A 72,089-nucleotide genomic window follows, 5' to 3' on the forward strand; every position below is an offset into this window, starting at 1 on the left:
TTATCTTTGGTTAAGTTTAGGCGTTGATGCTATTTCAGAACAATCACATCTTCCTTATACATTCATTACATCGTATGGCTTAGTAGATCATCACCAAACACCTAATAGATTAGTTCCTATTGTCTGAAGGATTGATTGCTCTGATACCATCTATAATGCCCCGATAAATTAATTAACTGGTAATTAACTCATCAGAACACCTGGCCATTTAATTTCTCCAAAGAATAAGACTAAGGGATCTCTACTCCTCAAAAGAGAATGCTTTGCAGCAAAAACATATGATAAATCAACATTAATCATTTCAATCAGAGCATTTACTAATAATCATTACATTAATTGAATTCTTACAATATACATATCATCACTATAAAATGGTCATATACTAAACCTTTATACCCAAATATACAAGACCGCAACATCACCCGAAAGTACTATATACCATAACCGGCCTTCAAGATTTTGCAAAGGATCCTCAAGCGTTATTAGTAATACTATCCAAACAATCACGTCTACCTCGAGGTCCTTCTAACTCAAAAACCTAAATAGCATCTAATGGCATCTATTTAAAACATAGATGTTTTACACTTAGAGAAAGTAAGTGTAAGCATTTAGTAAGCCAGTTCTAGCGTGTGATTGTGAACTGTTCATAAACAAATAAAAATTTTACTCTTGGAATCATTCCTCTTAAAGCATTTATTGTGATTATTCTTTTCATAAGCATATTCATTTCACACATATTAGCTTTATAAAAATATTTGTTCACGTCCTTTGTTTGCCATTACTAGGCCTGTAAATGAGCCGACACACTCGACAGATCGCTCGATACCCGCTCGACTTAGCTAGACCCGAACTCGAGCTGGACACTGTACTAGCTCGCTCGTTACTGTTGAAACTCACTCGATTAGCTAGTGACACATGCCCAACTCGCTCGACGGGGGCTCGTGAGTTCGACTCGTTTAAGTCGAGATCGGCAGGCTCGCCCGAGCTCGTTAAGGGATTGTGAGATCGAATCGTTTAACTCGATAATCACCCGACTCGCCCGAGCTCGTTAAGGGATCGTGAGCTTGACTCGTGTAGCTCGATAATTACCCGGCTCGCCCGACTTGTTTATGGCTCATGAGCTCGACCCGTTTTATCATCTGACTCGACCCAACCCACACGACAATGTAACTAAAAAAATAATTAAACATGTTATTAATCAATAATAATCATAGCTTCAATGTGTATACAATTAACTAATTAAGATCTAAGGCAATAGTGTAACTAATATTATATGGACTATGTTATTATTTATAGGTTTAATGTCCATTGTCCAATTCCAAAATAATAATAATCATAGGTTCAATATGTGTACAATTAACTAATTAAGATCTAAGGGTATAGTATAAGTGTATAACTAACATTGTATATAGTATAGACTATGTTATTATTTATAGCCTTATAGGTTTAATGTCCAATGTCCAATTCATAAGTTAATAATAATAATAATAATAATAATCATATTCATAGGTTCAATTAATTTGTGTACAATTAATTAATTAAGATTAAGGGTATAGTATAATAATGTAACTAACATTTTATAGAGTATAAACTATGTTATTATTTATAGGTTTAATGTCCAATGTCCAATTAGTTAGTCAATAATAATAATAATAATAATAATAATCATATTCACAGGTTCAATTAATGTGTGTACAATTAATTGATTAAGATCTAAGGGTACAATATAAGTATACAACTAACATTGTATATAGTATAGACTATGTTATTATTTATAGGTTTAATGTCCAATGTCCAATTCATAAGTTAATAATAATAATAATAATAATAATAATCATATTCATAGGTTCAATTAATTTGTGTACAATTAATTAATTAAGATCAAGGGTATAGTTTAATAATGTAACTAACATTGTATAGAGTATAAACTATGTTATTATTTATAGGTTTAATGTCCAATGTCCAATTAATTAGTCAAAAATAATAATAATAATAATCATCATCATATTCATAAGTTCAATTAATGTGTGTACAATTAATTGATTAAGATTAAGGGTATAGTATAAGTATATAACTAAGTTAGTGTAGAGTATAGACTATGTTATCATTTATAGGTTTAAATTGTTTAATGTCCAATGTCCAATTAATTAGTTAAAAATAATAATAATAATCATATTCATAGGTTCAATTAATGTGTGTACAATTAATTGATTAAGATCTAAGGGTACAATATAAGTATATAACTAACATTGTATATAGGATAGACTATGTTATTATTTATAGGTTTAATGTCCAATGTCCAATTCATAAGTTAATAATAATAATAATAATAATAATAATAATAATCATATTAATGTGTACACATAGGTTCAATTAAGATCAAGGGTATAGTATAATAATAATAATCATATTCATAATAATCAATTAATCATAATAATAATAATAATAATAATAATAATAATAATAATAATCTCAAGATTCTCAACCATTTAGTATTAATAATAAATTAATAATAATTAGTATTATTAATAATAATAATAATAGTAATTAATTAATTATTATTAAAATAATAATAATTACTACTATATATTATTATATAATAAGAATATATAATAATTATTATCATATTCATAATAATAACTATGTAGTACTACACTACTATGCACACACGGTTTCTTTAGTACTTTAGTTAATTAAACGGTTAAGATTTAATTGATATAAATTTGTATTTAATTTTAATGGTTTAGATAATTTATTGGATAACTAAAGAGACGAGCTAACCTGAAATTACCCATACTAGATTATTCTGATTATTTGAATTTTTGAAATTTTAGACATAATCATAGCCGTCCGATTTAATTTGATTTAATCCGAACCGTTGGATTTAGTTAATGGAATACAGCTGTAATCCATTACGAAGGTGAGAGTTATATGGTGTCACACATGACATTATGAGCCCACTAATCTAACGTCTTTGATTGAATAATAAAATAAAGATTAAAATAAATGGTCAAGATTATTTATTGGATAACGTATAGAACTGGTTTCACCAACACACACACGCGGACGATACACTCAGTCTCGGAAATCTACCCCACGCACGCACAGTCTACGGGTCTAACAACAATTATGAGGCTCTTGGTTTGCACACAAAGGATGACAGCCGTCCAATTTTTTTTTTATTTAATTTCAGCCGTTGGATGCATGTAGTGGACGCCAGCTGTTAACCATTTTCTTGTGTGGGATTTATTTGGTGCATCCAAATTTTCGTAAGCTTCCCTTGGTTGAGATGATCGAACGACTTAAAACCCCCCACGCACTAGAGGAATTCATCAACAGCTGTCAGCTCGCACGCACGCACGGTCATCGAGACTGACAGTGTACCAGTCGTCTCGGTATGACCACAAGCCATCTCAGCCCTCCAAATTTATTGATGAAATATTGGCCATTGGATGGGTTTAATGGAAGCCAGCTGTAATCAATTAAATCGCTTGGGAGTTATATGGTGTATCGCAAGCTCCGTAAGCATGCCATGAGTGCTTCAATCTAACGAGTGAAATTAAATCTTGATGATTTTTATAGAATCGACGGACTCTATTAAATAAGTACACCAGATTCAATTACAAATGGCTGCATGTGAATAATGTTTTGGTAAACTAAAGGTTTCAACACGTGGCACGCCCAAATCGATTTAACTAATTCTCTCTCCAAATCCAGCCGTTCATTTATTAAATTTTTTGATATTTTCGCAAATCTAACGGCTGGGATGCTGGGATTCAAACTGAACGTTTGTAAATTCTAAACCAAACTAGAAACCACTAACCAGTAACCAATCAAACTTCAAACCATCACCCTCGTCCCTCGTCACTCTCTATCTCTCTCTTCATTCCAGTCTTTCCAGACTTCCAGTTACCACTACGGCAATACCAAAGAGTTGTTTGACGGTCTGGTTTGAGGGCTAGATTACTAGGGTGATGGCGAGAGAGAGATGATCCATTGAATGCAGCCTGCTATGAGCATTCAATGCATCTCCCATCACCGTTGAGGGGTTGAATGCACGCATTCAATCCTTCTCAACCCCCTCCCAACAACCCGTTCCTTTCAGATTCTCAATCGAGCCGTTGATGGATCATCTGATATTGATCTAATGGCATTCTAATCAGTCGTACTAGTTTTGTGAGAGAAACTATCTTCAGATATCGCATGACTCGAACCAGAAGAGGATACTAATTTTTCTCCTATACCGTCTAATCTCGCTGCCGAATCCCCATTTTTTTGTGTTTTTTCAATTTTTTATTTCTATAAGTTGACATGGTTGTTGACATGTTGTGAGTTGTCTTCTGGCAGGTTATCTTCTCCAAGCCCTAGCTTATACCGACGGCAGAGACAAACATGATGGCTTTTGATCTGACTGTGACAGAAATGGCAATTGAGTATTGGGCTTTCTGTCATCATAGGTTTATTTTTTTATTCATTCCTAACCCCCCCCCCCCCCCCCATCGCCCTTTTATACTCGAATATGAACCTATGATGTATGCAAGTCACTCTGAGTTGTTCAGTTGAATAAGTTTGAACTTGTTTGCTCTGGCTTCTTGCTAAGTGCTAACAAGAGAAAAAGTTCTGACTTTTGAGAATCCGAAGAGCCTCTCTTAGTCTCTTCTGCATTTAAGTTATGTTTTTCTCCTGAACCCTAGTTCCTAACTATTTCAATTTTGGCAAGTCTTTTTTATTTATTCCATTTATCATGTTTTGGCTGTTTGAAAATTTGGTAAACTAATGTTTCTAATATCTTAATTTTAGGGAGGAAGGTCTATCGAATTTGCAAGCTACAATCCCAATTGGCTTTTGGAAATTGCTTGAGCCTTGAGGTTTTTAAAAAAACTTGCTATGTTAAATTGTTATGTTACTATTTTACTAATGTTAGAACTATGAATTATTTTTTTGTTTTCTGTTTAAGGTTAGAACAACTATGAATTATTTTTCTGTTTTCTGTTTAGGGTTAGAACAACTATGAATTATTTTTCTGTTTGCTGTTTAGGGTTAGAACAACTATGAATTATTTTTCTGTTTTCTGTTTAGGGTTAGAACAACTATGAATTATTTTTCTGTTTTCTATTTAGGGTTAGAACAACTATGAATTATTTTTCTGTTTGCTGTTTAGGGTTAGAACAACTATGAATTATTTTTCTGTTTTCTGTTTAGTGTTAGAACTTAGAACATGAATTGCTTTGTTAGAAGTAGAACTATGATTCTGTTCTGTTTAAATTTTTGTTGTCTATCTATGATTCTCATTCTCTGATTCTCTGTTCAACTTAGAACTCATGATTCTCTAGAAGTTTCTCTAGAACTCATGATTTTGTTCTCATTTGAAAATAGAAAGCTAGAAGTTTCTCATCAATTACATTTTTTAATTAACAGTTATGGAGATTACGAGTCAGTCTATGGAATTGGAATGTATTGAAGTTGATGTACATGATGATACACTTACTGTGATCCCTACACCTGAATCTGTTGAGTCTGGTAGCACTGAAAATAACCCAAGCCAACTTGTTAACACTATTTGTCCTGTTGTTGGTGGGGATGGGGCTGGTGATGGGGTTGGGGCTGGGGCTAGGGCTGGGGCTGGGGCTGGGGATGTGGATGGGGGCCAAGGGGCTGGGGATGGGGATGGAAGTGGCCTGAGTGAGAATGGACAATATCAAAAGAGGGAAAGGTAAAAGACTTCCAAAGTCTGGAATGACTTTGTTTCAGTTACAATAGGGGGGGTTAAAAAATCACAATGCAATTGGTGTAAGAGGCTGTTTGCTGTTAGAAAATCTAGTACTACCTCAACCCTAAATAGGCATTTGACTTGATGTGTTAGATATGTTGAGTTTAGTAGTGCTAAAAAGCAAAATACTTTGTCATTTGAGCCTAGCAGTGACAGTGATGGCGTGGGAAGGTTGACAAGTTTTAGTTTCAAGGAGAGTAGGGTTAGGGAACTTGCTTCCCATACGGTGCTACTTCATGAGTACCCTTTTAATATGATGGAGCATGAACTTTTTAATAAGTTCATGAGGGCCTGCACACCCCACTGGAAAAAAATAAGCCATGCAACTATTAGGAATGATTGCATTACCACTTACCAAAATGAAAAAAGGAAGCTAAGAACACTTTTGAAATTGGTTGACAAGGTGAACATCACCACCGATATGTGGACCTCTTGTCAAAGAGTGTCATATATAGTGGTGACTTGCCACTTTGTGGATTCAACTTGGTGCCTCCAAAAAGGAATTTTAAATTTTTGCAATGTACCTCCTCCACATTCTGGTGTTGTGATTGCTGATGCATTAAGGAATTGTTTTTCTGATTAGGGAATTGAGGATAAAATTCATACCATTACTGTTGATAATGCTTCAGCTAATGATTCTGCAATTAGAATTATAAAAGATGACTTTGAGTTGAAGAATGCTTTGTCGGTTGGGGGTAGGTTGTTTCATGTTAGGTGTTGTGCACACATTACAAACTTGTTGGTGCAGTCTGGGCTTGTTGAAATTAGGGGTATTATAGATGATGTTAGGCAGGGCATAAAATATATAGTGGCTTCTAAAAGTAGGTTGAATGTCTTTAGTGAGATAGCAAAGAGATTGCATTTACCCTGTAAGAAGCTGATTTTAGATGTCCCCATACGTTGGAACAGCACCTATTTGATGTTGGACACTGTAATTAAGTATAAAGAAGTGTTTCCTAGGTACCATAGAGTTGAGCAAGCATTTCAGTGGGTTGTAACTCAAGAACAGTGGGAAATGGTGGGTAATGTGAACCAGGTTTTGTCAATTTTCAATGATGTAACCAATGTTGTATCTGGTAATGAGTACCCTACTGCAAATCTGTATTTACCTGGGGTTTGGAGGATGAAACAAGTTTTGATGATCAAGTGTGATGATAGGAATAAGTACATGAGGTCAATGGCAAGTAGGATGATTGACAAATTTGATAAGTATTGGGGTGATAGCAATTTGTTGATGTCCATAGCTGCTGTCTTGGATCCTAGATACAAGATGAAGTTGATCAATTTCTGTTTCCCTATCATTTATCCTTTGACTGAAGCTTGTAGTCACATTAACAATGTGTTGGCAGTTCTGAAAGAGTTATTTGAGTCATATGTTTTTGCCCATACGGCTTGTATATTGCAAGAAACTGCCCAAGTAAATGTTCCTTCTTGTTCTTCCTCAAGTGCAATTGTTGGAGATGTGGTGTCCAAAATTTCTGAAGGTCGATCAAGGTTTGCTGACCATATAAGAAGTAGTGACATCATCCGGCCCATTAAAACAGATTTGGATGTTTATCTTGAAGAGGATGTCTACATTTGTAGTAAGAATGAGAATGGAGTATATATGGAAACAGATTTTGATGCTTTGGCATGGTGGAAATGCAATGCCTTGAAGTACCGTATCTTGTTTAGAATGGCAAAGGATATCTTGGCTGTTCCCATAAGTATAGTTGCTTCTGAATCCTCCTTTAGTGCTAGTGGTAAAGTTATTGAACCCCATAGAGCATCATTATCCCCTGACACTGTTCAGATGCTCTTATGTGGTTCAGATTGGGTGAGGGCACTTCATGGCATCAAGAAAAAAATCTGCTAGTGAAGTAAGTTTTGTTTCTAATTTATGTATTTAGACTATTTAGAGTTTTACTAAATTTTATGTATGAATTGGCCATATTAAATTTGTGTTTGTTTTTGTAGAAATTGGTTGAAGTGCAGTTGCCTACAACTACAACTACAACTACAACTACCTGAATGTGATGTGATGCAGAATTTCAGACATGGAGTGTATTACTATTACAATCTATTTCAGTCCTTTCCTTGTTTAAGTCTGTAATTTGAACACTTCATTTTTTGTTTCAGTCTCCCTTTGCTTATTAAGTCTGTATTTTGATAACTATGTTTTATTTTGAAATGTTTGGATCCAGTCTCTCTTTGCTTATTAAGTCTGTATTTTGATAACTATGTTTTATTTTGAATTGTTTAAGTGCCATATTGTACTTTTGTTGGAAACTCTCTTGATCATTTGAGCCTGTTGAGGTAATATCTTTCTTCCTTGTAATTTTATTATTTTCATTTTGCAACAAAAATTTGATTATTTGAAAATTTGATTATTTGAACCTCCCTTGACTCGTTTATTAAAGGTCAAAGACTTTTTGCGTCTTTGACTAACTAAATGCAAAGGAGTAAAAATTTGCTAACAATATTTTTGGTTTGCTTATGTTTGCAGTGATTATTCATTCCTTGGGTCCTTGTCTCCGCTTTTAAGAAACTTCATTAAAAGCTGCCACATATTTTCATATGCTAGTTACTAGTTTGGTATTTTTAAGTTGTTGCATTTTATATACCTGAAAATCTCTAAAAAAATGTGCTTACAAATATCATATTTATTTCTTTATGCTACTGATTTGAGATTAGTTGGGATACACATCATACACTGGTTTATGCAATTATGCAATTATGTTTATGCTTCTGTGGCTGCTATCTGTTGAGATTAGTTGTGATACACTGGTTTATGCTACTGCTTCTGCTATATGTTTGTGGCTTGTGACTCAATTTCTAATTTGCTTTATGCTGCTGCTATCTGTTGAGATTACTTGTTTTTTTTTTTTTTTTTTTACCAACTGTTATTCTTTCTACTAATTATAGGTTGTATATAATTAGTAGTTTTAGTTGATTAACATGATTCTATTATTTTGAGTTTTGCACATTTGACTATTTGAGTACATAATCTATTATTCCATATTTCCATTATTATACCATCTATTGCTTTCATGTACAATGTATATCACACTTCACTTCTCAGTTCTCTGCATGTTTTACTAGTTACTATAATTTGATGTACATGTTGATCTTTGTTATGTGTTGGTTTAGAAATTAGGTTGTTTGGCTATAAAAAGTCCTTATCAATTTTGTTTTATTTCTAAAGCACCCTAATTATGTTGCAAGAGAGTTACAAACGCCAAACGGCTAACACCTTTTTTTTTTTTTAACATAGATTGCAGACTTGCAATGTGGCTGTGGGTCATGGTCAGGCTAGTCAGTGTCAATTGGCAAGTGGAACACATCACACATATACTGTTTCCTGATATCCTCATTTTGCAATGTTTAATTTTATGTTCATTTACTCATCTGATTTTTGAATACTTACTAATCACTCAATCTTAAGTGATAAAACTCCTTTGACATCTTGCAAGGAAGTTAAAAACATTTAACACATTTCTTTTCTTCATTGAATGCAGTGTGGACAGTGAACTAGTGTGGATAGTTGATTAGTTGGTGGCCAGGATGAAGAGTAGTCTCTTTAGATGAATTTTGGCTTTTGGTCATTTGACTCATTTCATTCATTTATAATTTCTTCTATTTTATTTGTAATTCTTCTATTTGTAAATTAATTTGTTTTCTTCAATATGAAGTTGCTTGATTTGTAAGGCCCTAATATAATTGTCTAATCTTGTAATTTTAGGTGTTTTTAATTTCTGCTTTAATGCTATTGTAATTTGTAAGTTATATTTGTCCTGAATTTTACATTGGTAAATTTGTCCTGAATATAACTTGTTCTAGTGAATCATTGAATCTTAAATGATTTGTAATTGGCATTTGGAATTACTTGATTTGTAATTGGCAGTTGGAATAAACTTGGAACATTGTTGAATTGTAAATGTGTTAGAACTTAGAATACAATTCTTGATTGGTATTGTTAACGAGCCTTAAATGGGCCGAGCTACCCGTTTAAGGCTCGAAAGGCTTTCTAACGGGGCTCGAGTTCAGGCTCAGGCTCGATTTCGCCTTTTTCAAACTTATGTCTCTATCTCGAGCTCGAGCCGAGTCGAGCTAATCGAGGGCTCGACTCGGCTCGCATATTCCCATTACCGATCCCGAGTACGATCCAGAGCGTGTCAAATTCCTTAACGAGTCGATCTTGAGCTGGGGTTTACAAGCTCAGCTCGAGCTCGAGACCGGCTCGATTCTTGGTCATTTTAAATGAGCCGGTCCGAGTTTGCCAAAGCTAGGATCGGCTCGGCTCATTTACAGGCCTAGCCATTACTTGTGATATCTACAAAGTAAGGCCAAGCTACTATATAAACATTAGCTCTAGTTAACCCCTAAAGTAAGGTTGTACTTGTCCTGTACATCACCTTTTTTTATGCAAGGACTAGTCTATTCAACCCCTCTGTGTGGAACTCTATCAACCTAGCCCCTTTTACTTAGGACTAGCAGCTAGTGAGGCCACACCCCAACCCAGGGTGTGTTGCACTGCCTTACACACGTACACACAGAGCACCAATGTTGCCAATCATCTATTTTCCTTAACATTTTACACATAACCACATAAGCATTTTATTTCATATATGCATAATAAAACAATCTTTAAATGTTCATCATTTGAGGCAATATTTACAAAAAGTAATCCATGTCACGCATTTTGTGCATAAAAATATTTTTATACTTTTCAAAATGCTAAAAAGGTAATCCATGATTTTATTTTGAAAACCTTGCTTATTATTGTAGATAAAATGCACCAGATCAATGTTTTAAAGTGTTAAAACAGTGAGCATACCAAATGTTCGGTGAAGGATGCTAAAAATTTTCTACCTTTTGTTTGTTTTGGCAGAATTTTTTATGACGACTTGTTGCAACAACAAAAGTGCTTTTTTATTTTTTATAATTAGCAACGACTTTTGTCTTCGTTGCTAAAAGTGATATATAATAACGAAAATGGTTTCATTGCTAAAAATCATGGTTACAATATGGCATGTACACACACTATGATATTCTAAATGGATCAATCTTATACAAAAAGTAAGAGAAGTGGTGTGAAGACTCATGAAGCAGGAAGATGAGCCAACCAGGGAAGCAGCTTTTGGTGGACCAAGTGAGGCCTGTCATCATGGGGACAATGTCCTACTCCTTGCAACACAAACAGGCTTACATTTGGTAGTTTAGAAGGTAGTGAAGAGAAGTATTTACCAACGGGTCCGTCAAGAGGAGTAAATGGGTCTTCATCCCCCCACAGAAGTAGCACAGGCTGGGAGATTCTAGGCATCAACTGTACAGGGTTTGGCCCTGGAGGGCCAGTCACAATAGAAACAAAAGCATCTAGTGCCCCATCGTCATAAGTTGGTTCCATTATGATCTGCACTTTCCACTTTGTTTGAGCTCATATTTTCTAAACAAGCGTAAATTGTCCAAGAGGAGAGAGTACTAATTTACCTCTACTAGCTCTTCATCCACAGATTCCTTATTTCCATATACAGACAATAAAATGTTCTTCAAGTTCTCTCTGCATCAAGGGACAAAATATATAGCATTTTTAGATTCATTCTTCTTGACTTGTAATATTTCAAACTATTAATTATATGGCTGAAACTGAAACCAGTAAGTATATATTTAGTACCTCTTTCTGACACTTTGAAATATAGCTGAAGCAATTCCACGTTGCCTCAACAAAAAATCAAACAACCAAAGCAATGGTAATAATAGCTTGATTCTCCAATCATCAACAATTGCCTTATTGTTCATACCACCAGCACAATTGAGCAGTACAAGTCCTCGAACTAGGCTTCTACTAGATTCTGATTGGAAAAGATAAAACAAAAGAATTAGATATCTTCTTCTAAAGGTGTAGTCATTATATATCTTTACAGAAAACTATATAGCATTAAAAGCATATCTCACCTGAGGCAGCAATTACACAAGCAAGACTTCCAACAGAGTTGCCTATCAGCACAGTCGGTTTCTGAACAATTTCATCCAAGAAGTCCAATATCAACTGTTTACAGTGAATTAGATAGAGGTTAAGACAGTAAAGTTGCAACGTTGACGGGCTGGTGAGACAGACATACATAGGATAAAATCCAAGTTTTAGCTTGAGGATAAGCATACCTGTGCCCATGTTTCCATTGTATACGAAAAGCCTGTTGGTTTATCAGAAGCTCCAAAGCCAAGAAGGTCAATTGCATATACAGTGGAATTCTGGGCTAGTGTCCGAATATTCCTGAAGGAATTACCTCAAAGTAGAGAAAAATAATTTGTCAACTACTTGAGCAGTTTTACATGGCCACACATTAGTAGAAGGCTTTGCCAAGCCCTTCGTTGGGGAGCGAATCTCACCAAGGGAGACAACAAATAGTACACTAATATATATATATATATATATATATATAAGTACACTTATCAAATTGGGATGCAATTTCACAAGTGCACTCACAACAAATCCCTCTCTCACTTATAAGTCTCTAGTTGTGTACATTTTGTATGACAACAGTTGCAGAGTTTAACCAATAATGACATGAATATTGTTTGTAGAACATCATCATAGGAAGTAGGACATTGTAATTTGCAATCAAAACAAAGAGTTTCTCAGAAACTAGAGCTATAACAGATTTCATGAAATTGGTTTGAGTAGCGAGAAGGATAAAACTGAAAAACTCTATATATCTTATACAAATCACAGTCACTATTCTATATAATTCAAGGTTCAATACCTTGCTTTGAGTATGCAAATGATTATCTGATATGATCGTGACCCTTTGACTCATCTCCCTTAATAAGTAAAACTCAATATTTAAAATAGGAGGTAAATAATAGAGACAAAGTTTAAACACACGATCTTTACATCAATACCATGTTCAATCACACTTATCCTATAAATTTAAGCTCATAAAAAATTGTTAATTTGATTATTTAATTAGTATTCTAGCAATTCAAAGTTTTGGAGAAGGATGGAGCACTTAATTACAACATCTATGGAACAATCAATTGGTTGAAAAAAAAAAAAAAAAAAAAAAAAGATGATAGTTATAGCTTAGTTCCACCCTACTTGACTGACCTGGCAGTGTTCAATCTGAAGAAATTCGTGAGCCTAACTCATCTCATAAAACTTGTTCAATAAGAGAGGGTTGCCAACTCCTTACAAACATGCCACAAGTAATGTGAGATTATTCTTTAACACAATCAACCCTTCCGCATTAGCCTTGTTTAAAAAAATAAAAAAAAATGAAAGGACTGACTAAGCATTGCCACATAAGCCCAATAAAATGGAGATAAAATAGAGTATGCTAAATAGAATAGAGAAGCTTTTGGCGATAATCAGCATAAAAAAATTATTTAAAATATATTGTTTTAATTTATATAAAATAAGTGCAAAGAGTAACATTAAGCGTGACGTCCCCAAGGCTATGCTTATCTGAGATATCTAGAGAGAGAGGGAGAGATTGGATAAAACCAGAGTGAAACGAACGGGTTTTACAGTTTAGAGTCCAAGAATAAAGAGTGAAATGGTATCCTGATGAAGCATGTTGAAAATAAAATTCTGGAATTAAAAATAAACGTTTACTCTATTTTTATGCAATAATTATGAATCTTATTAATAAAATGAAGGAGCAGTTCACGAATCATAGAAACCCAACACTTATATTAATAATAATGAATAAATGTTCAACATATTAGGAAAATCAACCATTCAATCTTATACATATATATATATATATCATTCGGGTCAATTTTTAATTAATTAGAGGTGAAGTTCCAAACAAATTAGAGATAATTTAATTTTCATGGGTTCTCGTAATTGGGTTATCATCTATTATTAATTGTCGCATCTTTCTGAGTTCGTTAGTTGAATCTAATTTTCCAGTAAAAGTAGACAAATATAATTGATTGCTATTGTGCACAAGTTGTGTGGCGGAGGTGAAATTAGATAGATAGATAGATAGGGATGATGTGTATACTTAGTAGTGGGTGGGTGATGCTGAATAACAGAAAGAAAGAAAGAAGAAGGGAAAAGAGTAACCTGCGCCAGTGTGGAATGGAAGCCCCAAATCCATGCACAAGAAGAAGAGGGGGATTGGAAATATTTTTTGAATGAGAAACAAAGTAATTGATGGAATATTTGCCCTTCCATTCCCACTTCTCGCATCTCTCCTTTATCTCTGCCACCTCCAACTTCTGCCCTCCACCACCAGATGTACAGCTTTTGGTGGTGATGCTCAAACTATTTCTAAGTCGAAATTGCCAATGCACTTGACCAAGTACTGAATGGCAAATGGAAGCCGTTACTCCAACTACCATTCTGTCTCTCTCTAATTTCCAAGAAGATGAGAATGAGATTTCATCCTTATATAAATAAATAAATTCCACCAAGCAGGCTCCTACGGGCTCTCAATGGGCCAACCATCCTATTCCATTCTATTTTCCTCATTTTCCACATTCTTCCCTTGTTTTTGCACTTACTAATATTGTTTACTAGTCTAAAATGATGTGGCAGTCATTATTATTTTTATTTTTACTAAATAACATAACTCTTACTTATATTTAGACTTATACAAGTTTATATATATATATATATTATATATATCAGACTTGAAAGGTTATTTTGACTTTCCTCTAGAGTAGTAGTATGCAAACTTGATCAAGGCTCAAGAGCCGTGTTTGTTCTCTTTCAAAATTGCCTCATTTTTTAAATGTCTTCATATCTTCTTTATTTTGGTGCATCACAATGATGGGGCTCTGAAAGAGGTGCAAAGGAAATAGATGTTAATTTTGGAGATGGAAGCATTCGGGTGCTTAGATTTTGAAAATCCTGCAGTCTGCAATACCTTCTTGAACGAGTTCTATAAAACGTTCTTGACGGAAAAAAATTACTCAGAATTTATATCAAGATACCCAGCAATTCAGAGAGTACTGTACAGCTGAGAATTGCAGTAGATGTAAAAGGGGAATTGAGATCAAGTATTTAAACAAACTGTCATTAGAGTATTGCAAAATGTAAAAGCAAATACCTGCATATCTATTAAACATGTGAATAAAAAAGCAAACACTGGAGATTAAAAAACAAAAAAAAAAAAAAAGATTCACGAGAAATGAATAACAGCACGAGTAGAGGCTCTGGGGAAGTTAAATAGCTTCTGAGAAAATTCGTGTTGTTCCTCTGAAGTGAAATGATTCATGGGAGGACCAATAGCACTACTGTAAATCTCGTCTCTATCAGGTGGGAGAGACTTGTTGGTTGAAATCACCATGGTCTCTAAGACCAATGCGTTTTTAAGAAGAAACTCGACTAGTTCAATCACGTACGGCTCTGTTATGCATCCATATATCCTTACAATCCTGAGGTGGTGTGAAAGACAATGGAAACTATCCTCCTCCAAATTCCAGAAGTTTCTACCATCAAAATCATACGCTTGAATCCATTGTGCTTCAGGGTTCTAATTCAACAAAGCGCAAGTTATTTATGGTGGGTCATAGATGCAAATGAGAAAACAAAACATATTTACCAAATCTTTTCCTACCATGAATATATAATGATTTCCACTGTAGACATCAATAGTCAGAGTTTCCAAGCAATGAGAATTTCTCAATAAGCTACAAATCCCAGGGAGGTGCCACTTTGTCAGACTAATTTTGAGTGCTAGAAACTTCCAACACAAGGATGGACATGGCTGATTTGTCAACTTCCATATTGTCAACACCTAAGCACATAAAAATAAAATAATAAAATAATAATAATAATAATAAAAATCATTGCCATGAAGGGATGTTGCACTACCTAGAAACCATTCATCACTCTAAAGTCTAGAGAAATTAAAAATCATTCTAGATATTAAGCAGCAAAATTTGGTCCAAATAATTTTATGTCCATAAAGGACCACTTAGGAAGGAAATAAGAATCATAGATGATTAAGTAAACGCTTAATTCAAGGTTTCCCATCAGCTTAAGGTTTTGAGATAATTGATGACTTAACAGTCAAATACTCACGTTTGGGAAGGTTTGTGTGCAGCTGGTGGTGTCTGTGAGTGCTGCTGTCATTTGCTAAATTAAATTGCAGCTATCAACAACGATTAAAATTTTCAACACAAAGTAGATACGACCAAGCAAATTAACCAAATTATAAAATGAATTTATCAATAATCTGTTACAGGAGAAAAATGGTTCGCGTTTACCTATTTTTAATACATATAAACCAAACAGCACATTCAAGTGCAATACGTAAGTAAGTGAAACAACGAGATACATGGGGAAGGATACATAAGGAGTAGTTAACTAAATTTGCCCTAACACCGTCACCTCTGCTCGGATACCATGTTAACTCATAACTAAATTTGAATATTTAACTGAATTTGGATAAATTGTAGAGTTAAGATTTAAACTCACCACCTTGGCTTGGATACCATGATAATATCATCACTTATTCAAAAAGCGTAAACTAACCAAAAAAGATGAATTTAAGCATTTAATTAATATTCTAACAGATTTCTATAGGTTTGGACTAATAAGCCCAAAATGAATTACAACTCATAAATAAAAATAAAATAAAATAAAATAAAAAACCAAAACAAAACAAATTCAATAACATAATAACACAACAAAAAGATCCAATGTACTAAAACTAGAGCCCATTCCTAGGAATTTTAAAACTACAAAAATATTCTTCTAACATCGGATTACTAGGGATAGGGAGGAAGGGCAAAGAGCACTACTTCCTTGTTATACCATTTGTGCCCCCAACAAGTAACGGGTTGAGCTTTAGAAAGCCGTTCTGTGTTAGAACAAGCAAGGGATTAAGCTTTAAAAAGCCCTTGCTTGTTCCTTACTAGGAGCTAAGGATTTCATTACCTTTGTTAAGAATATTTGATATAATTCTTTAGTTTATTTCTTTACTTGATAGGTTTATTACATTTCCTCTCCATTCTAGCAATTATTACCTTTCCTTAGCCTACTAGGTTCACTTGTTTACTATTCATAACCTCTTTATAAATAAAGGTCTCTGTTCACACTACAATTAATTCAATATACAAGATGTAACCTATAAGTCTCTTTTCGCTTCCACTCTGTCTCTTCTCTCTTCTCTCTTCTCTCTTTTATTCTTTTCTCTTTTATTATTCCCATCATATATTTCTAAAACCTAATAGGCTGTCTATGTCCCAAAAGATGGACATGAAATATGTTATATATATACAACAATTCAACCCCCTGACTGAAGATAGGGGGGAGGTGAAGCATTTATTCAAACACCTTGTGTGCAAATTCTTACAAAGAGATCACTCAAAGACAATTACTATGCTAAAAACACATATATCATCATATTAGTAAAGAATACAACAAAAGAGGAAGAAAATGGTACCAGAATACACCAAGTGCATGGTGCAAAGCTATCGGTGTTCCCAAGCTTCTTGAGAAGCATTTTGACCCTCTCATACTTGGTAAGCGCACATATGAAACGACTGGAAAAGGAAAGGGATGCATCAACAAGAGAAGACACATCTTCTAAATGAGCATATTGTAATGACCCACCAATAGCCAATGATACAACCTTAGGACAGGATATCCTTAGCCTAAAAACACTGTGCGGCTCAACAACCACCACCAAGCTCTTCACAGTGGGGTTACTAATATTCAACTTACGAAGACCATAACACCTTATAAGACACAATTCACCAAGAAAGGGGCAACCATTTATGACTTGATCCATTATCTTCTCACTCAAAATTACTTCATTAAGCGACAACCTTTTCAGTGATTTTAACTGAACATGCCCTTGTGGAAAGATGGCACAGCCCGCCAACTTGAGCTCTGTTAGATGATCACTGCTAAGAACAAAATTAGGTAACTTGTAGCTCACTTCTGGCTCTGACAAACAACGTCCCAGTAAATCGAGATCAAGAACCTTCACTTTTTTCGTAACTGCAAAATGAACCCAAGTGCGAATTTTGCTTGCCATCCTCTCTTCTCTACTCGCTTTATCCACATCAGGATCAGCCAGCGCGAATTCGCTAAAAGAATAAAAGAAATTGAACCTCAACCTGACACGGAATTCATCAATTGTGGAACTCTCATGACGAGCCAAGACATTGTCAACCAGATTCAAGAATCTCTCGTCGTAATAAGGTTCATCGTCCTCGTCATCAGAAGTAGGATCCTCATCGCATGGGCAACTATCAAAAGAGAGACTTCGAATCAAAGTCCAGCAATGTCTAAATCTTGGCACAAGAAGCATCTTCGCAACATCCTTTGTCGGAAGAAATGAAAGGATGTGAGCAAGGATGAAGTCTGGCATTTCAGTAATCCTATCAGTTTGCTCTTCTTCTCCGCTATTCTTCAGCCGCTTCGTACAACCACTGCTCTCAACAGAATTTGTCCCTTCCATGACTGATCACACAAATTTGCTCAATCCTTTTAAAAAGCACTCTATGAATCTGGTTTCATCATTTCTCATATAAAAAGAGTTTTATACAGTAACAGAGATATTTCTCTTTCTCAAACTTGTTGGATACGTCTGCCAGAAATGGCCATATCCCATTTCTACACCTGCTCAGCCACCCACGTGAACCTGCAATGCACTCCTTTTGAGAGTCGTCACTTCACACTCATCAGCTTCCAATTTTGATCGGGTACGTACGTAGGCAAGGGCACAGCCAGGAGCTCGAGGCTCAATGCATATGGAAGTACCAAAACCTCCCTCTCTCCCGCCTTGCTTAGAAAAAAAAAAAAAATACCAAAACCCAGATTAAGAACTCGCGAATCCTCGCGGAACATGTGAAGAGTATTCACATCACATGTGGTTCGAAATAGTCGAGTGACTAAAAACACGTCCCAGCCGGTTGAACAAAATGGCCATCAAATTGTTGAGTAGACTATAGTGCTCAGCAAACGTGCTGAGCAGTGTAGCTCAATATTAATGAACAATTCATTCTTTTATCTCTCCTCTAATAAAAACGATTTTACCATCTCTCTTCTATAAAATGAAAAATTAGTTTCCTTCTTCTCCCTCTTTCTCTTTCCGCAGCAATGAATGAATGCTCAGCAATGAATGCTTTATTTATAACAATATGATGGATAATAAGAAACTCTTGAGTTCCGATTATTTCGACATAAAATACTTTTCATAGGAAAATATTTTCAACGAAAAATTATTAAAATATTTTACAATGTTTGGCGTGTACGAAAAATCATATATATATTAAACTTTAAATTACGAAAATGTCCCGACCAAGTTTTAGAGGTGTCATAACCAAGTCTTGCAAGAACCTCACTACGACTCACTCGAGACCCGCCCGAACCCTGCCTAGACCCTATCAAGACTCGCCGGAATCAACCCGAGACCCTAGTAGGACCCACCCAAGACACAACAAGGACATTTTTGTAATTTAGTATTTAATATGATTTTGTGTACACACTAAATACTGGAAAATGTATTCAACATCGAGGACCCAGCGGATATCCTGCCTGATTTTCTGTACATGCCAAATACCGAAAAATGTTTTCTAAGAAATCATTTGCAAGGAAAATGTTTTCCACCAAAAATGTTTCTCACCGAAAATATTTTCTGATGTCGAGTCCCAGTCCGGTCTTGGGCAAATCCGAGCGAGGTCACATGCGGGTCCTGGTGAAGTCCTGGGAGAGTCCTAGGTAGGTCCTGGGCGAATCCTAGCGAGGTCCTGGGCAGGTTCAATTGGGTCTTGGGTAGGTTTAGTCAGGTCTCGGGTAGGTACGATCGGGTCCCAGTCAAGTCTTGGTGGGATCCTGGGCGAGTCATGTTAAGGTCTATCAATTTGAAAATAAAATGTTCAAAGTTGAAAAATGGTTTATGGTTTTCAAAAATAGAAATCATTTTCCAAAAATTAAAGAAGAATCTTCAGTCAAAGGGAAAATATTTTTCGTTAACTATTATTTTACGTCGCACCAAACACCTAAAGATACGGAAAACATTTTTCGTAAATCAATTTACATTGAAACAAACGGAGCCTTGGTATTAAATGCTTCATTTTTTTTCTTAAATATGACGGTTAGAAAAAGTACAAAATTTTTTTAAAAAATATGACCATTAGGAAAATAATTTTTTTTTTTTTTTTTTTAAATATGATCATTAAAAAAATACAAATTTAGAAAAATATGATTGTTGGAAAATAACAAAGTTTAAAAAATATGATTGTTAAAGAAAGAATATTTAAGTAGAATAGTGAGATACTATAAAAAATGGAATAATACTAAAATAAAATAAAAAAAATGTGATCTTTTAGTGAAATATTTATTGAGCCAGATGTAAATGCTCTTAATCCTTTCATTGTTTTACTTTCACTCTTACACACTTTTATATGACTTCCACTCTCACCGTTAGATTAAAATTTAATAATAATTTATTTCAAATCCAATGATAAGAGTGAATATCACCTCAGAATGTATGATAATAGCCGTAGGAGTAGGAGTTAATAATATAGGGTGGCAAAACAGCATCGTTTTGATTAAAAACTGTTTTAAAAAATAATAATACCAGTACCACAGTTGATCAGGGTCAGTTCGAAAACCATTTTGCCTACCGAAGGAACAAGTTAATAGATATGATCATATGAATATGATGAACAAGCGGAACAAGTTAAGCGGAAGACTTAAATGTTCTCATGAAAAAAATATTTCTCCCGGAAAAAAGGTGTAGCTCAGTCACAGTGTAATTATTATTTACATCCAAAACAATTAACCCCCATCTAACTCGGACAATTGGAAGAGAAGGGGGAACCAAAAAGAAGAGAAATAATAATAATAATAACAAAAAAAAACAAACTTAATCTACATCCTACTCTTAAGAACAATGAGATCCGGAAACATATTTGATTCCTAATTAACTGGAAGCTTGAGGAGACTTGGCATACCAAAAGGGCTTTTGTGCTGAATGCATATAGACAGTTGACATTGAAGAATTGTCCGCTTCACTCTGACTCCCATTGAAGTCCAAGAACATCCAACCAAAAGAGGAAGCATACAGATTTTGAATGGCATAGGAATTTGTAAATGCTGAGGCAGAGACAAGCCAAACCGGTTCTTGTTACAAGCTTCACCAAAAAGAGAACTTGAGTATCAACTTTCCCCGAGTAAATTTAACACAAATTGCAATTTATAGTTAAATAGACAAAATTGCACATCATATAAATATGTGCTTGCAAGCAAATTACCAAGCACGAGTAGAGGCTAATAATATATGATTTCACTAAGTTTACTGCACAATACAACAAACAATTCTTAAAAGAAAAAATATGATTAGATGTCCACCGTAGAAGATGCAACAATATTTATTTAAAAAAATCTAGTTTTCTTGGAGGTGATAGTCAGGAGCAAGTATCACAAGTTGGTGATGACCACACAAATGCACTCGGGTCTTGATGTCTATCCTACCCATCATGGTCCAAGCCAGCGAAGAAATGAAAATTTCGAAGACACTGCTTGTGAGCAAAATAGTATAAGCATGCCCGACTTTGAGACTGTAATGTCACTAACCTAGTGGTAAATTCGAAGAAAAGGAAATGAAACCAGAATTTGTTCCAATCCAATTTTGAACTATCAATCAGATAACTATAATTAATAATCCAAACAAAGTACAACATGTATTTGTACACCCCTCTACCGGATAAAATTAGATTCTCCAAAAAGGAAAAGGTAGGAACCAGTAGAAGTTAAAAGTAGAACATTTTCTGATCTATTTTTCTGGGAATGCTAGAAGTGAAAGGATCAATTTAAACCATCGTCATCAAACGACATGCATTTGGTGCCATGTATGGCATACAAAATGGATGCATGAACAATTGAAAGCTAAAATGTACATGAACCATACATAGACTACTAAAGGTGATGTGAGAGGCTTACTTCGAGTTCAGGTGATGTGACTACTAAAGGTTTTCAAGAACCATCATTTTGCTCATCCATCTCCTCAAGAATCACATATTTGGCGGCAACATTTGTCTTGAATGATTCCATACTGTCATCTTCACTTGTACCCGTCTTTAGCTTTTGGTATCTAAAATAAAATACAGTAAAATGATCAATACTTCTGATCACAAGGATGACTTAGGTAGAGTAGAGAGAATATAAGAACTATGCAACTATTAACAAGCTACAAGTCTCATGTTCTGCTATTTAATGTTCTATTATTTGATATTACTTTTCAGAATTTAAAAAAAAAAAAAAAAAATGATCTGATATAAAGTTTAGCTCTACCTACAATTTACAAACTACGGGATTATATCAACAAACTCTTAGATGTACTTAATCATGATTTAGATGTCAAGTAGAAAAAGAATTGAAGAAGATGAAAACAATGCCAATGATCAAACATAAAGATACAAAAATCTACAGGGAAAGTAAAGAGCAAAAAATTTACAATTGGCTGGCCGAACCAGAATTAGTTACACCAGGTCTGCCACTCATCAACAGCATCAGTTCTGTGGGGTTTGGGTTCTTGTATAACTGACACAAAAATAATATTACAAAAAAAAAAAGCTAATACCAAAACCCTATCACAAAACTGATGTCTGATAACACTTAAAATTTCTTTTTTCTTTTTTTTGTTTGTTTAATTTCCAAGTAACACACACACAATGGGGCTTGAACGCACAGTGAAGAGCAAATGATCCACATTTAGCGGTACCAATCTATTAATAACAAAATGGTATGCCCCAAATGACATACCAAATTAACATTTCACTGTTAAATATGCTACCACTAACTTATCACTAGACCTTTCACGAAGAAAGTTTCAACTACTACAATGGAAGAAGTATTGCAGAATTTCAGTCACATGAACAGTGCAATCTAGAGAAAGATTAGAGCACTCCTAAAACTGCCTACAAATCTTAGAAACTGTGACAAGCCTCATTGAAAAGATTGCATTACCAAAGATCAAGCAAGTTTCATTAGCAAGGGTACAACAACTACCTCTAAAAAAAAAAAAAAGTGTCCAAAAACTCCCCAAGACAACAACAGCTAAGAACATAACCCTTAGGCATAAACATTCAATGCCAACAAAAGTTGTAAAACATGAATTAAAATTCAAACCTTTGACATTCAGTTATGCAATCCATGTTTTATATATATTCAAAATCACACAATAAGAATCTTTTTCATACAGTAGCCCTCCTTCCCTAAATGTTGAACTAAACTGCCCCTAATAATCAAGTAAACAGATCAATATGACCGGGCAGCACAATACTACCATCCTCTCGTCAATCTGAAAACTCCTCTACCATACGGTGGAAAAGCTTCCTCAACGGATTCCTTAAAGTGCAAGAAACAACCTCGGGAAAAATCTGAAGAGTCAAACTTCGTCAAATTCTAACACAACATCAGGGAATTCTTTCCAAAATGTTTTTAAATGTTCTAATGCTGCCTGAAAATTTGGTGCCATCAAAACTTAGGTTGTGCATAGGATGAAACTTTTCCTTTTTTCTTTTGCTATACACATTTACTATTATGTCAAGATAATCGTAAATATATGGTAATTGAGGCGGAATTTGATGTTGAAACAGAAATTTAATTTCTTTGGCTAACAGTTTACATTTTGAAACGTAAGAGGCAGAAATTTGAAATTTCAGCAATAGTTTGAGGATGGATTTTTGGTTCCACATTCTTAAAATTCTGCCTACCAGAGCATTTTTCGCCAATTGCTTAAGCCATATAGGAAAAAGATAAGACCTCTTTCTTTTCCTCCCTCCCTCCCTCTCTTGCCAGGCACATAATCATTCTCTTATTTTCCATGCATGTGACATGCCCCTGCTTGACTAAGCATGAGCCATCACAACATCAGGAAAATGTGGAAGGTTGACTACAAAGATAAGGTTGATTCAACTTAGAGAGGATCGAGTGACCCAAAACAAAGACTCAAGGGGTCATATGTGCAGCATTAAATGTGAGTTCAGATATCTGGCTAAAGAGTTGACAACAGTAGTTTCAAGGATCCATTGCTTGAGATCTCGCATGAGAGGGCCTTGTAGCGAGTGCTGTCAATCTCCAGAATAGGTGGTGAACTTATACAGATCCATATCTGAGGGACTAGTCCTTGCTTATTCTCAAACTATCATCCAAACAAATACCTTCTAGGATATAGGATAGAAAAGCCCCGTTTTTTCATCCCCATCATTTCAAAATTACTAGAATTCTCAAATTTCTAATCTAAGCACACTCTAAATGCTAAAGCTGCAACTCTCCGCAAGCCAAAGTGTGACGTGGAAGGCGAAGTGTAACCCTTCTCTTTTACAAAAGCAGAGCAACATCTTCAAGCGAAGTCAGGGCTGTCGATCCTTCCGTCATATTCTCCAAGTAGCTTTTTATGAAAGACTTGTCAGCAGTCATCTTCTCCAGACAAGACCAATAAAAACATGTCATGTATATTCAGATCCATGTCACCATACCATATAGACAATTATGCCCCAAAAAGTAAAAACTAAACAGAAAAAAGGGAGGAAAAAAATGGAGATCCACCCGCAATGGGGGTAGCTCCTCCCCCAATCCACCCCCGTAGAAGTGGGTGGTGGAGGAGCCACCCTCCACGACTCCTCTGCAGAGGTGGAGATCTCCACTTCCGCCCCTCCATGAGGGTGGAAGTGGGGATGGATCTCCACCAACCCTTTTTTTTCTTAAAAAAAAAAAGAAATTTGGGTATAATTGCCTATGTGGCATAATAATGTGGATCTGAATACACGTGGCACATTTTTCTTAGTCTAACATGGAGAATATGACAAATGGCAAGTCTTCTGTTAATAATGAACATTGCAAAGCGCCTCAACTCCACATAACAAGACAACATTGACAAAGTTTAAATAATAATAATAATAATAATAATAATAATAAAAGAAAGAAGATAGAGATTTCTTGGTAGTCTTTATTAGTTTCATTTTGACATATGAACAAGGATTAAAAAACAGAAAAGGCTATAGAGCATACCATAATTTTTGCTCAAAACTGATGACTTACTTGTACCAATTGAATAAACTGACACCAAACATGATTGTGAAGAGACCAGCACCTTTCAACCAGGTAAATTCATCATGGAAGTAGAAGACTGCAGCCTGAATATGCATTACACAGGATTAGAAAATAATGTTACAGAAATTATTCGCATCATCAGCCTCCAAATAACATTACAGCAGAGAAAATTAATCAATGTCATGATTATCAGTTCAAGGCTAATTAACAATGAATTGTTTTGAACTTTTCTCAATTCAAATTCAAGGTTAGTGAGCCAATAAATTGAGCTTAAACTGTGCCAGACGAAAAACACCATTAGCATTTACTGGGCCACAAGACAATGCTGCTACAAAATTTACATAAGCTGAGAATTAGCAATTACATAAATAAATAGTTTGGGCATCGCAGGTTTATGGTCGTTGAAGCTAGAATTAATGTAGTCAGCATCTCAATCAATTTACACAGTCAAACAATTAATGGAAATTAAGAAATTAAGATGCCTCTGAAATGCACTGGCAAACTTTGGATTAACTGTTTTTCTCTCATCAACCACACTCTATTAGGACTTGTTTCTAGTTACTTCCATTTAATTGTTAATTGAGCTTCACAATTGATAGGAGAAAATGCTAGAATCCTATAAATGAAATGAACGGAAGTTGCTCTCTAATACTTATACAAAATTCATACACCCGCAAAGAAAAATCCCCAGCCCTTTTTGCAGAAGGGACTAGGCATTGTAGACATCTAGAGAGAAAAGAACAAAGATACATCAGGAGAGAGAAAGAAAGGATAGCAGAATTGGGTGAGACAGAAGGGGAACAAGAAGAAGAAATCAGAAGCACTGTTGTGGATGAGACAGAATTTACCGAGTGAACAAGTCTACTACTAATTTACCTAACTGATAGGTATGCAATAGCAGTTTCACTCACCTAAATCAGCAGCGACAGGCACAAGCTCAATCAAAGTTAAATAACTTTAGATTCTCTAAATCTATCCAGTTCAGCTTCAAAATTATGGAATGTCCAATGAAAATTTGCATATAGCATGGAATGATACGTTTAGAATTTTTTTTTTTAAGGTTACTGGTTCCTAAATCTAAAGGAAACTCTGCTAGCACGCACATGGAATTAATAGTTGTTATACTAGGAGCACCTGATTTATAAAGCTAACAAATGAATATCATAACAGAATACATGAGCAATGATTCAAGAACATAATTAAAACATGGCTACAGAAATTTACAATGTAACAACGAAGACACCCAGAAGGTCGGGCAGAACCATAAATTTAAAGGGCTAGCTCAATTTATAACAATTATATCAAAAGGAAAAAATCTAAAGAGCAATTTATACCAAAATAGTGACAGCCTCCTTGACAACACCTGCTATTGTTACTGTGACAGCACTAGTTACTGAGACAAGAATGTATTCTGTCAATACCTGCAGCAAGACCAACAGGCACGAACTCAGATCGACAGATATATGACTAAAGGAATGTTAACTATGACAGAAGCAAGCAAAGTCAAACAAGTGAATTGGTATGCATATAATGTGTAATTAGTTAAAATCCAACCAATTCCACCTCCCCCACCCGTGGGAGGTACCAAAAGCAAACCTAAAGGACTATACAGACACACACACACACACACACACACACGACACACATATGCTTGAAAGTATGTGTCTTTGTGTGTCGGTTAAAAAGAAAATAAGTTAAACCTAAATTCTTACCATAAAAAAGGCAAGTATTCCACCAAAAAGCATCAGCAAGCAACTTCGAGTCACATGCCATGGACTGTTGAAGTAGTTGCTTGTTTTAAATTCATGCCAAGGATCCAATAAAAGAGAAAAGAGGGCAGTTGCCACTGCCATCACTGGAGTAACAGAGCTCATCAAGGTAAGTGGATTTTTCAAACCTGAAACAATTAAAAACAACCATTTTAGGATGATTTTGTAAAACTAACAGCATTGTTAACTTTAAATATCAGGAGAATACAAAACGGCATTTATAATAACAAGCTTGACCATCTTTATGTGACCCTATGGCTAGAATAATAAGTATCTTTTCCATGGCTTTCTTCTAAACTTGTTGGGAGGTCCTTAAAGAGGATATATGAATTTTTTCAGGAGTTTCATCTTCAAGGTAAGTTTGAAAAGAGCCTTAATGCAAGTTTTATTTCCCTTAACCCTAAGAAAGTTGGGGCTGTAGATATTAAGGACTTTGGTCCTATTTGTCTTGTGGGTGGTGTTTATCAAATCATCTCTGAAGTCCTAGCTAACAGGCTGAAAACGATATTGGAGAAAGTTATTTGTAGGTCTCAAAATGTGTTCATCGGTGGTAAACAAATTTCAAATTTGGGTCTTTTAGATAATGAATGTTTCAATAGTTGAATTAGATCAAGGGATCCTAGTGTGCTGATTGGAAAAGGCTTTAATTGGGGTTTTCTGCTGAAACAGTTAAGGAGGGAGAAATGGAGAGTTTGGCTAGCTCAATGTATTTCTAGGGTGCATTTCTCCATTTTGATTAATGGATCTCCTTCTGAATAATTTAATAGCTATTGTGGCTTGAGACAAGGGATCCTTCATTACCTCTACTTGTCATAGAGGCTCTGCATAGAATGTTATCTGCCACAATGGATAGAGGGCTTTTATCGAAACCTAGTGTCTAATCTCTAGTTTGCTGATGATATTTTGATCTTTTGTGAGACTAATCCAAGTCATCTCTGTTATCCACGTTGCCTCTTCTAATGTTTTGAAGCTGTCTTGAGGTTGAAGATTAACTTATCTAAATTATAGTTAGTTCCTATCAGCGTTGTAGATGAGGTTTGGCTTGTAACCTTGGTTGTAGGGTGCCTTTCTTTGCCTTCAAAGTATCTGGGTCTTCCTTTAGGGCTTACTACAAGGCTAAATCAATATGGGATGGTATTGTTGAAAAAATGAAACAGCATTTGGCTGGTTGGAAGAGGCTTTATTTGTCCAACGGTGGTAGGTCAACATTGATTAAAATCACTCTTTTCAATCTACCTACCTATTATTTTTCCCTCTTCCCCATCCTTGTAAGATTTGCTAGCTGGATTGAAAAAATTCAGAGGGATTTTTCGTAAGGTGGAGTTGGTGAAGACTTCAAATTCCATCTATTTAGTTGGTCTAAGATTTATTCTCAGGCTTGATCTAGTGGTTTGGGTATTAAAAAACTGATTCAGTTTAATCGAGCTCACTTGGGAAAATGGTTATGACGCTTTGCCATGGAGAGAAAGACTTTGTGGAGATCAATGGTGGAAACCAAATATAATATCATGAGGGGAGGATAGTGTTCCAATGAGGTTGTTTGACCCTTCAAGGTGAGGATGTGTAAAAAAATTAGAAGGATGGGTTTTTTCTAGATTTGTCAGATATGAGGTGAGAGATGATCTAAGATCAAGTTTTGGAATGATTTGTTGTGCAGGGATCATCCACTAAAGGTAACTTTTCCGGAATTGTTTAGCATTACTCGTTGTAAGGAGGCTTCAGTGGAAAATCATGTGCAATTTTCTAATGGCAATCTTGAACTGAAAATATTTCTTTAACCAAACCAATGCATAATTAGGAGGTGGGCTTGGTCACTTCGTTCTTTGATCACTTGTATTCTCTCATGTTGGGACGAGGTGGCAAGGATAAGATCTGTCATATCCCTTTGACAGATTCCCTTCGAAAAGGCAGATGTTCGAGGTTAGATCCTTTTATCATGCGCTTCGCACTCCTACTGGCTCCCCCCATTCCCATTGAAAAGAGCATTTGGAGAAATAAGGCTCCTTCAAGAGTGGCTTTCTTTGAGTGAACGGCGGCATTAGAGAAGATTTTAACGTTTTAGATACCTAAGAATGAGGAACTCTATGGATTGGTGCTACATGTGCAAGAGGAGTTGATATATCATCTTCCTCTCCACTATAAAGTGCCTAAAGAATTCTGGGTTCAGTCTTCTGTGTTTTTGGTGTAGAAGGGTCACTCCTAAAAGGGTGGTTGAGTTGTTGGCTAGCAAGATAGTTGTGAATTCATTGCATTTTAGAAGCTTAGAGTGTGGCTCCTCTGTGCATAATGAGCTTTGAAGATTGTGAGAAAATAGGGTTGGAGTTAAAAGCTTATATGTTCGAATCTATTTATGTTTGGTTGGCGACATACAATAATCCTCGTTTTTCTAGTTTTTCTAAATTTTTGGGCTTATGTTCTTCTTTTCCTCCCTAATTGAGGATCTCTCTTGTATACTCCATGTGTACTTGGGTTGTGCCCCTTTGTACTTTCAATGAGATTGATTTACTAAAAAAAAAAGTGTTTTTCACATACAGTGGCATAAATATAATCCATTGAAAATGAGGCACAAAGTTTTATACCAGGCATAACAAGGGCTAATTTTTCTATTTAATTATTCAACCGGGAATTTAGGAGTTATTAGGTACATATAATGTGTTCTCTTGAGTTCCCAGCTACAGTTGGATTCCTTCGATAATGAGTTCCCCAACTTTAATTTTTGGGGTGGCATGGACCTTCCCAGGCTTCTTGTAGCTTCACCCTCTATGTGAAGCCTCCCGTAGCACATTCACATGTGAATACTCCAAAATCAACAAAAGTTCCTTTGAAAATAAATTCCATTACTACCAATAGAGAGTAAAACTTTTAGCCTTAAATTTGTTGCTACTAAAGATTGACGACTATTTCCGATGAACACAATTCCTAGCTCTTGAATTACATGACTCTAGATAGGAAGATAAAGCAAGACAAATTGCGACACTTTTAGGAGTACTTAAAGAAGGGGCTGCACAAACTCATTTTTTTTTTTATAAGTAATAATGCATTAAAGAGCACAGAGGGGCGCAACCCAAGTACACAGGAAGTATACAAGAGAGCGACTAAGTAGGGGAGAAGGAAGAAGAGAACATAAAGAGAAAATCAGGAAAATTGATCACTAAAGGCGCAAGCCAGCCTGTAGTCCATGAGAATAAGGTGTACAAAAAGAAGTGAATAAGGTCCTCAAGATTCCTTGAAACATCCTCGAAGCATCTCGCATTCCTTTCCTTCCAGAGACACCAAAGAAGACAAAGGGGAGCCATCTTCCATACCACAGCACTACTCGTTCTACCGCCCGCCCACCAACTAGCAAACATCTCCTTCACGCTACTAGGCATTACCCAACACATGTTAAAGCGAGAGAAGATAACATCCCATAACTTGCGTGCAACCCCACAATGAAGAAAGAGGTGATCCACGGACTCCCCATCCGCCTCGCACATACAACATCGATTAATCACCACGATACCTCTCTTCCGAACATTATCCAACGTGAGAGGTTTCCCAAGGGCAGCCGACCATGCGAAAAACGCCACTCTCAAAGGAGCCTTGGTGCGCCAAATGCTTTTCCACGGAAAGTGGTTAGGCGCCTTAAAGGCAAGCATCCTATAGAAAGAGCGTACCTCAAACTTCCCTTTTCTTAAAGGAATCCACCACATCCGGTCCTCCCCTTCCCCCCGAATCGAAAAACGCCACAAACTCATAAACTTTCGTATTCTAAAAACTGGTTAACTATGATTTCTATTCTCTTCTATAAGCACAAATCTTACAACTTTTAACAGTCAAAATGTTTTTTTAATCCTTTTCACAAGTGATAGGACTTCTGTCACTTGTTAATAAATTTGCTGGTTATTTATCCCGAAATCTTGAGCTGTCAACAAGTGGGCAACAATGTACATCAAGCATACTAGAAATGAAAAATAACACAAGTGGTGGTCTCTCAGATACAAACACAAGACCTTCTAAGCAAACCACACCTGATACATATGCTGTTGAAAGCTAGAGAGAGAAAGAACATGAAAAAATTGTGACATAATGCTAGAGTGGTTTGTTACTCTATTCATACTGAATAAGAAAAGTATGAGATTGCCCTTCTTTACATTTAATACTCTTAACAGTTGTAACAGTAGCAAGAGTGTGTGACAGTCATAGGTTCTGAATACATATGTACTGATGATACCCAACTGAGAACTGATGATCCTAGTCCATATGCAGTATGTTAATATAATATTGAAACTTTGCTAAATTAGGATTCCAGAAAGTAACATAAAGCACTTACCATAGGCTTCTTTCTATATGTGGATTTTGGTGTCGATGAACATCGAATAGAATGCAAAATAAGGTTCCAAGCCAACAAGAATTAAGTAAGTATACAGTCATCAAAAATAAATAAATAAATAAACTAATTTGGATACTGGGAAAAAATTGTCAAAAACTATATATCATGCAAAAAGGAAGTAAATCAGAAACACAAACAAAGCCTACCTGCAGAAGAATTTGAGTCATGGACCAGCGGAAGCCAGACATTACAGCAGCAAGCATAACCAAAATGAAACCCCAAAACTCAAATTCTGTCTCTTTCGCAACTGCCATACAGAGATAGATAGAAAACAGAGAAATATTAACATTGGGTTACTTTTCTTTTTTCTTTTTTAAACAAAAAAAATCAAAAATCAAAAATCAAAACAAGCACACAAGAAAAGTACCTAGTGTTACAATCTAAAATTAAGAAGAGAAAGAAAATAATGAAATGAACACTGAATACTGCCTAAAAAAGTAATCCAATCATACATTCAAGAATAATAAATGCAATAATTCTGCACCACGTAAATTATAGCAGAAAATCAACAACAGCTAGGGCAGTTGCATTGCAGAAAATATAAGGGCAAATCACAAAATGAAATTGCTCTTTTTCAAGAAGTTTTAGTTGAGAATCTCCATATCTTAAAACATCTCAATTAGTTTCAAAATTAATTTTCAAAAACAAAATGCATCTGGCTCATTGCAAGATCTTAAAGCAGTCTTGATTCTTGAAGGTATAAAACTTGCTAAGAACGTTGGCTAACATATGAATTTAGATTAATAGGAAAGAGGATAATGGAAACGAAAAATCCTTCTAATTTTTGGACTCACATTTAGTTCATCCACGAGGGGCAAACAAGTCTAGTGACATTTTTATGAAAAAGTTTGAATTTATGCAGCTGACATCATATGCTATGTTTTGGGCATATCACATCTTTGTGACTGAATTTTCACCCATTAATAAATTCAAGGAAGAATTAGGGTAATAGCCTGAAAATATAGAAGGAGAGAGTAAGATCCACAAGGGGTAAACAAGTCTAGTGACATTTTTATGAAGAAGTTTGAATTTATGCAGCTGACATCATACCCTATATTTTGGGCATATCACAACTTTGTGACTGAATTTTTCCCCATTAATAAATTAAAGGAAGAATTACTGCAATAGCCTGAAAATATAGGAGAGAGAGTGGATAGGGATGAGAAAGAATGAGATAGAAAAGATACAGGTAAGAGAGAGAAAGGGAGGTATGAAAGGGAAGAGAGAAATCGTTCTATATTTTTTTTTTTTCATTTTCCTATTTGAATCAACTTCAGGGTCTTTACCCCTCTGAACGAATAAAACCAATGTTATGTCATGTCATCCACTTGGGATCCCACATCAAAATAGCGCCCAGGGGCTTTGTCTTGGTGGATCATCCGTTGCATGCTTGCAGCATCACTCAAGCAACTAGATACACCACTCTAGAAAACTCGCATCCTCAGAAATGTGGAAAACAGAGTATATACTAACATTGATGCTATCTGTTTTACAAACAAATAAATGCATATTCAAATAACTATCAGAGATAAACGCAAATACTGACAAAGCCTAATACCTGTTAAGAGAATTCCAACTGAGATCACTAAAATTATGCCAGAGAGTTTGATGCTTGGAGACTCCAACCTTCCAAATAAAGTTTGGCATTAAATGCAGATAACAGGGTAACAACCAAAAGAAGAATCATGATCAAAACATGGATCTAGAACACAGGATGATTAGATATCTAGATTACAATATGGATGACATATAATAGATAAAGCAGCATGAGATAATACAAACATCACAAAAAAAAGACATTTTAAGAAGATACCAAACCTTGGAACATGAATATGGAATAACAGAATGAAAATTAGAGATCTCAAAACTGAAGAGCTTTCTAGTATGCAATAAAGTTAGATAATGAAACTTAATTTAACAAGCCTCATTCTATCAGCTTGTTCCTGGCTACAAAAATCTTTATTGCCATTCAACTCTACATGCATAGACCATCAAAAAACACCATCTAGGATCACACATTTGCAAATTACTACACCTATTCTTTTTTTTCCACAGCTTGGCACCCTCAACAAGTATCCTTTTCAGCTGTCCACTTGTCCATGTAGCCCAATTACCATAATATGGCTCCTCCTTACTATTGCAATCGCTAATCTTTTCTACACATGACAATACCATCTACTTGGATCTCTCATGTTATCCTCAAGACTGAAGAGCTTTCTAGTATGCAATAAAGTTATAATGAAACTTAATTTAACAAGCCTCATTCTATCAACTTGTTCCTGGCTACAAAAATCTTTATTGCCATTCAACTCTACATGCATAGACCATCAAAAAACACCATCTAGGATCACACATTTGCAAATTACTACACCTATTCTTTTTTTTCCACAGTTTGGCACCCTCAACAAGTATCCTTTTCAGCTGTCCACTTGTCCATGTAGCCCAATTACCATAATATGGCTCCTCCTTACTAATGCAATCGCTAATCTTTTCTACACATGACAATACCATCTACTTGGATCTCTCATGTTATCCTCAAGTTCTGCTATGCCCACAACATGAAAATTCGTTCGCATCCACCACATTTGGGCGCTGACATAATGCAACACTTTCAAGTATATTAGACAGACCAAATTGGGAGATAAAATATTCATATTAAATATGAGAACTCTAATTTTCTCTTTCAACTTCAGAAACACTCATATGAAGCCACGTCTGACCGTAATGGAAACGTTATGTGAGTGCACCAAAATCCAAGCAGAGATGTCATACACACAGACAAGCATGTAAAGAAAGAATGCACACACACTTGGTGTTATTATGTGATTGTCCCCAGTCAATATTGGCTATGCCGTTGACCCTACCCAACTTACAAAATAATTTTTTTTTTATAAGTAAAAAGAATATCATTAGAAGCCCAAACGCACAACTCAAGTACACAAGTAGTATATAGAAGAAACACCTAGCTAAATAGAACAAGTCAAGAAAATCCTGAAAACTAAGCAAATTAAAATCTAAGGCAGAGGTCTAATGATAAGATTTTTTTTATAAAGGACTTAAGTTCTGTCACCACTTTCTTATTGTCTTTAAAACTTTTATCATTTCTCTTCCCTCCAAAGACACCACAAAAGGCAAGACGGAACCACCTTCCACACAACTGTGCTTTGAGGGCCTCCCAACCCTCTCCAACAGGCAAAAAGGTCTACTACTCGCTTAGGCATGACCCAAGCTAACCCAACGTAGCTAAAAATAGCACTCACAAGGCAGTGGTGATCTCACAATGGAGAAGAAGAAGATCCACAAATTCCCCACTACTTTTGCATATACAACACTAGTCAATGACAATAACTTGCCACTTCCTAAGGTTATTCATGGTGAGTATCTTCCCTAAGGAGGTTGTCCAAGCAAAAAACGTAGCTCTCACAGGGACCTTATTCCGCCAAATACTCTTCCAAAGGAAGAGAGAGCTCATGACGTACAAGGACGTTATAGAACGGCCTAACATCAAACTTCCCTGTTTGTAGAGAAACCAACGGAGCTTGCCTTCATCTCCCTGTCTCATTCTAAAGGAGTACAAGTTAAAAAATGAAGCCAAGACATACACCTCTCAATCATGAGGTTCTTTGATAAAGCTTACATTCAACTGATGGGACTCATTGGATAACTCCAAGTAATCTGCCATGGAAGCATGCTTCACACAAGCAAAACTATACAAATACGGGAAATTATTCTTAAGGACCTAATGCCCATACCATTTGTGATGCCATAATCTAATATTGGAGCCATCTTCCAACGCAAATTTGGTATGACTACAAAATTCCCTCCAACCCTCTTGATATTTATCCACAAACTCACCTCATACGACCCATTAACGTCATTAGAACAACACTTGCCTCACAAGCTACCATACTTAGAATCCACTACAACTCTCAACAAGGCCCCCCTCTCATGCACATAGCTCTAAAGCCATTTCCCCAAAAGAGCACGATTAAAAATACTCGAGGTTCGAACCTCCAACCTTCCCTCACAGATCAAAACACAAACCTTGGACCAACTTACCAAATAAACTCATCACTTAGCCCACCCCAAAAAAAATCTTATTGAAGCTTCTCTATGTGATTGGCAACACCAACAGGAATGGGAAAAAGAGACAAGAAATACATTGAAAAATTGGACAATATGTCTTTATTAGGGTAATCCTTCCACCCTTAAACAAGAACATCATCCTCCACCCTAGCTAAACCACGGTCAATCTTTTCAATAACACCATCCCGAATAGATTTGAACTTAAAAGGAGCTCTCAATGGAAGGTTAAGATACTTCATAGGCAAAGAAAACAATGTGCACCCCCGAATACTGGTCAGGCCATCAACATTATTGATATTACCCACAAGAACCAATGCTGACTTGGTGAGGTAAATTTTCTAACTGGAGGCAACTTCATAGGCATAAGAATAAGGCACTGAGAAAGTGTATATGTTCTAGGTTTGCCTTACAAAAAAGTAGGGTATCATCCACAAATAGTAGATGAGAAATATGAATCAAACTAGAGTTACTAAACCCCATAGAAATGCCTGAGAGAAATCCCCATCTATAATAGCGGATAGCATTTTACTCGAAGCCTCCATAACTATGAGAAATAACAATGGAGATAAAGGATCACCCAATCACAAACTGCGAGAGCTGTTGAAGAAAATGGGAGTACCATTTACCAAAATAGAAAAGCGTACCGAAAAAATACAATGCTAGTAGCCAATTACGCCATTTATCCCTAAAACCACATCTCCTCAGCAAGTAAAATAAGAACTCCTAATTAACATGATCATTGGCCTTCTCATTATCCAATTTGCAAAGAACACGTAGCTCACCTGATACGATCCTACTATCCAGGCATATTGGAGCTTTGAGATGATCTTCTCTACAACCCTTTTCAATCTAGTGGCTAGAACTTTGGCAATTTCTTCGAAATGAGAGCAATGAAAAGTAGCATTGATGCATTTTTCAAGCTTGTTACTAGCATGAAGCTCATGAAATACCTCATAACATCCTTTTTTTTTTTTTTTTTTGATAAGTAATGTTGTGTATATCAAAAAGCGTAAGGCGCCCCTAAGTACATGGGAAGTATACACAGGAAAACCAAAGCTAGCCCACAAAATGACCCCCATAAAAGAAATCTAAGACCCAAAGAAGCCCTAAACTCCTAAGACCCTCATAACATCTTTAATCACCTCCTAGCAAGTTTGGAAGAAAACCATAGCAAAACCATCAGGTTGAGGCGCCTTGTCCCTGTTCATACCTTTCACCACCTCTAGTACCTCACTTTCCTCAAACGGACACTCTAACCAAGTGGCCTCCTCCTCATCAATGGAATCAAATGGAAGGCCATCCAATTTGGGCCACCAACTAAACTATTTTGTAAACAATCTGTTATAGAAATGCACAATGTGCTCCATGATCACAAATTGATCCGAAGTAACTAAACCATTAACCAACATCAACTTGATGGAATTATAATAACTGAATTATGCCTTGCGAGCTTAATCTCGAGATCAAACTCAGCTTTATACAACTTGAACCTCATAGTCCAGGTCATATTAATGCGACAAACCAATGTCCCCATAAACATAATAACTACTAGTATACCTTTAGCTCACATATGAATCAATGACAACCATAAGATAATCAAAATCATTTTTCCAATCAACCTATTGCGACACCCAGAAAGCCTGATAGCATTTGAATACAGGATAGGCATGCTTTGGATGGATTGTTGAGTTAAATCACTTTGCAGTTTGTTGCCCTATCTAACTAATGGTTTGGAGAATCATTGGATCAAGATGAATGTATTGAGAGGAGCTAATTTAGAAATCAAGGCTTGGTTACTGAATAAGCGCAAACTATATATATATAAGCGCAAAGGGGCTTGGTTACTGAATGTTACAAACACAAAACCATGCTTGATAGCTGATGAAGAAAAAGGGAAACCACAAGTTGTTGCGCATATTCACCTAAGAACAAATATACCATCCCACTTTCTTCTAGAAATAGGGATAGCTTTCACCACCTGGCTACATAACCAAGGCACAGAAAGGGTGTGGTAGATCCAATGTTCGAATCTTACGTAGAATAGTTTTGATGTGGAATTAATTTTTAGAATTTTAGAACTATGAAGAAGTGTTCAAGAAATTGAAAGATCCACCTGAAGAACAATAGATGATGACATATTTAATTCTTAATGACAATCACAGCACAACATTCATGTACGATATATGAAAAGGGGACTGGTAATAAAACTCGGTTGACAAGAGATTCACCTGAAAGCAAAAGCAAATAAAAGGAGAAATATAGGAGACGCAGATTTACACTGCACAACAAAAGAAGGGTTAGATTCAAAATGTTCACTTAGAACCTTAAAAATAATGGAATGTGGACTTACTAAGAATAAAAGTTATTGAGAAGACAAGTATTTCATGGTAACGTAATACAGTAAAAGAAAACCAACCATTGTGGCAAATGTGACTGATATAAAAACAAGGGATGCGTTGCTTAGGTTAACGTCCATTGCTGTTCCAAGGGCCGTTGGTACAACTGTGAAAGGCAAAGTCCATCTGTAGCATTAGTTGATAGAAAAGTTAATTTAATATGCAATAAAGAAATTTTGCATTAAGAAACTTATATGAATTATAATACTAACTAGAAAACAACAGTATCTGGGCATAAGAGACGACATATCATAAAACATGAAAACAAATCACGAGCAATGAAATCTGAGACTAACATAAAACATTTGACCAAATTCTTCTGCAAAATTGTCACTTGTGGACATATTATCTCCCTGTTAGAGATAAAACCTATATTGTACTGGTACTAATTAAAATGTAGAATTTAGTACCACTCATGAAGCAAAACAAAGTAGAGTATAATTTATTAACGGGTTGTCCTATATATATACATAAAGGTAAAAATGCTCTTGAGGTCCCTGAGGAATGACTTTTTATCAAATCACTCCTTAAGATTACATTTTATTGATTTGCTCCCTAAGGTTTCAATTGTGATCAAATATATATATATTGATCTTTTTTATTAAAGGGGACACATGTCGCCTTCTAATTGGGTATGACATGGCAACACCATTAAAAATTTAATGGAAGATAGTTGAAAGCATACATTTGATAACAATTGAAACCTTAGAGAGTAAATCGATAAAATTTAAAACTTAGGGAGTGAATTGGAAAAAATTCATACCTCAAGGACTTTTAAAGTATTTTGGGTTAGTGGTGAATGGGAACAAGACAGAGATGTGGGCATGGATTTCTATATCAATAAAATTTAAACCTTCAGGAGTGATTTGACAAAAAGCCATACCTCAAGGACCCTAAAAGCATTTTTCCCTATAAAAATCCATACCACTTCTCTACCTTGTTACCATTCACCACTAACCCAAAATCCCATTGTCTGTTAAGGTAACTCATCTAAAATGAAAATAAACAAAGATGAGGAGAAACGTCAAAAGGCCACCACGCTCTCAAACTTTACTACATTTGTTTCATTCCCTCAAAAGATTCATTCCACACACAACAAAGGTTTCTTCCACCACATAGGAAAGGTAGAACTTCAATCTTCACCCATATCATGATTTAAATGCAAAAGATAAATGATATCAAATCGAATTCATGTTTTTCTTCTGGTTCACATAGCATACATATCAAAGGTTTTAGAGTATTATATGTAAGGAATTCATATTCTCTATTTCTCTCCACTCATCAACACAACATGGTATCAGAAAATTGATCCAAAACTCTAACACTAAAATAGTAATTTTTCTCATCTTTCTCTTTCCGCCATACAATCATATAAACATCAAGGCCTGTTGACTTGGCCCTACTCGTTTTCATCCTGTCTCCCAGTAATTTGGTTTGGATTTTTGAAGTTGTTTAATATGCTAAAACTTTATTTTTCAATTCTTGAACAGCATTTTGATCTTGCCCAAAAGTTAGTTGTTTTGTTACCATGGAAGTGCTTCAGCAGCCTTTGATTATCTACGTTAGTTTCTTTTTTTTAATAAATAAGTGATTTATTGAAAAGTGCAGAGGGGCGCAACCCCAGTACACAGGAAGTATACAAAGAAATGCCCCACTAAAGGCAGAAAGAAGAACATAATGATAAAAATTGAGATACAGTAGAAAATTGAGGCACACTAAAAGCGTCGGCCCAATGAAACAGAGTTTGAATAAACAACTTTTTGAGCTCTTCCATTGACCTTTCTTGATCTTCAAAACATCTTCCATTCCGCTCTCGCCAAATAATCCACATGACGCACGGTGGTGCAATTCGCCATACCTCCTTAGTTGAAATATTGCCTTGCTGACCATGCCAACAGGCTAACAAATCTCCGGCACACTTCTCCGGTTGGTCTCCAGTGATTTATCAGTCATGGTTGGCCAAGGCGCACCCACTCTGTATTCACCGGAATTGTCCTATCATCGTTTCCCATGGCATGTGCAGCTTTGACTGGCTGAATCAATCTGTCTGCCCCTGGGAAAACCTCCAGCACACTACTTCGGTTGGTCTCCAGTGATTTCTCAGTCACCGGTTGGCCAAGTCGCACCCTCTGCTTCACCCGCCATCTTGCCCTTGTCTTGGGCTTCCTTCGATAGTATGTTTTCTTGTAATATTTGATGGACTACCTGTAAGAAGGCCCACTATCACTAGGCCCCTCCTGGATCCGAAGAATTGTATCATGCTTCTTTACTGGACCCACTTGACTTGTAGCCCCACCCTTCTCACTTATAAAATCCACACAACCAACTAGGTCCATCATTTGATTGGGCTGAAAGTGACTTGGCCCATCCTCCTTCCCCTTATTCCCCTAGACCATCTCCAGCTTATACAAATAGCTGGCTATTTCCTTTTGAAAGGAAATCAAAATCTCCTTCAAACCACGCGTAAAATCTTCCTTAAAATGAGGTTCCAGAATCTTCATTGTTTGCATGGTGTGATCCCTGGACATGATCCCCGTGGACTGCACACCTTCCATAGCAAGTGCTGAAGTCCCCTCACCGGCTGCTTTGGTTCCATCGTTGGCCATGAAATCCGGCGAACCTACCACCTCCTCTGCATACGATCCCCCAGGTTGTACCTTCGCCGGTGGCTTCACCTTATGCACCCCACTCGTCTGGACTAACAGTATCTTCCCCTCCACCACATCGGCAAACGTCCGCCCAAGAACCATACTCGTGTCTGTACTGGCGTAACAATCTTCTTCACATTTTTGCATCCCTCACATGATTTAGATGCTTCAAAAGCCGCCCCATTTGCGAGATACAATGCCTCCAACCCTGACCTTCGCGCCCCTCCGGTATTACAACGAAACTGCGTCTCCCTCCACATCCATATTCAGTTATCTCCATGAATTTCCCATACTTGTTCATCCTTTTCTGCAAAAACATGACTGAATCGCCCATTCGATGATCTCTGCATGCACCTATCCCCATTGCTTCCGGCACCAACTCATTCATCATCTTGAGTAACCATACCAATCTCGTGACTCCCATGACAACCGTACTTAAACTCACCCTTCCCCATTCAGTCAACTTGATATTCTGATTCCCATCGCCTGAACGTAACTCGTATAATTTTGATTCCACGTAAAAATAACCCACGTAACCCATCGTAAAATAAAGAAATCAGAGAAGAGACCTCCGATTTTCTCACGCGCTACCCACTCCCTCATGCACTACCCATGAGAGAGAGAGAGAGAGAGAACATTTTCCAAGAAAATACCTCTGAATCTACTTTCCCGTCTACAACTAGCAGCTTAAATGCCTAGTTGTTTTAGTTTTGTTCCATGTGAGTTTCTTTAAAGTCAATGGTGCCTTGATTCGTATATTTTTATTGTTGAACATTCATTACTATAAGTTGTTTATCAATTTCCTTCCAATTTTGATACAAGTTTGTTATGTGACTTAGGGATAAATGCAAAATCCATCAATGTGATTGGCCTAAATTACAAATCGCTCCACGTGGTATTAAAAGTAATTCAAAGGTCCTAGGGGTGGGCCAAAATAACAATTTAGTCCTTGCAATCAAATTCCGTCAAAACACTTGATGGATTTCGTTAATGTGCTACGTCAACACCAATAAAATAATGACAAATGTCACTCTTAATAAAAAAATATATAAATATATAAAACTAATAATATAATAGAGTTTTAATTTTTTAGTTTTATATATTTATATTTTTAATCTTTTTTTTTTTTTATTAAGAGTGACATGTGTCATCATTTTATTGATGCTAACGTGGCACACTAACTGAATCCGTCAAGTGTTTTGACGAAATTTGACTATAGGAATTAAATTGCTATTTTGGCCTACCCCGAAGACCTTTGAATTACTTTTTATACCACAGGGAACGATTTATAATTTAAGCCAACCATAGGAACTAATTTTACATTTATCCCTATGATTTAATATGGACAACAATTAGTTGATTGTTTGAGTCATGAAGGTCTAAGTTGTGACTGGTTAAATTGCAGTCTAAGTTGTTTATTGGTCAATCCTTTGTAGATTGCCAAATTCGAATTTATTGTAATGGCTGAAACTAATTAATCAGCTTTGGTTTCTCCTGTTTCTGTATCTGATAACGTTGCCATGCAAATAACTACAATGCAGTCAAATCTAGTTAAGATACTTTTTGGGTATAGAGGTTGCTAGATCAAAAAACAGTATTGTTCTAAGTTACAAATCTTCTTGAAGAAATTGGCATGTTAGGGGCTAAAAACTCTAGATAAACCAATGGATTCTAACACAAAGTTCGGTAAAGATGGAGATGAAGATACAGGCAGGTACAGCAAGACAAGCAGAAAAACTAATTTATCAGAAACAAGACCAGATATTACTTTTGCAGTTGGAGTGGTAAGTCATTTCATGCAAAACACCCTAAATAACCAAATTGGGAGGCTGTATGTTGTAGTTAAAGTATTTGAAAGGAGCCCCAGGTAAAGGAATAGTTTTTCAACCTTCTAAGAAATTGGAGGTTGTCAGAATTTCTGATGCAGATTGGAATGGAGATCATCTTCAGAAAAGTAGTCTATATCAGGTGTTTGTACTTTTGTTGGTGGGAATTCCTAATGTATAAAAGCAATAAGCAGACTGTGGTGGCAAGGTCTACCACTGAAGGTATAGGGCTAAGGCTAATAAATGTGATATGTTATGCCTATAATTGTTTCTAGAGAAATTGGGGTTTTCTAGTAATAAGCCTATGAAGATGTTTTGGGATTTCTGCATAATAAGCCTATCAATACAAGAAGTCATTCCCCAAATACTACTTATCGAAAAACAGTACCCAAATACTATTAGTTTGAAGTAAACAACTACGTCTGAGCTATAGATACAATAAACATCTATTTCGTTAGATACAATAACACTAGAATCTGGAGCACAAAGAAAAAAAGAAAAAAAGAAAATCCAATTAAGAAAGAGTTGTTTCTAGGTCATCCTAACAGCCACAAATACTGGAAATTCAAAACCAACCACCACTTAAAACCAATAGACATAAACACTAGCTTGGTTGGGACAAAAGACAAAAACAAAATGAATAAACAGCTCTTACATAGCAAATTGACTATAAAATTAAGGTGAAAATTTTACCTCTCAGAAAATAATCCCTCCATGACATAACAACAGTAGGTTGGAACCTATGAGACCAAAACCATGTAATGGCCCTTGATAGAACAGCTTGCAATGTAAAATGGAAAGTGTTCATCAATAAAGGAGCTGGGAACTTTCCCAAATCTTCTCCTAACAAACTTTTGTTATACCTAATCAAATGCGAACAAAATAAGAATGAAAGAAAATTTTCATTGCATCAACAAGAAAATTAAATGAAGCATCATGCATTGAATTATGGACAGAGTAAACAAGTAACTTACACGGTTAAAAATAGACTGAAGGTGTACCATACAAGTATGAAAAACAATGTCTTCAACACATTGGCAACAGAAATAGGATCCTTGGAATATGGCACCATTGCTTCTTGATTACCCTCTGACATGGAGATATCAACACTGTTTGTATCCCTTGCAGACCCATTTTCAATATCGAAAGGCACATACTTCTCATTTTTATCTCCCCCAACATGAATAGAAACATCACCCATAGTATCACTACCATTCAAGTGCATAATTATCTCCTTAAATTTATGGTAGTTCTCCCTGTCCAAAAACCCGTTTCCTAGCTCACCCTGTTGAAGCAAAGGCAACTCAAATTCAGAGTCCTCTTCTACACATTCATTTGTATTTCCTAACTGATGATCCAAATGGACTCTCCCATCTTCATCACACCAGCGCGAGAATGAGGGCTCTCTGCGAAGACCTGAACCTTGATTTCCACTCTGAGCGTAGTTGACTCCTGTGTATTCAACGTCTTCTCTATCCAAATCACTCTCTACCATCTCCTTTCTTATCCTAACTTAAAGCCATCTATATACTTGGACACAACCCAACCTACCCTACATTTGAACAACCACATAGCCAGTAAATACATTCAGTTACAACCAAATCAGACAACAGAACTATTTGACACAAGCAGATTGCAAACTAGCATATAGGCAGCATTTTGAGCATAGGAATCTTGGCTTGATCTTAAGACTGCCAAATAGCCAGTCTGATACAATCAAATCACTCTGAAATCTCCAAAGCTACCTATTTCAGTAAAAACTTCCATAAAAAATAGCTAAATTTGCCAAATCTATATTCAACCAAAATCATAATGCTGAATTAGGTTGTACATAAACGATGCAGAAAGGAAGTTAAAAAAAAAAAACACAGTAAGTGACATTGTTTTAGTTTCCTAAACAAATGAGAAAGAAAAAAAAAATTATATATACATATACAAATTCAACGAACTACCCTACATTTCTTTGCTTGAGCTAATCTTTTGAGCTCTTTTTGTATCTCTCGACTTTATTTAAAAAAAAAAAGTATAAATCGATCGCAGAATAAGAAACCAAAATTTGTCTTGATTCATTATTTTCTGGGGCTTTCTCCGGAACCAAACAGAGCATTGAACCTCACTTGAAAAAGAAAATGTTATACAGCTCGCGAAACAAAAACAAAAGCAACACGAAAAAAAAAAAAAAAAACACAATCTGCAAGATTTTCCAGTCATTTCTTTGTTGAATTCAGATCAATTCAAAGACTCCAAAAAATGTTATCTAAATCAAAATCCAAAAAAGAAAAAAAGAAAAGAGAGCGAGAGAGAGAGAGAGAGAGAGAAAGTAGCTCAATCACAACCAAACAATGCATCACATTGAACCATGACACGATTCAAATTACGAAACTCGTAAACTTTCCCTCTCCCTAAACCAAATATTATAAAATAATGGTAAATGTTATTCTTAGAGCTGTAATGCGAGACTGACCTGACCTGAAATCGTTGCAGAGATTGTTAGAGACACAGAGAGAGGCGGATGGATGTATAAGAAATTCAGATCCGATCTGGGAAGGATAATAATTAGCAATGAATTGTTACTGTTGTATTTGTAAGGTACCAAGTCAGCCAAGGCAACTTGGTCGTTTTTAGGTTCGGGTGCTATTATTGTCTGTTGTTATGGTTGCTCAATTCAACCGTGTCGCTTCTCTTTGCTTTGTCAAAACCAAAACGCTTTATGTCTTTTGCTTTTTCTCTTCTTTTTATTGGTTTTCTCTGTAGGAACCAAAGAGGTAGGAGGTTTGTCCGTAAATACCAAACTTCTCGTTTATATATATATATATATATATATATATTGAACTTCTTGTTTGATACACTCCAATTTTTTCTCTCTTTTTGCACTATTAATTTTATGGTGGAACTATAATTAATTACTCAAGATAGGTACAAGGAAACGTGCTTTTGGTTGTTATATTTCCATGTACCAATACTTAAATTTATTGAAAAGAAAAAGGTAAAACGAGTCAACTCGATAAAATAAACTAAACTAAACGTAAATCCAAAGGAAACACTTTTTATTTGTTTATATCATTTACTTTTTGTGGGTGAGGAACACATGACAGATCAACAGCCGCCGTACAGCTTACCAAATTACTTTACATAGTTATAACTTCAAAAATAAGCAAAGTTTCCATGCTATGCGAATATTAATTTTTATGTTATCTTCCTATGAGAAGAGCCGACCATAAATTGTTCCTCGTGCCATTTGCCTTTTAAGGCTGTTGGGTAATGGATTGGCCACTTTAAGCCCAACAAACCTTTTGGCCCGATCCAATATGCAAGCCCACTAAAGACAGGTCCATGCCGAGATATAGTTAGTCCAAACCGAGGGTATAACAGTCTTTCCATTAAGGGTACAATGATCCTTCGGCAAAGTGAGGGTACGCCTCAATAGTACCGGACGTTTGCTACTTTTCAGAATAGTTTGTAGCACCCTCAGCTTTTCTGGCCTATAAATATCAACCCCCAGCACCCCTTGAACCCATTCTTACGCCCCAGACTCTCTGAGAAACCTCTGTGTAAGTGATTTGTGAGTTTTCAATTTGAGAGAGAGAAGGAAGAAAGCTTGGTGTTCTTGCTACCTCCTGAGGTAAACCCTTGCCCGTTTTTATACTCTCAATGTTGTTCTTATTGCTTTTCCTAATATTATGAGTTTTCAAAAGATGTTATGTCAAGATTTTACTTATTTCCTTACAAATCAATAAATGTTTTCAAAAGAGTTTTAGAAGCTTTTTGATTCCTCGTATTGCATGTTGATGTGTTTTCTTTATGATGCATATGTTTATTTAGTAGCCTAGAAGGAGTTATAGTAGCCTATAGATTTTATAGAAACCTTAAAACACAGTTTGGAGCTTTTTATCGGATTACCAAACTCACTAATCGAACGTACGCCCTCGAGCCCATGCGTACGGCCAAGAAACTAGGCATCTGCCATTAAGCCTCACTCTCGTGTATTTTAGAGTCCAGCAACCCTTTTTGTTAGATAAGGCTTAGTACCATACTCGTAGCTATCCTCTAGTATTGCGCATAAGGATGTGTCATATTTCGTTATAGCAAGATTTAGCAATGTCCAAGGATTTAACTATTTAAGGGAGTGTACGAGGTAGGTAAACACTTATGAACTCTTTCCTTAAAAACGTGAGATATGTCAGTTGATTGACTACGAGTATGATATGACCATGTCTACATTTTGTAACTGCTTTATTAACTAGATGTTAAGATGCATTGTATGACATGGTACACCGGTACGTACGGTATAATGGCTATAGGCCTGTTATATAGACTTCATTTTATGGTCAAATGCGTGTGTTGTTATATGGGCTTTGGATCCAATAGTTTCGTGACCGGCGTAGCCATTCCCTAATGACGGGTCACTACAAGATGTACATCGTTAGTGGTGTGGGTCATCTGAGGTCAAAGTCAGTCGTGCCACTAGTGTTATGAATGGTAGTATACAATGGTTAGGGCATCGGCATTATATTACAAGTCCCTCGGGACAATGCCAACCCTGCTTAGAAAGGTAATATCTCGAGTAGACTATACATGACAATTATGACCTATAAAGCACTAATTTTTCTGCTTTAAAATACTTAGGCGATTGCCGCCAAGAGTACACCACTCTTTTATTAACCAAATAATCCTTTTATGGTGTATTAACGGAGACAACACATCTTTTTAAATGGTTACTAAAACTACACGTGTATTTCTGCTTAAATTGACTAATGTCATATCTAATTGTGAGGTTTACTTAGTAAGTTGTTAGACTTATGCTGTTATTACGCTTTTAGGAAGTTTGACACTGGAACCCGGGACTGGCACGGTTGCCACTACGGACCTGGCTTAGAATCTTCATGTTGTTATCAGGTTTGTTTTACATTATTGCTAGTTGCTCCATGTCTTTAATTTCGAGGAATATACTTGTCCATTTGATGATTTAATAGTTTCTTGGATTTATTTCACATTCCTATGCATTAACTCTGAAAATGCTTAGAGCGATAATTTCTCATTTAGCCACAAGTTGGATTAATTGAGGTAATTGCCAACAACCCTGTCAGTTAGCCAAGGCTAATTTTAGGGGCGTTACAACTAATGAATCGTGGGATACTCCCAACGTCCAAACAAGGTCCCACATTCAACAGAATGTGGTCCAGCTGTCAGCACAAAACCGAGCTACATGTGCCTAAGAACAAATCGGGAGCCCACGTCCAAGGCAAGCGTGGCCGAGCCACCCACTAACACACTCCACGATCTCAAAATCGTGGAGTAACCCACGATCCACTTCGCCAACATTGCGCACAGTGAATCCTCAGGAACGTGGGGCTGAGAATCGGGGGACACAACTGCTACTAGATGTCTATAAAAAGGGAAGCTCCAATTCATTATCTGGTAATCACAAATCTCTCTTAAGCTTTTATTGCTTACTTGCTCTCTCTCTCAAATCAACTACTGACTTAGGCATCAGAGCTATCCCATGCCGACACACCCCGACAGCTCTTATCCTACTTTCTCACTTGTGCAAATCAATGTCTCCTCAGATTCTGTGCAAAGTCACTCCTTAGAAAACTGTCATCAACAAAGGTTAATTACGATTATGTCATTTTGGTACGCAAAATTGCTATTTTAGCATTTGTTAAGAATAAAAATAGAAGAAGATAGAGCAAGATGGATAAAAATTTGAGAAAAGTCAACATACTCCTTTCAAACTATCATCCAATTGATAATGTTTTTCTTAAACTTTCAATTATGACAATGTCTCTTCCAAACTACCAAAATATTGTCAATATTCCTCCCAATAACGAAACTACTCTTAGTAAAATAAGAACAAAAAATACTAAAACTTCTAGAAAAAACCGAAAAAAAAAATCTAAGGGGTTTCTAAATTAAAAATAAAAATAAAATCAAATAAAAAAATCCTTTTTATAAGAAAAAGTTAAATTTTTTTGATTTTTTTTATAAAATTAAAATTTGTCCTTTTTTTTAAAAAAAAAATTGTTTTATAATTTTTTTAAAATAAAATTTCCGTTTAAAAAAATAATTTTTTTTCGTATTTCAAAACAAAATTTTAAAAAATATATTTTTTTTTTTCAAATAATTTTTTTTTTTTTTTTTTTTTTAATTTATAGAGGTATTTTTGTCTTATTGAGAAATATATATGAGAATTTTTATATTTTTGCTAGCCTTGTGGGAGAAATTGACAATATTTTGGTAGTTTGGAGGGCCATGTTGTAATTGAAAGTTTGAGGGGACATTGTCAATTAAATGGTAGTTTGAAGAGGTATGTGGACTTTATCCTAAAACTTTTCTATAAATTGGTAGGGGTGTCAACCCGGTCCGGTTTCCCGGTTTTTGGCCAAAACCGGAACCGGAATCGGGGTACCCCGGTTCTCGGTTTTGGGAAACAGGAACCGGAATCGGGACCCCGGTTAACCGGGGTCTCGGTTACCGGCCGATTCCGGTTTTACCCGGTTCGGTAACCGATTTTTGAAGAAAATTAGTTTTTGGGGCTTATTTTAGGTATTGGGCCTAAAATAAGCCCATTATTTTTTTCATAAGTTAGCTCATTTAAAAAAAATATATATTAATCTTTTTGTCTAAATTAAAGAGACTTTATTGTGATTGTTCCAAATAATTAAAAAATAAACCTAAAAAATCCTAAAAGATCAATGTTTTTGCTTATATGGGCCTTAGAAATAAAAATTCAAAATTTTTAAAATACCCTAAAAATTATTTTAAATCAGGTACATAAAGAAAACATTAAAACAATAAAAAGTAAAAACAAGTATGTAAACAAACCAACATGCACAAGAAATAAATACCCCTTACTACAACAATTCAAAACCCAAAAAAATAAAAAATAAAACAAGTATTTAAATAATCTACCAACCAAAAGAAATACACTCACAATAAAAATAGTTCACAAACATATTACAAAGACAATATTATGCAAGCTTCAAAAATCATCAAATCATCCAGAATGTCACACGAGCTTTAGAAATCTTCTTGCTATTTCCTGTGAATAAAACAACAAACAAAGTTAAGAATGGTTAATATTAAAATCATGGCATTTTAATATCATAATATATAAAATGTCAAACTATGAAAATATAGTAAATAATAAAAAGTAATGAATTTATAATAATTTAGTTACCAGGCTCATCATAGCTTTCCATTCCCATAAACTTCTGCAGCTCCTCAATGTTATTTGGGCAGCCCTTTAACCAGTCTTGTGTGCAAATCAAGGCCTCAACTGTAAGTGGAGATAATGAACTCTTAAATGAATCTAATATACGTCCTCCAGTGTTGAAGGCAGACTCAGATGCAACAGTGGAAATAGGAATAGCTAATACATCACGGGCTACCTCTGCGAGAATAGGATATTTGGGTGCATTAACCTTCCACCAAAGTAAGATATTAAAATCTTGGGTTGCTGCTTCATACCGATCAGACAAATATCGTTCCACCTCCAACTTACACTCCAAGTCGGTCTCTTCTTGGTGTTGGGAGAACACCTTCAAATATTTCACATCTTGATCTCCAAGTCTTCATCATCAACATTTGAAAAAGTAGGAATTTAACTTTGTATACCTACATCAGAGTTAGATAACCCATCCTCCCCATGAAATAAATTGAATTGATCCCACAAATGGTTTAAGAGGGCGTCCACACTATCATTGATAAATTTCGCCCAATCAACATCATTGCATCTTCTCAACCAAAATACTAACCCATTCATCTTGTAACATGGGTCAAGAACGAATGCCACATACAATAATAAGTTAATCCTCTCAATAGTCTCCCAATATTTATCATACTTTGTTTTCATATCAAAACTCACTGAACTAACGATAGGATTATCACTACAAATACCATCATTCAAAGTATTTTGAATAATACAAAGTTGAATGAATATATGAGTTGGAGGTGACATTTTTTGAACTAGAGAACTTCAATGTGGCATCATAAAAAGATTTCAAAAACCTCACAAATAGCCTAGCAGTTTCCCACTCAATAGAGCTAGGAGCAACAAAATACTTACCCTCATCCTCCTCAAGTAGGGCAAAAGCTTTTTCATATTTCTCAGTAGAGCTCAACATCAAGTACGTAGAATTCCATCTTGTTTGAACATCTAGACATACCATCTTCGTACATGTAATCTTTTCTAGCTCTATACATGATTTAAACTTTGACATTCTCGCCAGGGAGAACCTTACAAATTTCACTGCATTCCTTATAATAGAAACACAAGCACCTAATTCTTTCAACCCTTCAGTTACAACAAGATTTAAAATATGAGCGGCACACCGCACGTGAAGAAATTCACATCCCAAAATAGAATAAGGCTAGTTCTTCAACCTCCTTATCATAAACTTGGGCATCACATTATTGTTTGTAGCATTATCAATAGTAATTGTGAACAAACTATTAATCCCCCACTCCATCATTGTACTCTCCACCAATTTTCCAAGATCATCACCTATATGACTTGAAATCATGCCAAATTTGATTATTTTCTTATGTATTATCCAATCAAAATCTATGAAGGTAGCGGTAATAACCATGTAGTTCAAATTTTGAAGAGATGTCCATGTATTAGTAGTTATGCAAACCCTTTTACCGCTCAAAACATTTTTCAACTTAAGTTTTTTTTCCTCATATAGTTTCATGCAATCTTTTTGTAGAGTATTGCGACTTGGTACAATGAACCTTGGTTAAATTCCATTCATCAATTCTCTAAACCCATCACTCTCCACATGCCTAAAAGGCAACTCCTCTTTGATGAAATACCGCACAATCAAATTTCTTAAATAAATCGGATCATACTTCACAAATCCTACTCCTTGATTGCCTTCTATTGTATTCTTAAGTGGCATTTGCAACAAAGTTTGTCCTTTGGGTATATTCGATTTTCTAAGCAGAGAGGTCGGACATCTAGTGGTAAGGTGGCTCATCATGCCTGAAGTACCATTTTTCCAGTGACACCCTAACACCTTATTGCAATAATTGCACATTGCCTTAGGGTTGTTCTTATCAACTGGTTCTATTTTTATTAAGTGATCCATACAACAAACTGATTCACCGATGGTTTTCTGGATAGGTTCGTTTGTGATTGCAAGATATTTGTAGATGAAGTTGGATTGGTTCCAGAATTGTCGCATTCCAATTGCATACTAGGACTATTTGTCTCCTCCATCTATTAAAAGTGTTTAGATGTTATACACTAAAGTGAACAATATTTATAAATATTACAACAATAAATATAAACTACCAACAATAAATACTACAATCAACCCAATAAACCCAACATCAGAATTCCATCAAATATTGTATAGATAAACTACCAACAATAAATATATATGTATATAAATAATATATTTCTTTGTTTTCCATTTTTCCTAATCTCCAAACAGACTGTCTAAAAATTTCAACTTAGCAAAATAATCGGCCAAAACTGCTCATCGTCCCACTCCCACCAAGTCCGAAATTGTAGCACCCCAAATTAAACAAGCCCATCACAAATTTAATGAACATGCATGTAATGATGTAAATGAAGTAATGAACACTAAAATTAAAAAGTAGAGTAGATTAAATCGTATCCACTAAAACCAAGCACAACAAAAAAAATTTCATAGATCAACAGAGAAAATATCAAAGAAACCCAGAAATAAAAAGACCTGGCTGCTAGTGCTCATTGCTCGGCTGACGCCTGACAGAGCGAGAGATGGAGATGAAGCGAGAAAGGGAGGCGAAGCGAGAAACGGAGAAAGACTGAAAGAGAGAGGCCGAATGGGTGTGAGAAATGTTTGAAATGCAAAGGGGGAAACAAGAAATGGAGAAGTGAAATGAAGAAGAGGACTAGAGCCTAGAGGAGAAAATCTAAAAATGGAGAAGAGTTGAAGAGGAGGGGCTAGAGCTTGGCGGGCGGCGGCGTGATGTGAGAAAAGAAAACTCAAAAAAGAAGATGAGGGGCTGGGACTTACTGACTTAGGGGAAAACGAGAAAAGTGAGAATGGAGACCTAATTACCTAAGGTCCTAAACGCTGCGTAAAAGACTAAAAGAATTAATATATATATATATTATTTAATAAAATAAGACCCGGTTCCGATTTTCCCGATTTTTACCGGGTGCCAAAAACCGGGACCGAAACCGGGGTCCTGGGTTTTTTTTTTTTTTTTGCAACCGAAATCGGAACCGGGTCCCTAGTTTCCTAGTCCCGGTTCAGGTTTCCCGGTAATTTTTGACACCCCTACAAATTGGGTTATAAGAAGTCATGCAAACTAACGTGTAAAAGTGACATGTGTCTTTTTAGCTATTAAAAAAGCATGTGAGGAGCACATGCTGGTAAAAAAAAATTGTGTTTCTCACATGTTAAGGACACGTGTCATTTTTAGATGTTTTGTAGGAATTTCATACAACCCAATAGGGCGTTAAAGTATAAATTGGAATTGTAATTCCCTCATAGATTCATGGGTCATGGAAATGACTATTTTAAGGCTATTATATTTCACCTTCTTTCATTTCCAATAAAGTTACTTTTTTTTCTTCTTCTAATTGAATTTTCATTCCACTACCAAATGTAACCACTCTTTTGACAAATCCTTCTTCAACGAGCTCCACATTTTCAAAGTTTCACGTAATACTATGAATGTGATGGTAGAGAAATAGGCGTCGAACAACATAAAACACATCCAAAAGGCACCATAAGGGAGTATTTTGGAATCATGATTTTGTAGGGCTAATATGGGTATTTAAAAGAAATTACAAAAAGCAAAGCATTTTGAAATGCAATTTAGAAAATGTATGTTTTAAAAACATGAAAATCGAGTGTTTTCTGGAAGCAAGCTAAGGGGTACTTATTTGAAAAGACGCAATTTTGGTTATACTTTAGTTATCAAAATGCGGGAAGCAAAAAATTTCTAAGAATACCCACCCAAAATATGTTCCAACCTTTGTTTTTTCTTCTTTGTTCTTGTTCTTCTCTCTGCCTCTCTACTCTCTCTCACTAGCATTGAACTCCTCCTATCTACACTCCGGGTTGTACTTGTTGGTCTTCACCGTGTGTCAACCTCCAAAACTCATATAAGCATTTCACCTTATTTCGCAAAAACGGATATTAAAGCATGTAAAACTTAAAACTTTAGATAATGCTTCTCAAGCTAACAATGTTTCTTCTTCCTCCACTCTTAACGACTCTCTTCTTCTTCTTCTTCTTCTTTTTTCTTTTCTCTAGAGGGTAATCCTATTTTTTTATATATAAAAAATAGGGAAAACTTCACAAAACCCCCCCTAAATTTTCACGTGTTTTGAAAGTACCCCCCAAAGTTCCAAAACTCTCAATCAAGGGTATTAAAATTTCAATTTCTTTCAATTATCTCATTTTGTTAGAATTTTCTGTTAAATATTGTCAAAATTCTCAAAATACCCCTATTTTTTATTATAAAGAAATAAAATAAAAAATTACAAAAATTCAGGCATTTATTTTTTTTAATAAGAAAAGATCTTTGCAATTTTTTTTATAATAATAATAAAAAAAAGGTATTTAGGGCATTTTGACAAAAATTAACAGAAAATCCTAACAAAATGGGGTAATTGAAAGAAATTGAAAGTTCGATACCCTTAATTAAGAATTTAATGTTTTGGGGTAATATCAAAATGAATGAATGTTTTGGGGGGGGGGGGGGGGGGGGGGTGGTGTTATGAAGTTTCCCCTAATAAAATATAAAATTGGAAAGCCATTTGAGCTCTCTACTTTATGGAGTCTTAAAAAAACCTAGTGGTGAGCGATGGATAGATAGTCATTTTGAATATGTTTTCTAATTTCAACGTACACCCTGTGAACTATCTAATCATCTTAGATCCTCATAAACATCTCTCCATTCCATTTGTCTTGAGATTAAATTGAAGCCACATGATTGTATTCTAATTTCACTTTGCATCTATCGAAGCATATGATGTTTTAACTGTCCATTTATGAGTGATTTGACTTTAGTTGTCCTAAAGATTTTGAATATGGAGTTCATCTTTTTAAGCTTTCTCATAAATAAGAACTATTGTTTGTGTGAAACTTCATTCTTTTCAATAATATAGTGCTGACAATGTTTGTGGGTATCATTTATGTTAAATCCTTACGAGACTTCATTCGTCCATTAGGGATGCTTAGGGGTTTAAAAGGTTTGTTGCATATGCCAAATGCAATCGTCTCTCCCACGATAGATGATTTATGTTTCATGTTTTCATTTTTACGTTTTGTATTGCTAAAGGACTAGCAATATGTAAGTTTGTGAGTATTTGATGAGTGTCAAATATTGCATATTTGAGCCCCTTAATTTGCATTTGTTAATTTTTTAGCTGTATTATAATCTAATGTTTTATGTTAGTTGTATTATTTTAGTGTTTTGTAAGTTACTAAGGGAAAAATGTGGATTTAAGGTGAGAAATGCAAAGTTTGGAAGAAAAGCCACCAAGGAGAGGGATCGAGTGCACTAGATTGGCGCTCGAGCGCACCCACGCCTATGGACAGACCAGCGCGCGAGCACAAAAATCTCATGCTCAAGTGCGCTCGAGCACACCGACCATGAGATTGAGCGCACTCGTCTGATAGGTTGGCCTAGCGTCATTTTTAGGGTAAAAAACCCTAGAAACCCCTATAGAAAGCTAGAGAAAGAGCATAAAAATGCGGCTGGAGACAGAGGACAAATATTTCACACCATCATTCCCTTTTGCTTAGTTTTTCCTTTATGTTTAGGATTTATTTTCCGTAGTTATGTGTAACTAATTTCTCAACTAAGGTTGATGATGAAGCCTTACCAATGAAGAGCAACTATATTTTCTTGTAAGTTGATATTTTCCGAATATATGAGTTTTGATATTTTAATTGTTCTACTTCAATTCACTTAGTGAGATGATTCTTGGATATGAGTTCAATCATGTTTTTTTTATGATTTAAGATAGTTTCTATCAATTGATTTGCTTGGACTTTCATTTATCAAAATATTGGATATTCTTTGTGTTTCGTTCTAAGGATACACTTGATGATTTGGTTTACATTGGATATCTTTTGTGATTTGTTTTATGGATACATTTGACGATTTTATTTAAATTGAATATCTTTTGAGATTTGTGCAATAATGGGTTGATTGGATGATTTAATTAATCTTTGAAGCAAAGTAGAACATACATAAGATTTTTCGTGAGAATTTCGTATATATTGATGACCATGAGAATATGTTGCTATGATTCAGAGGGTGTGGATTCCAAAACCTTTGTGCTTTATCTTTTGATTAATTTCACTTTGTTTTGGTTTATATTTTTATTTTCTTTTCAAAATTACTCACATTTCAGAACTAGGTTAAAATTTAATTGGTTTAGGTATATTTGTTTTCATCAACACAATTCCCTGTAGGTTCAACCTCGCACTTGCAAAACCTATATTGCAAAACGATTCGTGCACTTGTGAGTACATTAAAATTTAACAACATTTAGTTTCTAGTACGGCATGAATGCTAGGTAAGTTGATCTTCACTTTTCATCCTTTACGCTTCCCAAAATTCTTGCAAACAAATGAACTATCAAGAGAACTCGCTGGGGGTGCGTCGGCGGATCTCCCTCCGATGCCTAAGTCATTTCCTTTGGTTAAAGGATATGCTCAATGCATAATCACTAAGTCTAGTCTCCATACCTGTAGTGGGGGGCCTAATTATAGGCCAAATTTTCAGCCAAATATCATATTTTGGCCAAGAATTTGGGATTTGATATGGAGGAGTGATTTGCACATGATTGGAGCCTTTAATGCCATCTTATCCTTATTTTGGGAAGATACCATATCCGTATCCCCTCCTATTATGGCGTATTCTACGAACCGAGGGATTTAGATCGAGTCGTATCTTTCCACAAGGCAGTTTCCACTAGCGGTCGGCCAAAGCATTTGGGCGGTCGACCGGAACTACAAACAAAAAGACACACTTTCCTTATAATCAGCTTCGGTGGATTCCTTCCATGTTTTTAGGATTGTCAGCAGACTGTTAGTACATGGGCGGTCGACCGGGGGACGAATGGGTTGAACGAAACTCTCTGAGCGAACAATTACTCATTTAGAAAAAGGAGCGTTCGACCGGTAGTTGAACGGCTGTCGAACGGTCAACACTTTTTGCATTTTTCGAACTGAATTTTGGAACCGAATTAAGCCAACAAAAAAACTAACAAATGCTCCCTTTGGTAATTCAGTGACAAAACCAATGATGTACAAATTTAATTGTACTCGCAAGCGCACGAGTCGTTTGCAATAAAGTGTGTGGAAGTGCGAGGTTGAACCACAAGGAGTTGTGTTGCAAAAACCAATTTTCTAATTTAAATTAACCCTATTTCAACCTAGTTCCAAATTTCATAGTTTTGTCGTGCAAAAAACATAAACTAAACTAAATGATTTGAAAACAATTAATGAAAAAGTACTAAGGTTATCCGAATCCGCCTCGCCAAATCAAACAACATATTCTTGCATTTTATGCATACAATAGAAACCAAAAAGTTTATACATTGTTCAAAAGTCGTAAACACGCATATTAAATTATTTGATGAATCCATTTGTTAAAAGAGCACAACAAATATTTAATTGAGATCAAATCATCCACTTTATTCGTGGATATTAGTCTCAATCCAATCATTTGATGTACCCCGAGATGAAACACAATGAATATAAAATTTAGCATGAATGAAAGAACAACATTCAATCCAATGAGATTAATCAAACAATTGAATTGACTTTGAACAACAATTTAATTAAAAATCACATTGTATACATAAAACAACAAGAACATGAATGCTTATCAATGACGAGGCTTCATCTTCAACCTTAATTAGTTGAAGGTTTTAACCTCTTATGATAACAAAAACAATAACAAATTGAATTGACATCATGAAAAATGTAAAACTTACAATAAAATTGAAGTTCAAAGCTCCAAAAACCTAGAAAACACGAATTTTGACAAATACGGCGCCCCCGTCACGTGTCCGTATGTTAACAATAGAAAAGAATGATATTTATTAGCTAACTTTAGGGTTAAAGCGCTACCAGGTCGGCTGAGTTCACTTGATCGCACTCGAGGTCATCACTTTCCACTTTTGATGGGTGCGTATGCGCTCGATCGCACTAAATGTGTGCTCGATTGCACTACCTTTGGAATTAATCAAATCTTGTAAAACATGACTTTGTAGATATTTGAATTAGCTTTCCAATGACACTAAGATCACTTCAATTTGAGTTCTACAACTCTAGATATGGCCTTTTTAGTAGGACTCGTCAGGTGCGAATCATTGCTTGATCCAAATTTGCTGCCAACGTTCCCTGAAATGTCTTAAGCCCCAGAATTAATGGATTTCCATTTAAAGGTGTAGTTTTCCCTTAGCAACCTACAAAACACTAAAACACCAAAACTAGCCAAAACATCCGAAAATAATAAAACTAAAGGCTTAGCAAATGCAAATTAAGGGGTCCAAATATGCAATATTTAGTACTCATCAAATACCCTCAAACTTACATTTTAGGAATTGAGGGGTTGTTGAGGGTCTCTTCAAGAACCCCTCAACAACCTACTGCTGCATTTGGATCTGCTACAAGAGAATCGGGATCAAGCTCAAGTATCCATGTCAGCATACCAGGAAAGAGCGGCTCGGTATTTCAACAAGAAGGTCAAGCATCGAAGCTTCAAAGTCGGAGATTTAGTTTTATGAAAGGTTACGAAAGGTTATCAGATGCGGTAGCGGTTGTTGAGGGTCTCTTCTTCGATCCCTCTCGTCTACCAAGAACCTCGCTAGTTTGCCATTTCTAATGAAGGATTCTATCTCCTCACGAAGAGACACACACTCCTCTGTCAAATGGCCAACTTCGTTTTGGTATTGGCAAAACTTGGTGTGGACTCGCTTTGATGCGAGACCCTTCATCCTTGTTGGCCATTTGAAGTTGGAGTCCCTTTTGATTTCAATCAACACCTCGGTCATGCTAGTGTTTAATAGAGTGAACTTACTGAGTTTTTGTTGGGAGTCATTCCTTGGCTTAGGAGCTGTGTTGTCCTGCCACTTCGGGATTTTCTCCTGCTTTCTCCTGGAACTTATTGGTGCTACTTTACTCTTCTCTCGACGAGTCTCTCTCCACCGAGTTTCCTCCTGTTGAACCTCCTCCTGCTGAGTAGCCTTCTCTTGGGACTTCATCAGAGCAGCCACCATTTCTTCCTGATTGATGTACTCGTCAGCTTTGTTTATAAAGTGTCGAAGAGTCACCATCGTGGTTTTCTTTGACAAATCGGCCATCAATGTCCCCTTGGCTCTCACCCCATGCATCAGTGCATCGGGTACTGTTTGCTCACTTGGATTCTCCACCAACAACTTTTCTTTGTTCAATCTGAGCATAAAGTCTTTCAGGGATTCATCCTTCCCTTGGACCAGAGAGAGCAGGTAAGCTGGGCTTTTCTTCCTTTTACTAGTAGCCAAGAATTGGGTGAGGAAGAGGCATCCCAAAGACTTGAAGTTATCCACAAATTTGGCTGGGAGCCTTGTGAACCACTCTTTAGCTGCTTCTGCTAGAGTTAGTGGAAACGCTCGGCATGAGATTTCATCTAGGGTACCATGGAGGATGAAGTGTGCTCGGATTCCTTCCATATGTTCGCTAGGATCTCCATTGCCATCAAACTTGTCTATATGAGGCATTTTGAACTTGTCGGGCAGGGGAAAGTTCATCACCCTATCTGTGAAGGGTAGGTTGGTGTTATCCATGAGTTCTTCTACCATCACCCCATTCTCTCCGTTGGCTATCTTATCAGCCATCTCGGCATACTTCCTCTTCGGGTCTCCTAGCTCAGCACTTACATCAGTCTCACTATGGCGAGTATGGGATCTCCCGCGATGAGAGTGGCTACGATGGGATCTCTCATGCTTAGATGAATCACGATGGGACCTGTCATGGTGTCTCTCACGATGAGACCTGCTACGATGAGGTCTCTCGGAGTTGTCAATGCTGGACTCCTTATGGTCATCTTCATTCTCAGCATTGGATTTTTCAGGGTTGCCCTTGTTCTGGACCGTAGTATGACGGCTGCCATGAACTGAGCTAGCACTCCCTTCAGTCCTCTTGCCTTGGCGGGTGAGTTCTCGTTGCTCCCTCTCATGCCTTTCTTCACCCTCCTTCTCCTGCCTTTCTTCTCGTTCACGCTCTTTTCGACCATGGCAGCCTTTAGTAGCTGCGAGTTTGGTAGCAAGCTCCTCGTTCTGCTTCTTCAAGGCGTCCATAGAAGCAGTCATTTGCTTCATGAACTCGGCGAGGTCTGGAGGAGTAGTAATTGTGCCGGGCATCTCAACTCGACCTTCCAGTTGCTGTTGTGATGCACGCGTGGTTACTATTTCGGATTGTTGTTAGGAACTGATGAAAAAATCGAGTTCTCATAGATAGCGCCAAACTGTTGGAACACAGTTTTTCGAGGAATGATGTGGCACAAACTGCATACTGGTGTTCGAGGAGGCGTCGGCCTTGCAAACAAGAACAAACAATAGGATTAGAGTCCCTGGTGGTTTCCCGGCGGGGATACTCCGATGCCTAAGTGAGCAATAAGAAAAACAATGTAAGCAACAATGAAGCTTAGATAGCAAGAGTTGCGATTACCTTAACCTTGATAATTGATTTGTATTTATAGGCATGAGAGGATGGTCTCCCACACATTGAGGGACCTTATCCCTTAATATCTGCTATGCAAACATTTGAAAGTGGGATAGTATTCGTTACCCATTCCGTGATCTTAGTAGCCTAAGATCAGGGGATAAGGATCATAGCTTTTGTGCGATGTTAAGTCGGAGTGTCTGAGTAGGTCTCGGACACCTTCATTAGCTTATATGCTAATTGACTTATCTTGATTGACATAGACAATTTGAATGTTGAATGGTTGATCATATCTCTGTGATGGAATGACCAATGTACCCCTCGACCTTTGACCATCTTGATTCATGAGTTATGTCTCAAGCTAGGAGCTCGAGACCTCTTTGGGCTAAGCCGACCGAGGGCTTAGCAGCCCTAGTATGTCTATTGAATTCTTGAGCCTTTTGGGCCGTTGGGCTTTGTCTGACTGATCCATGACCCAACAAATATTTTAAGTATGAATATTGATTTGAGATTATTATATCATAAATCTTGATTTTTATTAGAGATTATTTTTAGATGATTTTATTGGGTGATTTAAGAGGTATGATGATTTTAATTAGGTTAACATAATATTATACTATCAATTTAGAGGAGGATTTTATAGTGGATGATTTATTAGTAGAGAGAATTAGATGGATTATTTTAAGAGTGATGGGTCAGTTTTGGGAAAATTTGCACCTAAACCATTTCCACTTTTTCTCCTTTTCCCATTTTTAAGAATTGCGGACACCTTCTTTCCATTCTTTTTATTATTATTTTTATTATTTGATTTTATCATTTATTCCTTCAATCATACAATTTTCTCCTTTACCATTTTTCTTTTCTTTTTATTCTTTCCTTTTTACCCCTTGCCCTATCACTTCTTACCTTTAACTTCTTTTTTCTCAATTTTCCTCAGCCGCCCATCCCCTCCTTCTTTCTCCTTCTTTTCCTACCTTTCTTTTCTTGGATCCGGCTTACATGTTGTTATTAAAATAACAGCATGTATGCTGTAGTTGAATCATCGGTCAAGATTAAATTTTAAAGTTAACTTACTTTTAGAATCATTTAATAGAAAAGAGCAAACAAAAAGAGATTTTAAAAAATTCAATCTTAACCGTTGATTAAACTACAGTATAAAATAACAGCATGTAAGCCAAATCCTCTTTTCCTTCTCTTGAATAAACAGAGAGAGTGGAACGGCGAAATTGAAGAGACAAAAACCCGCCCAACCCGCAGACCCGACCCACCCCGTCCCGGCCCGCCCCGCCCCGTGCAGATTTAGTGTTTATTTTCGCGGGTTCGGGTGGAGAATATCCAACCCATGCGGGGTAGGGCGGGTTTCGGGTTTATTAATATTTTCTATGCAGGTACCCGCCCCGACCCGCTCCTACCCGCACTTCAGGTACTAAAACATAAAAAGAAAACCTAGACTTAAGACCGATTCGATTTCGGCCTTTCAAGTTTCACCCAGCACTGTCGAATCCCACCGCCCCCAGTGTCGATCTCTCGAGTCTCATCTCACTCTCGCACAGCCGCACCCCACCACCCGCCGCACCTCGCGATCTCTCATCTCACTCTCGCCTCTCGATCTCTCACTCACGCCAGTCGCCTCTCGATCTCTCACTCCGATGCTCCGTTCCTAAAAAAAACAAAACAAAACAAATAAAAAACTTTGATTGAAAGGCAAAAGAGAAGCCCAATAATTTCAATTTGAAGTGGAATCACAGTGAAGTAGAGGATCAAAATAAATCCAACTTACGCTGCAAAGTGGGTGGGATGGTCGAGGAAACCAACTAGGAAGGAGTTGGTGGGGGTGGGTAGTCTTTCATCTCCACATCTTGAGTCATCTTGAAGAATCTGCCAAAACCGTATGGAAAACACACAGTTAAAATACAACTACTTACAAATCTAGAGAAAGGCTGGCCGTTTGAGGGAAGGAGGAGCTCTGTGGCTTGGTACCTCGTACCTTGCTTGGTTGGGGATGCTTTCTACCCGCACTTAAGGTCCTAAAACCCAAAAAGAAAACCCTAGACTTAAGAGACCCATTCGATTTCTGCCTTTCACCCAGACCCAGCACTGTCGATCTCTCGAGTCTCATCTCACTCTCGCACAGCTGCACTCCACCGCCGCACCTCTCGATCTCTCATCTAACTCTCGCCTCTCGATCTCTCACTCTTGCCAGTTGCCTCTCGATCTCGCACTTCGGCTTAGCCCAAAAAATTGAATAAAAAAATTACAAAAATGTTTTGCCAATAAACCCAACCCACAAAACCCGCACCTATTTAACCCGCACCACAAATACCCGACCTGCGCAAATCTTAGTTATTGGGCTCGGGTGGAGGGTTGGAAAATCCTAAACGCGCAAGGTGCGGGGCGGGTGGGAAAAAACCCGAAACCCGCCCCGCCCCGCCCCATGCCCAGCCCTAGGGAGAGATACAGAGAGATCGACGCAGAGATTTAGAATGAGTTGAGAGAGAGAGAGAGAGAAGGGCGGAGAATGAGAGATTGAGAGGAATTTCGAGAGAGAGACAGATGAGGACGACGAGAGAGGGGGTTGATTGAAAAGGCGAGAGATCGAGGAATAATAAAAGAAGAAGAGTTAGAGAGAGAGACCGAAATAGACTGAGACAAAGAGCATGAGAAGAGAGAATCAGAAGGGAACCTGGTGTTTTGAGGTAGTTTGGCTTTATAGGTTGATTGGGTTCTTGATGAAACATTCTAAATTAATTCATGTAGCTTTTGGGGGTTGGTTGGCTGAGTGTGTGTGGGTTTGATAGGTAACCAATTGGGTCTTGAGGTTTTGGGTATGGGAGTTCTTGAGGATTTCATATGTGCTTGAGTGTTCTCTGTCATGGCTGTTTCTGAGTGTAAAATCTGGGTAATTTTAGTGTCTTGGTTGATGGAGCTCTTGAAGTGATTTGGTAGTTTTGATTTTTGGAGTTGGAGTTTGTTTTTGGGTAGTTCTAGTTGATTATGGTTGAATGAGTCTTGAGGTGCTACCATGACTGAACTGGGAGGCTCTTCAAAATGTTGATGAGTTTTGGGATGGATTTAGTGGGTGTTTAATGATGAAGCTGGTGAGATTGAGGGAGAGAGCAAGGAGAACAGTGAGAAAGAGAGAGAAACCATGAGACAGAGAGAGAAAAGATTTGAGAGAAATAGTCAGTGAGAATTGTTAAAAGAAACAGACTGTAAAATTGAGAGAGGGGGATGAGCAGTCTGTGAAGAGGAAAGAGAGACGGTGATATAAAATAGAGAATTGGTTAAATCCGGTTTTACTGATTAAATTCATCTGAGGTAAACCCATTCCTTGTATTGTTGATTAATTAGCTAATTTTAATTGATTTTAATTTTAAGCAGTTATTAATTTAAAAGTTGTTAAACAGAATGGGACAACTAGATTTTCAAGGTGTTTATTAGCAGTAAAAGGACTGTTCATAGCTGTAGTCTAGAGGTAAGTGGATTTACTATCCCTTCCAAAAAAATTATCATGTCATGCTATTTATACAATTTTGTTTCAAACTGCAAATGATTATTTTGTTTATATTATGAAATTATGCTGCATGCATGAAAAGTTTGAGAAAAAGAAACATTTTGAAAATAGTGATGTTGATAAAGAGAATTTTGAGAAAATGATAATAAATCCTCCGACATGATGCCCTACGATGTTCCAAGAGAAGAACAAGAAATGAGGAAAAAGTTATAAGATGAGGGTACATGTATGGAAGAGAGTATTTTTAGCCCCAAGAGAAACAAGAAAGAAGCTCGGTACCGATGCTAAGGATGAAGGTGCAACCGCTAAAGGAGGCTCTGCCGGAAGGTGGTTCTATCATTTATTTGCCATGCTGAGTGCACCTAGAGTTAATCGGTTGGCCACGGGACAAGGCTATGGTCACAGTATCTCATCCTAGGTCGCAAGAGCTGCATAACCCTAGTATATGGGGGTAATAGCATACATAGGCCTTAGTATGAGATAAAGACTATTAGCAAATTTTATTAATGATAATATATTTTATGTGCTTTCTGTTTTTCTTTAAAAATTATTAGGAATATATATTTTTATGCGTTCCAATTTTCAAAATGGGACAAGGAATAAAACTGCTTATGGTTATGGATTTTACTTACTGGGCCCCCTTTGGGCTCATTAGTTTTATTTCTTGTTTCAGGTAAATAGCATGCTAGAATAGAAGGCTGGAATGGGGGCATAATTTATTTTTTCAATAATTTGTATTAAACACTTTGATAGACCTTATAGATTTTTACAAAATTGTGTTGTAAAAGAAAAAAGTGAAAAATCCAGCCTTAATGGGTTGGGGATGTTACAAAAAACATCTCATCACAATCTTTCCTAGAATAGAAATTCTCATTTTTATGCACATGAGGTTTTAGTTGAAAACACTTAGGTCGAATATGACCAAGCTTTCCACAATGACGACAAAAGGGTATAAACCTCTTGGAAGGAAATTTACAAGGGTAAGATGCATGATGTTTAACAAGAGAATTCTTACCTTTCTTACCTTGACACGTTGGAGCAGTTGCATGATCTTCTTTCTTTGGGGCAGCTTTGAGTCTCCAACAATTTGGTCTAATGTGACCAACTACCCCACAATGATGGCAAGTAGAAACGAACTTACCATGAGTTTGTTGCCTAGAAGAAGTCTTGGATGAGGCTATATTAGGCTTAATTTCTTCAACCTTCACATGCTCAATAAAAACATCATTTCCATAAATAGAAACATGTGTAGTAGATGCATCATTTTATCAACATTTATACAAGGCTCGTTAGAAACAGAATCTTCAACACAAATAAAACAATTTACATTATCACTTGAAGAAGCTTGTGAGAGTTCATTCAAATTATTCTCAAGTGATAGATTCTTTTCAACAAGCACAAAAATCGCAGATTTTAAAGATCCAATCAAGACAAGAGATTTCGATAATTCATCTTCTAGAGATGTATTTGCATATTTCAAAGAGTTAACCAAAACTTGTGATTTAGAAAGTTCATTATTCAAAAACTTTACACAAATATGAGAGTCATCCAATTCCTCTGCCAAAGACACAAAATCACGCTTAACATCATTAAGCTCTTTGACCACAGCTTTAAAATCTTTAGTCATTTGTCGAGCAGTAGCCTCATCATCAGAATCAAGGGAACGAAACTCATAAGTATTCATGGCAAAAAGGAGTCAAGGATCAACACTCAAGAGTTTAATCTTTTCACGGAGTGAACCTTCTCTGATACCAATTGAAAATACAATAACGACTCTAAAACGCACCTGGGCGGGGGGGGGGGGGGGGGGGGGAATAGGTGTTAGCCAAATAAAATGCGGAATTAAAACTACAAGGCAAGAAACAATCAATTACCAAAATATGCAAAACATGAAAGTAAATGAACACAAGTATTTTGGTGACGAAGAGGAAACCTTGCAACAAGGAAAAACATCTCCGGCGCAGCCAAACCCAGGGATATCACTATAAGAAAATTACTCTTGAGATTACAAACAAGAGGACACTTACAACCATTTGTAATTCCTTGGCTCTATAAGAGACAACAAGCCTCCTGTTTGTTTTCCAACGCTCTTGAATCTCCTCTAAAGTGATACACCTTTACCGAACTCCTTTTGGTAGATATCTTCTTCACAAACGGTTACAACATAAGAGTGAACAACAATTACAAACACTCTAAGAGAGTATGGCTTTAAAGCACATCAACATAAAATCTCTCTTAGCACATATGAAACAAACACTTAAGCATTAAGGCTATTCTCACAAGTTTAGAGCTTATACTATTGCTAGTTTAATTGAGAAAAACGAATAAGTAGGTCCCTAATTTATAGGCTCAAGAGGACTTGCCAAGTCAGCAATAAAATAAGCATTTGCTGACGAGCGGTCAACCAACTAGAATGGGCGGTTGACCGGCTGTGCACCACATGCAGGAAAGTGGCTGACATCTGTCCACTGAAGTCACTGATTCCTAGAAATGGAATTCCACATCAAATATTTTCACGACCAGCGGTCAACAGGAAGGACGAACAGTGCAACACATTTTGAAGACTTGCGACACGTGTAGATATCTTATTGGATAGCAAGTTCTAAGATTCTTGCAAGGCAGTTTCCACCAGTGGTCAACCGGAGCATTTGGGCTGTCGAGCAAAACTACAAACAAAAAGGCATACTTTCCTTAAAATCAGCTTCGGTGGATTCCTTCCATGTTTTAAGGATTGTCAACAGACTGTCGGCACATGGGCAGCCAACCGGGGGATGAATGGTGGTGGTGAACGTTGCACTTCCACCCTGGCAAATGAAACCCTAGCTGTCCCTACATGATTAGAAAAATATTTTCCAAGGGAGGTCGACCGGGGGACGAACGGGAGTTGAACGAAACTCTTTGAGTGAATAGTAACTCATTCAGAAAAAGGAGAGGTCGACCGGCGGTTGAATGGATGTCGAATGGTCAACACTTTTTGCATTTTTCGAACCGAATTTTGGAACCGAATTTACCCAACAAAAAAACTAACACACAAGATTTGACTGCCTAGTATCCCAGTACCTAAGATATAGTAGGGAACCAATAGAAACGTTACCAAAAGTATAAAAATCTTAGAAGTCAAGTGCACAAGAACATCTGATAGCAAAAATAGTAGATCAAGAGCAAGGAAAATAGTATAGGGTGCACAATCAACAATATTTAGATAAGGATGTCTTGAATAGTGAGTGCCCAAATATGAACAAAGATACAAAATAACAAAAGCCACAATAAGCGAAAAAAAGCCGTCGAAATTGGAAATAACAATTTCACACTTGTCCTTCAAAAGAAAAGAAAACTTTGTATTTTAGGAAGGTATTCCTCCACAATGAGACAAAAGTTGTCAAGATTCATAACCTTATCATAGGCTTCTTAGAGAGCAAACACTCGTGAAGAAAACACAATCTGTAACATGTTACCCTACATCAATTGGTCATAAAGCACAAGAAAAGAAAAATTATTTGCTTATATATATATGGGGAAACTTCACTTAACCTCCATAAACTTTCATCGCTTTTGCAATCTCCCTCTGAAAGTTTAAAAACTCTCAATTTAGCATATCAAACTTTACAAAATTTGCAATCTCATCCCCCTTGCATTAGTATTTTCTATTAAATCCTAATGGAAGGGTGATAAATTCCCAAAATACCCCTATATTTTCCCCAGTTAAAAATAATAATTGTAATTTAAGAGTACTTTTGTAATTTCATAAACTTTACATGGGTATAATGGGCATTCCGCACTTTGACCGCAAACCCTAAAGGGAGGTGAGATTGCAATCTATTTTTAAAATTTTTTTATTTGGCACCAGGTATCTGCAGCTTTGCTCCGACTAATTTCGGGGGTGCACAGGCCCTCGGCAAGGAATTTTCTGCAAGTGCACCTCGGTTAATTCAATGGGCAAACCCCAAATGAAGCTATAATTAGAATCAGGATAGGTATACACTGAAAAGAGAACGGATCAAAGACACTTCAAGAAACTACTAGTACCTAAGAGCAAGGGATAGAGATCGAGTGGGAGTTTAGTTAAAAAATAGAGGGAAATATTGGGCTCGAATGGCATCGTATGAGTACTTTTATATTGTCTGGGATTGGGCCGCTGGCTTAGGTTAAGTAGCATTGGCAGGACGGGGCTGCGTGGCGTAGGTTTAGTAGCATTGAAAAGATGTTGCCGTATGAATAGTACATATAATTTATTACTCAAACTACGTGTATTCCATTTTTGCATAACATCAAGATATCCCAAACAAAGTTGAAAATCAAATCTTTGCCAAAAAATTTAACTTTTTCGAACAAAAGTGCGCCAGTGTAGCTGAAGGTCAGTGATAAATGACTTGAGGCCTATGAATCTTATATTCTATTTATACACACAGAGAGAGAGAGAGAGAGAGAGAGAGAGAGTGGTATCGAAGAAACTAACCAATGAGTTGGCTGGAGGTTGGAGTTCAGCCGAGAAGCGGGGGACAGAGCTGGAGGCGGCGCCGTAGTATTGGTGGTGAGACATTCAACGGCTTCTTTGTGTACACCCAAAGGGAGAGTATTCAAGAGAAAGCATTCCTTTTGTTCTTAAATACAGCTTTTTTTCGTTCTTGATGTTAATGGATGGGTTTAAAGGGCTGGCAAAACGGGTCGGTGAGTCGGGTTCGGGTTTAGGATGACTTAATCCGAACACGACCAGTCTAACCTGAGTCGACATTTTGTTTTTCCTGGTTCAATCCTTTTAAAAAAATTCTAAATCTAACAAGCTGCATAATTCAGGAAGGGGGCAGATTGCTTAGCATAGACTGCTAAATTCATGCAAAGTACTAACTACAACAATATAGGTTTTAATAGCTTACGGTAAGTGAGTTCACCCATAAGATTTAACCCGTTTAAATCAAACTCAAATCTTATTATTTCGTGTCGGGTTCAATAACTGACATAGGAGGCTTAGAATCCAAAGATTCATAATGAAGATTCATGTGTCTTGAATGTCCCTACAAAGTTTCAACTCAATCAAACCACAAATGCCCATCCATCGAAGTTGCTGATCAAGGACCGACGAAATTTCCAGATTCACGTGAAGTCAGTTACTGTTCACTCAGAAGGTTCCATTCGACTCTCCGTTGACCGTTGCTAGTTTGCACTGAAGTTTTGTTCACTTAGTGTGTTTCACTCACCCAGTGTTCGCCCTCCGGTCGACCGGTCACTATTCACTGTCACTGTTCCTGGCACTGTAGCGGTCGACCACTCATTTCTTCCGGTTGACCGGTGGCTGGTCAAAATTCACTTTCGGTGCTCCCGATACCCCGAAAACATTCTGAAAAACACGAGGAACATGTCTCCTTAAAGTATGGGTTGACGGTTGGCCGGTGGGACGAATGATGGTAGACATGTCCTTATATTCTTACGGGAATCCCGAAAAAGCTGTCCCCTGCCGCCCACTACTGCAAGTGGTGCATGACCGGTTGACTGCTCATCTTTGCAGAAAAGTCACCTAAATCTTCTAGAAAGCTCTCCCACTTGTGTCTATAAATAGAGGACTCATTCCATTCTTTTTTCATCAAGGGAAATAGAGAGAAACCAGCTCAAAGAGAGTTAAAACATTCTAAGTGTGTAGAGTGTTTATTTCCTTGTATGTGCTAAGAGAGATTTGATATTGATGTGCTTTGAAGCCATACTCTCTTAGAGTGTTTGTATTTGTTGTTCATGTATATTGTGTAATCGTTGTTTTGTTGAAGAAGCCTATCGCAAGGAGTCCAATAAAGGAGTATCACTGTGAAGGAGATTCAAGAGCGTTGGAAAACAAGCGGGGTGCTTGTTGTCTCTTACAGAGCCAAGGAATTGTAAAGGGTTGTAAGTATTCTCTAGTCTGTAATCTCGTGAGTAATTTTATTATAGTGATAATCCTGGGTTTGGCTGCCCCAGAGAAGTTTTTCCTTGTTGCAAGGTTTCCTCTTCGTCACCTAAATACTTGTGTTCATTTACTTTAATGCTTTACATATTTTTGTGATTGATTGTTTCTTGCCTTATAGTTTTAATTCCGCATTTTATTTGGCAAACACCTATTCACCCCCCTCTAGGTTTGTTTGGAGTCGTTATTGTATTTTCAATCCTCATCCTCATCATCACTCAAGGTCGCTTGAAGAGCACAACCATCGTTCATCCTAAGGTTTCCACAATGAATGCGCAAATGACCATACCTGGAACATTCAAAACACTTAGGACCTCTAGATTTCCTAGACTCATTTTTCTCTTGATCCACATCTCTTACCTCTTCTTTAGGATTTTCCACACTCCTAAAGGGCTTGTTGCTAGAATTACCTTTTTTGAACATTCTTTTGAATTTCCTAGCAAACAACACAAGTTCCTCATCATCCATGAACTCATCGTCAAAGGGTGAAGCACAACTCTCTTTGATGGCTTCAAGAGCCATGTTCTTACTCTTTTTCAAAGGAGGTAAGGTAAGCTCATAAGTTTGGAGAGATCCTACAAGTTCTTCTACCTTCATGTTATCTATACCCATGCTCTCTAAGGCAGTAAGTTTAGGACGAAAACGTTCACGCAAAGACCTCAAATTTTTTCTTATGGTCTTTGAATCTGAAACCTTCTTACCAAGGTTGATAGTGGAGTTCCTTATGTTGCTAAGTTTAGAATAGAACTCAGCAAAAGTCTCATCTTCTTGCATCCTATTCTCTTCAAATTTAGAAATCACTATTTGAACTTTCGAAGATTTAACAATTTGAGTACCTTCATGAGTGGTTTCTAAAATGTCCCACACTTCCTTTGCAACCTCACACCGAGAAACTCTATTGAATTCTTCGTGGAAAGTGAAAGGAAGATGGAATTAAGAGCTTTGTCGTTTGAGACATTAGAAGCCTTTTCTTCTTTGGACCATTCGGCAAATGCCTTCTCCAGACGTTTCCATCCAAATTCAACAATGTGCCAAACGTCCAAAGACTTAAGGTACACTCGCATATGAATTTTTCAAGTGTATAATTTGATTCATCAAAAAATACAAGAGAATTATGTGCAACAGTATGAGACACTTTACACAAGGAGTTTAAGATCACACTTAAGAAATTAATCTTTCACGGAGTGAACCTGCTTTAATACAAATTGAAAATATGCAATAAACTCCCAAATACACCTTGAAGGGGGGTTGAATAGGTGTTTAAAAAAATAAATGTGGAATTAAAAATCTCATGCAATAAACACAATCACCAAAATATATGTAAAGCAAGTAAAGTATATGACACAAGTATTTTGGTAACGAAGTAGAAACCAAGAAGAACCTCTTAAAGGAAAAACAACTCCGGTGTAGCCAACACAGAAATATTACTATCAAACTAATTATCAAGAGATTACAGACACGGGACACTTACAATCATATGCAAGTTTTTGGCTCAGTAAGGATCAACAAGTCTCTAGCTCTTCTCCCTAGCTCACATTCCTCTTCAAGTGATACTCATTTACTGGACTCCTTCCGATAGGCTTCTTCAACAACACAACGAAACACTCCAAGAGAGTATGTCTATATGGCACATAACAAAGTCTTTCTTATCACACATGAAACACTCCAAGAGAATAACAATTTCTCTAAGCACAAATGAAAACACTCTAAGAAAGCATGAAACAATCTTTCTTAGCACACAAATGAAACAAACATTTAAACCTGAAGGTTTTTCTCTCAATGTAGAGCTGAACTCTTGTTTGCTTGATCAAAAATGAATGCCCAGGTCCCCAATTTATAGGCTCAAGGAGTTAGGCAAGTCAGCCCCCATGTGAACACGCACATCTTCACCAACCACACATTTGGCCAGTAGCCAATGCAGACAGCCCTTAGACATCCTAGGTGATTCTAGAAGGTCTTCTTTGAGCATGGGAGGGGGCAGCCATGCTAGACCAATTCTGCCGCTACATTGATGCGCTACAGCTCCAGATTTCGTGACTTCACTTCGCAGTCCGTTTTGACCCTCAATACGTCGTAATTAGGTGCTTAACGTGAAGTAATGAATTGTTCCTCTGTGAGTCATATTTCCAACGCATCTGGCCTTGAATCAATCCGGATTGTGATCTGGGAGTTATGGCCCGAACAGTGCGGAAAGGTCCATGGTCTCAATAAGCCCGAATTTGAAGAAATTAGTTGAATTTCTCTTTAGGACCTGAAAAACATGTTGACCACAGAGACCAGCGGTCGAACGGTGGTCGTATGCTTAGCACTGAATGAACAGTATTTTCTCTTTGAAAATGCAGCAGTCAACCGGTGGTTGTACGTTGGTCGTACGCTCAGTACTGCCTCTCTTTTTCTGAATCTGGAAATTCTGTCGGACTTTGACCAACAGCTTTGATCGATAAGCATATGTGGTCCGATTGAGTTGAAACTTGCAGGGATGTTCAGGCCACATGAATCTTCATTATGAATTTTTGGATTCTGAGCCTCCTGTGTCAATTATTGAAGTCATGAACAGTAGCCTCTGTTGTAAGTGTTATGAAAATATCCAAAATTGAAGTAACCAACTTACAATGTTTTAGTCACTGAATTATGCCAATCAAATACTTAGATAAAATATCTAACAATCTAGAAGGAGGAGACCATCTAGAATGAGGATACTATCATCTGAAAATTGAAGGAAAATCGTTAGGGAAAGAAAACATACCTTAGCCTTCTCTTGCTAGATCAAACAAGTGTATGTGGTCACTTTGGGTTTTTTTTTTCTTCCTGAAATCCTATCGCCTGGTAAAGGGAAAATCAGAAATGAGAGACTAGAGAGTCTGAGAGAGCGGCAGACGAGCTGAGTGAGAGTCGAGAGAATGGAGAGATGATATGTTTATGTTAAATTTCGGTCTTCTAATTTTCAACCGTTGGATTTGCAAAAATAATTAAATTTTAAATATTAATAGTTTGATTCGTTTTACCAAAAGCTTATACCATGTAGCTGTTTCTACTTACATCTGGTGTGCTTGTTCAATATGGTCCATTGATTATATATACGTTTTGAAAACCTAGGATTG

General features: G+C 36.6%; 5 protein-coding genes across 5 annotated transcripts; 1 reads left to right on the forward strand and 4 right to left on the reverse strand.

Moving 5' to 3' along the window:
• Positions 1-5,420: 5,420 nt before the first annotated feature.
• Positions 5,421-7,780, forward strand: LOC132181860 (zinc finger BED domain-containing protein RICESLEEPER 2-like). The gene is made up of 4 exons (XM_088516765.1): positions 5,421-5,713; positions 5,864-5,996; positions 6,354-7,586; positions 7,727-7,780. Exons 1-4 carry the CDS (start codon positions 5,421-5,423, stop codon positions 7,778-7,780), a joined length of 1,713 nt encoding a protein of 570 aa, XP_088372891.1.
• Positions 7,781-10,731: 2,951 nt separating this feature from the next.
• LOC132183196 (alpha/beta-Hydrolases superfamily protein) lies at positions 10,732-14,129 on the reverse strand. The gene is made up of 6 exons (XM_059596599.2): positions 13,821-14,129; positions 11,912-12,023; positions 11,705-11,798; positions 11,424-11,601; positions 11,240-11,309; positions 10,732-11,162 (listed from the first exon to the last, which is right to left on the reverse strand). Exons 1-6 carry the CDS (start codon positions 14,096-14,098, stop codon positions 10,851-10,853), a joined length of 1,044 nt encoding a protein of 347 aa, XP_059452582.2. The 5' UTR covers positions 14,099-14,129; the 3' UTR covers positions 10,732-10,850.
• A 495-nt stretch (positions 14,130-14,624) lies between these two features.
• On the reverse strand, positions 14,625-18,257 carry LOC132183195 (putative F-box/LRR-repeat protein At3g18150). The gene is made up of 3 exons (XM_059596598.2): positions 17,152-18,257; positions 15,319-15,498; positions 14,625-15,234 (listed from the first exon to the last, which is right to left on the reverse strand). Exons 1-3 carry the CDS (start codon positions 18,172-18,174, stop codon positions 14,881-14,883), a joined length of 1,557 nt encoding a protein of 518 aa, XP_059452581.2. The 5' UTR covers positions 18,175-18,257; the 3' UTR covers positions 14,625-14,880.
• A 2,149-nt stretch (positions 18,258-20,406) lies between these two features.
• Positions 20,407-43,398, reverse strand: LOC132182807 (Nucleotide/sugar transporter family protein). Its single transcript, XM_059596156.2, has 12 exons — positions 42,848-43,398; positions 42,567-42,736; positions 37,420-37,505; positions 37,232-37,281; positions 32,476-32,543; positions 31,064-31,164; positions 30,858-30,870; positions 26,489-26,673; positions 26,111-26,197; positions 24,765-24,859; positions 21,663-21,813; positions 20,407-20,854 (listed from the first exon to the last, which is right to left on the reverse strand). The coding sequence occupies exons 1-11, from the start codon at positions 43,366-43,368 to the stop codon at positions 21,696-21,698; spliced, it is 1,494 nt and encodes a 497-aa protein (XP_059452139.2). The 5' UTR covers positions 43,369-43,398; the 3' UTR covers positions 20,407-20,854; positions 21,663-21,695.
• A 13,467-nt stretch (positions 43,399-56,865) lies between these two features.
• Positions 56,866-58,571, reverse strand: LOC148585799 (uncharacterized). Its single transcript, XM_088517028.1, has 2 exons — positions 57,438-58,571; positions 56,866-57,309 (listed from the first exon to the last, which is right to left on the reverse strand). Exon 1 carries the CDS (start codon positions 58,552-58,554, stop codon positions 57,625-57,627), a length of 930 nt encoding a protein of 309 aa, XP_088373154.1. The 5' UTR covers positions 58,555-58,571; the 3' UTR covers positions 56,866-57,309; positions 57,438-57,624.
• Positions 58,572-72,089: the final 13,518 nt, after the last annotated feature.

Source organism: Corylus avellana, chromosome 5 (genome assembly GCF_965113065.1).
Source record: "Corylus avellana chromosome 5, dhCorAvel1.hap1.2, whole genome shotgun sequence".
Classification (NCBI taxonomy): Eukaryota; Viridiplantae; Streptophyta; class Magnoliopsida; order Fagales; family Betulaceae; genus Corylus; species Corylus avellana.

Bases quoted from the DNA above. Each gene is read 5' to 3' on its own strand.
- LOC132181860 (XM_088516765.1), top strand. From the start codon at position 5,421: ATGGAGATTACGAGTCAGTCTATGGAATTGGAATGTATTGAAGTTGAT. The intron at 5,997-6,353 runs GTGCTACTTCAT...TTTTCTGATTAG, and splicing joins GGGAACTTGCTTCCCATACG to GGAATTGAGGATAAAATTCA. The intron at 7,587-7,726 runs GTGAGGGCACTT...TTGTTTTTGTAG, and splicing joins TCTTATGTGGTTCAGATTGG to AAATTGGTTGAAGTGCAGTT.
- LOC132183196 (XM_059596599.2), bottom strand. From the start codon at position 14,098: ATGGTAGTTGGAGTAACGGCTTCCATTTGCCATTCAGTACTTGGTCAA. The intron at 11,310-11,423 runs GTACTAAATATA...CCCTTGATGCAG, and splicing joins TTTCAAAGTGTCAGAAAGAG to AGAGAACTTGAAGAACATTT. The intron at 11,163-11,239 runs GTAAATTAGTAC...TGGAAAGTGCAG, and splicing joins TGGATGAAGAGCTAGTAGAG to ATCATAATGGAACCAACTTA.
- LOC132183195 (XM_059596598.2), bottom strand. From the start codon at position 18,174: ATGGAAGGGACAAATTCTGTTGAGAGCAGTGGTTGTACGAAGCGGCTG. The intron at 15,499-17,151 runs GTACCATTTTCT...TTATGTGCTTAG, and splicing joins CATGCACTTGGTGTATTCTG to GTGTTGACAATATGGAAGTT. The intron at 15,235-15,318 runs GTAGGAAAAGAT...TTGTTGAATTAG, and splicing joins GAAATCATTATATATTCATG to AACCCTGAAGCACAATGGAT.
- LOC132182807 (XM_059596156.2), bottom strand. From the start codon at position 43,368: ATGGTAGAGAGTGATTTGGATAGAGAAGACGTTGAATACACAGGAGTC. The intron at 32,544-37,231 runs GTGAATCTCTTG...TTTATTTGGAAG, and splicing joins TTATTTGCTTTTGCTTTCAG to GTTGGAGTCTCCAAGCATCA. The intron at 24,860-26,110 runs GTATAAATTGCT...ATGCATATTCAG, and splicing joins AGGAGGCTGTCACTATTTTG to GCTGCAGTCTTCTACTTCCA.
- LOC148585799 (XM_088517028.1), bottom strand. From the start codon at position 58,554: ATGGAAGGAATCCGAGCACACTTCATCCTCCATGGTACCCTAGATGAA.